This window comes from Ranitomeya variabilis, chromosome 4, assembly GCF_051348905.1.
Source record: "Ranitomeya variabilis isolate aRanVar5 chromosome 4, aRanVar5.hap1, whole genome shotgun sequence".
NCBI classification, from domain to species: domain Eukaryota; kingdom Metazoa; phylum Chordata; class Amphibia; order Anura; family Dendrobatidae; genus Ranitomeya; species Ranitomeya variabilis.
The window spans coordinates 554,088,370-554,160,458 of NC_135235.1; positions in this window are offsets into that span (position 1 = coordinate 554,088,370).

Here is a 72,089-nt window from a genome sequence, read left to right on the forward strand (position 1 = left end):
ATACTGCACAATGTGGACTACCCAAAGATGACCAGCATTATGAATGTGCTGTAAGCTCTGAATATACAGCAGTGCAGTTTCCAGACATTCTCAATCTGTTTTAAGTAAGTGCAGGCAATATGACCTCCGCTCTGTAAATGAATGCAGAAACATAGTCTGTTTCCTCTTCAAGTCCTCTTCCTTTCTGAAGAGGCAATTTGCATGCTAAATTTCTCAATAATCATAATCTTTATTTTTATATATATAGCACTAACACATAACGCAACGCTTTACAAATTTTGCACACAGTACCAATGCTGTCCCTGATGGGGCTCACAATCTAAATTCCCTATCAGGATGTCTTTGGAATGTGGGAGGAATCTGGAGTACCTGGAGAAAACCCACGCAAACACTGGGAGAACATGCAAACTCTTTCCAGATGTTGTCCTTGGTGGGATTTGAACCCAAGACTCCTGCGCAATAAGCCTCCTTACCTTGGCATGCCAGAGCCGGTATGTCACTCTCCACAAGGAGAAACGTTACCCCTTATTATATGTGCACTAAATGCGTTTTTGATGCCTTTTTTTACTCTCGTAAATGGCCCAAAAATGCAATGGAATACTTTTGCAAGGTAATGCAATGACAATCCTGAAGTGTTGTGCACATGATCAGCAAATTTCCGTCTGTATTTGCAGCGTTTTATTTCTGCAGCATGTCAATTCTCTTTGTGTTTCTGCAGCGTTTTTGACTCATTGACTTCAATTGAGTCAGTCAAATCTGCAGTCAAAACACAGGTGTAACATGGTTTACTTATTTGATGCTTATTTGCTGCAGATGTGCTGCCCAAAACGCTGCAATTTGTCAAAGGAATTGATGTCACAAGGAGGAAGAATGTGTGGGTGGAGAATATGTGTGTGTGTCTCTGTGTGGGCAGAGAATGTGTGTGTCTGTGTGTGTGGGTGGAGAATATGTGTGTGTGTCTGGGCGGAGAATATGTGCGTGTGTCTCTGTGTGTGGGTGGAGTATATGTGTGTGTGTCTGTGTGCGGGTGGAGAATATGTGTTTGTGTCTGTGTGCAGGCGGAGAATATGTGCGTGTGTGTTAGGTGTCGAGTTCCTGCCGCTGTACAGGGGGAATCTCAAACCACGTCCGTTGTGGTCTGCCATTCTTCTCCAGCTGCTGTGCAGCCTGCTCATCAGAGACGTCGGTCCCAGCGTCTGGCTCAGGCAGATACTGTGCGCTTGGTTACTGCTGCCCTTCCAGGCTCAGCTATTGTAACCAGCACTGTTCAGCGGTGAGCAGACGCTCCTGGGACTAAGTCCTGCTTTTCCTCCACTGAGCATGCCCAAGGGAAGACCTCTCATTGGAGGTCAGGTGTCACATGCTCAGGTCCTGTAGCAGCTCTTATTGGACCACTAGGAAGGTTCCGAAGAGCTTCCTCTATTAAAGGTTCGCATGGCCACATGGCCATGCGCTAGTATAAACTTGATAACGTGTATGTGTAGATGAATGACTGTCGATGGATGAAAGCTCCTTAATCATTCTCATTCCTAGTGTTGTTGACTGCTCACGAATGGTGGAAGTTATCTAGCACCTGACAGTGCTACCTGCACACCTAGCACACATTACAGTGCCTTTTGCAGTGCCAGCTTATACGGCACCGTGCACAATCAGTGCGCTTTCCTGACAGCCTGTCAGTGTAGGGTGGGAATTCCCGCTTGGACTCTGCATCTGATTCGGGGTGTCCTCAGGCACGGGCTCAAAAGCCACCAAGGGTCAGAGCGAGTCCAATCACCAGATTAGTGGGGGTGATTCATAGGGATCCCACTAGTGTCTTGCAGCTGCACCCTGTGTCTGTTAACAGGGTGCAGCATATTTTAGTGGCTCTGGGAAGCAACAGAGTTCGCTACTATTCACACGGGGTGAAGTCTAACTCACGTGTGAAGAAGTGTCCATCCGCCATTACTCAGCAGCATGTACCATCTCTGCACGGTGGACCCTGGGCTGCAAACCCACCTCATATCCACCTCTTTATTATTTGATGCGTTCCGCTAGCCCTAACATTATACTAGCGCCAGGGTCTGGCTAGTAATGGCGGATGAACAGCGACTGCAGCGGTTCATCCAGCAACTGGAGGGCAGGTTGGCATCTCTCGAGCGTTCAACCTTAGCTGTGGATATTACCACAGTAGCTGTTCAGGCTGCTAGCATGGCTGCAGCAAGTTTGTCCACTGCCACCCCTGTTCCGACCTTATCCCGCCTTCCGCTGCCTGATAAATACTCTGGTGATTGCAAGTCATGTAGGGGATTCGTGAGCCTGTGAGCAATACACCTCGAGTTCCTGGCAGCACGTTTTCCCACAGAGCGGGAAAGGTGGGATTCATTATTTCCCTTCTGTCGGACAGGGCGTTGGAGTGGGCTACGTCGCTGTGGGAGCGCGATGATCATGTGGTGCAGAGTGCTCCATTGTTTCTGAGCATTCTGAAATAGGTCTTTTTAGGACCTCAAGTCACCCATGATACGGCGCTCCAACTGCTGGCATTGATCCAGGGCTCATCCATGGTCAGCCATTTTGCCGTCCACTTCCGGACTTTAGCATATGAGCTGGAGTGGCAAGATAAAGCCCTCATTCCTATATTTTGGAGGGGGCTGGCTGACCATGTGAAGGACGCTTTGGCCACCAGGGAGATTCTCGCCACACTGGAGGATCTAATAACTGTATCAACTCGCATTGACCTCCGTTTTAACGAGCGGAGGTTAGAGCGAGCCCAGTGTAGGCAGAGGTTTCGACTGGCTCCCACCTTCGCCAAACCTCCGGATTCTCCAGTCCGGGCATCCGAGTCACATGAGGCCATGGAGTTGACACGAGCGGGATGTAAGTCCCGGGTCCGCTCGTGCACTCAAGGTCTGTCATGTTTGCCGGCAGTCAGGACATCTTGCCTCCAGATGTTTCCAGTGGTCGGGAAAACGTCAGCGTCTAGTGGTTGTAGGAGGAGGTACACTAGACACAGTGACGTTTTCCTCCAAACTGTTCTTCAAGGGGACAATTACCATAGACCCATCGACTCTTACAGTCGAGCTTTGCGTGGATTCTGGGGCGGAGGGGAATTTCATGTCCTCAGCCTTCGCCCAACGCAATGCAATACCCCTGGTGATGCTCGCCAAGTCGGTGACTGTACAAGTGGTGAACGGGTCCACACTGCCCTCACAAATAACACACCAGACCATCCCATTTTCATTATCTATGTCTCCATCCCATCAGGAGATTATTTCCCTTCTTGTCATTCCCGAGGGAATAGACGAGATTCTGCTAGGGATACCCTGGTTACGCTACCACTCCCCTCATATAGAGTGGTCCTCAGGGAGAATTTAGGGATGGAGTGAATCTTGTGAGGGCAGATGTCTGAGGGAGTGTGTTCAGGTTGCTACTACTGAAGTACCCGCAGATCTTTCCTCTCTCCCCAAGCACTATTGGCCCTATGCGGACGTATTCTCCAAGAGGGCTGCGGAGACCCTTCCGGCCCACCGCCCCTATGACTGTCCTATTGACCTCTTGTCTGGTGCAGAGCCTCCCTAGGGTCGAGTCTATTCCCTGTCTCTCCCGGAGATGGAGGCGATGTCCCAATACATCCAGGAGAATCTGGCAAGAGGATTCATTAGGAAGTCAGTGTCACCTGCTGGGGCTGGGTTCTTCTTCGTGCAGAAGAAGAATGGAGAGCTACGTCCATGCATTGATTACAGGGGTCTTAACGCCATCACCGTTAAGAACAAATACCCTCTGCCTCTGATATCAGAGCTATTTGATAGGTTGCGGGGAGTGAGGGTATTTACTAAACTTGATCTGCGGGGTGCTTACAACCTGATTCGCATCTGTGAGGGGGTCGAATGGAAGACGGCATTTAACACCAGGGATGGGCACTATGAATACCTGGTGATGCCCTTCGGGCTCTGTAATGCTCCTGCCGTTTTCCAAGACTTTGTGAATGATATCTTCCGGGATATGCTCTCCACCTCGGTTGTAGTCTATCTGGATGATATTCTCATCTACTCTCCAGATATAGACTCCCACCGGAGAGATGTTTGCAAAGTCTTCGACCTCCTACGGGCAAACTCCCTCTACATCAAGTTGGAGAAGTGTGTGTTTGAGCAGGAGTCCTTGCCTTTCCTTGGCTATATCATCTCCGCCCAGGGATTGGCTATGGATCCTGCCAAGCTACAGGCTATGATGGACTGGCAGGAACCCCATTTTCTCAAAGCAGTGCAGCGCTTTATGGGGTTCATTAATTACTATCGCCAGTTCATTCCCCACTTCTCAACTTTGCTAGCTCCCTTGGTTGCCCTCACCAAAAAGGGAGCAAATCCCAAATTGTGGTCGGAAGAGGTCTCCAAGGCCTTCCTCTCTATTAAGTCCCACTTTGCTAGCGCTCCCATTCTACATCGCCCCAATGTAGATAAACATTTCATAATGGAGGTGCCTCATCTGTCGGTGCTGGAGTAGTCCTATTCCAAAAGGATGCTCAAGGTCGGAATCATCCTTGCTTCTTTTTCTCTAAGACCTTCACACCAGTGGAGAGGAATTATTCCATCGGGGACAGGGAGTTGCTAGCTATGAAGTTGGCCTTCTCGGAGTGGAGACACCTCCTGGAGGGGGCTTGTTTTCCCTTCCAAGTCTATACCGACCACAAAAATTTGGTTTACTTGCAGACTGCCCAGCGGCTAAATTCTCACCAGGCTAGATGGTCCTTGTTCTTCTCCCGTTTCCACTTCACTCTTCATTATCTGTCCAGGGAGAAGAACATCCATGCCGACGCTCTCTCTCACTTTATAGTATCATCAGCGGAGGAGGAGCCCCCTTCAGAGAGCCTGAGGACCGTGGCTCCAGTTTCGCTAGAGTCTGTGCCCCCGGGCAAGACTTTTGTGCCATCAAATTTGTGACCGGAGGTTCTCTTTTGGGCTCACGCATCCAAGGAGGGTGGACACTTTGGGACCAAAGGACATCTGAGCTTCTGGCGAGGACGTACTGGTGGCCGCATAAGGCCCGTGATGTTGAAGACTATATTCGGGCGTGTGTCACCTGCGCCAAGAATAAGTCTCCTCAGCAATGGCCAGCTGGGTTACTTTACCCCCTGCCGGTGGCAGACAGGCCCTGGGAGATGGTGGGGATGGACTTTTTGATGGGCTTACCCAAGTCGCGTGGCTGCACCATTATTTGGGTAATCACCGACCATTTTTCCAAAATGGCGCACTTGGTGCCTCTTCCACGACTACTTTCTGCATGGGTCTTGGCAGCGCTGTTTATTAAGCACATTTTTCAACCTACACGGTATGCCGGACAAAATTGTCAGTGATCGGGGTCCCCAGTTTGTGTCTTGATTCTGGAGAGAGCTTTGTCGTCTACTCAGCATCGAGCTGAATCTCTCTTCAGCACACCATCCCGAGATGAATGGGTTGGTAGAGAGGGCCAACCAGACTCTGGTCACATATCTGCGACATTTTGTTTCAGCCGACTCCACTGGGCAGACCCCATTCCTCCTTAACTACAGCCAGCATCCGCGGGTTCCTGTGCCTATGCCCGTGTCTTCCGACGATGGCAGACTGGGCTGTGGAGGCACATGACATTTGGATGCCAGGATGCCATCCTGGCTTCCAAGGAGAGAATGAGGTCCTCCGCCAATGCACATCGGCTCACCGCTCCGACCTTTGCTCCTGGCGACTTAGGCTGCGAGTTGAGTCCACTAAGTTTGCACCTCGCTACTTGGGTCCCTTCAAGGTCCTGGAACAGGTTAACCCTGTGGCCTACCGTCTGGCCCTTCCTCCATGCCTAGGTATCACTGACACCTTTCATGCGTCCCTTCTAAAGCCCATTCACATGTCCCAGTTTTCTGAGTCATCTGCCGGGACATCGGGTTCATCTACGGATGATTATGAGGTGAACGCTATCTTGGGGTGTAAGGTGGTACATGGCAAAAAAATTTATTTGGTGGATTGGAAGGGTTATGGCCCAGAGGGCAGGTCCTGGGAGCCTGCTGAGCACATTCAGGCTCTGCTCTCATTGCTGCCTTTGAACGTAGCGAGGTCCAAGGAGGGGGGCCCTAGGAGGGGGGGTAATGTTAGGTGTCGAGTTTCCGCTGTTGCACAGGAGGAATCTCGAACCACCTCCGCTGCGGTCTCCCATTTTTCTCCAGCTGCAGTGGATGTCGGTCCCAGCGTCTGGCTCAGGCAGATACTGTGTGCTTGGTTACTGCTGCCCTTCCAGTCTCAGCTATTGTAACCAGCACTGTTCAGCGGTGAGCAGACGCTCCTGGGACTAAGTCCTGCTTTTCCTCCACTGAGCATGCCCAAGGGAAGTCCTCTCATTGGAGGTCAGGGGTCACATGCTTAAGTCCTGTAGCAGCTCCTATTGGACCACTAGGAAGGTCCCGCAGAGCTTCCTCTATAAAAGGTTCGCATGGCCACATGGCCATGCGCTAGTATAAACTTGATAACGTGTGTGTGTAGATGAATGACTGTCGATGGATGAAAGCTCCTTAATCATTCCCATTCCTAGTGTTGTTGACTGCTCACGAATGGTGGAAGCTATCTAGTGCCCGACAGTGCTACCTGCACACCTAGCACACGTTACAGTGCCTTTTGCAGTACCCGCTTATACGGCAACGTGCGCATTCAGTGCGCTTTCCTGACAGCCTGTCAGTATAGGATGGGAATTCCCGCCTGGACTCTGCATCTGGCTTGGGGCGTCCTCAGGCACGGGCTCAAAAGCCACCGAGTGTCAGAGCGAGTCCAATCACCAGATTAGTGGGGGTGATTCATAGGGATCCCACTAGTGTCTTGCAGCTGCACCCTGTGTCTGTTAACAGGGTGCAGCGTATTTTGGCCGCTCTGGGAAGCAACAGAGTTCGCTACTATTCACACAGGGTGAAGTCTAACCCACGTGTGAACAAGTGTCCATCCGCCATTACTCAGCAGCAGGTACCATCTCTGCACGGTGGACCCCGGGCTGCGAACGCACCTCATATCTACCTCTTAATTATTTGGTGCGTTCCGCTAGCCCTAACAGTGTGTCTCTGTGTGTGGGCGGAGAATATGTGCGTGTGTCTCTTTTTGTGGGCAGAGAATATGTGTTTGTGTCTGTGTGTGTGTGTGGGCGGAGAATATGTGCGTGTGTGGGCGGAGAGTATGTGCGTGTGTCTCTTTGTGTGGGCAGAGAATATGTGTGTGTGTCTGTGTGTGGGCGGAGAATATGTGTGTGTGTCTCTGCTTGTGGGCGGAGAACGTGTGTGTGTCTCTGCTTGTGGGCGGAGAATATGTGCGTGTGTCTCTGCTTGTGGGCGGAGAACATGTGTGTGTTTGTGTGGAGGTGGAGAATATGTGTGCCTCTGTCTGTGGTCAGAGAATATGTGTAAGTGTGTGTCTGTGTGTGTCTGTCTGTGTGTGTGTACCCATGCGACCTGTGTACCCAGGCGTCGTCTAATGGGACTACTACTCCCATCTGGCTACATCTTTTGTCACATGCAACAGAGACAGCATGAGTTGATGATGGGAGAATAGTCTCATCATCCTGCGCCTGTGTTCAATTGTAAAAAAAAATCAAAACATTTAAACATTTACATAATTACATACTTATTCACATACAAAATACATGCTCACCGAATGCCTAATCCCCGATGACTGTGTCTCCTGCAAACAATCAAAAATGATAAACCAACATATATTCACCTTCCTGCCGTAGTCAATTTAATACCAAGTGTCCCACGTTGATCTCACCCGGCCTCCAGCGATACACTGATATGAGGTGATCGCTCACGCAGTGCATCACTGAGCCGATGTGAGAGTTCACTGGAGTTCATCAGCTCCAGTGAACTCTCATGGCAGCTCCATGATACACTGCGGGAGTGATTACCTCCTGTCAGTGTATCGCCGGAGTCCCGATGTGACTGTTCTACACGTTAGATCGCTGTGGGACACTCAGTATTAAATGGACTATGTTGGACAGGATAGTATTATATGTTGGTTTATTATTTTTTTGATAGTTTGCAGGAGACAAGGGCATCGGGGATTAGGTGTTCAGTAAGTAAATTTAGATTCAATAAAGGAGCCTGTGTGATTATTTCAAATAAAGGACTTTATTCTGGGTGTCTGTGTTTTATAAGATATCACTATGGGGTTAGTAATTGATAGATGTCTTATAGATGCCTCTCCATTGCTAACCTGTGGGCTTGATGTCACCTGACATCAACCCCAGAAATATTAACTCCACTTGCCACTGCTACAGGGTAAGTGGGAAAAGCGAGGCTAAGCCCCAGAACTGGCAAATCTATAAGATGTGCCATTTCTGGGGTGGCTGAGAGCTGATGTTTTTAGCCTGGGGGGTGCAAAATATCCATGGTCCCTTCCAAGGCTACTAATATCAGCCCGCATCAGTCTGTCTAGCCTTTGCTGGTTTGATTTTATAGGGGAACCCCATGACAATTTTTTTGGGGGGTTCCCCTGTAAACTGGCCAGTAAAGGCTAAGCAAACTGCTGTGAGCTGATATTAATAGCATGTCAACCTTTGGCTATTGGCTCCTTCCCAGAATATTAACATCAGCCCTCAGCTGTCGGCTTTCCATCTGCTGGTTATGAAAATTATGCGGGAACCCACTCAATTTTTTTAATTTTTTTTTTTTTTAAATAAACAGATATTGCATTTCACACAGATTTCTGACAGTTGCTGTTTTGCTGCAGCACATGTAGGTTAATTATGTTAATGCTCCTAAATAGGCTGGTGACTGTGTGTGTGTTTCTTTATTTAAAATTAATGAGGGTATCTGGCTAAAGAGGTTGAACAACGAAATGACATCACAGTTCTTTCTTTTGTTTTACAATATATCTTTATTTAGCTCTATGGATTTGCAAAAATGAATGAAAAAAAACGCATGCAAAAACACATCAAAAATGCGCGTTTTCAGACGCATTTTTCTGCCAAGAGATGCAGAAACCTTGCAGAAATTTCTGCAAGCAAATACGCAATGTGCAAACATAGCTTAGACCACAGTCCAGAACCTCTCACCTAGCCAAATCAGTTCTCATACTTTGCACTGACAAGGGACAATACCCCAAAACACTGTGTCTGCAAACTGAGATTCTGATTTGGCTTTTATCCTAAGTCATATTTCAAGGCTCGTTAAAAGGGTTGATTGTAACTAGTAGGATTGCTGCTTCCAACTGGTGGTGCTATAGAGTTCATGTACTCTTCCTCTCTGAAGAGGCAATTTGCATGCAGATACATAAGAATCGTGATGAACAATAGATTATGCTCATGAGACTATAAATAAGTCACAATGATCCTTTCACATGTCACATTTCTAGTTGCCTATACAAGACAAATGCAGATAAAGTGCAGACTGAATATACATCCTATGACAGTAAAGCTGTCTCTGGGGCATATGGAGCTATGTTTCTCTGTAATAGCAATGGATTTTAGCTAATTCGTTAGTGGTTTACTGGGTCCAGTTTTAAGCAATGCTTCTGTTATGGAAGGAAATAGTTGTTGGCACTCTTGCCTTAAAGCATTCGGACTATGGTTCATTTCCAACGACTGTGATTTATGAAAAATATAGAAATGTAATAAAAATGGGGTTTATCTGATGATTAAGGAACCGTGGGCAGCACGGTGGCTCAGTGGTTAGCACAGCAGCCTTGCAGCGCTGGAGTCCTGGGTTCTAATCCCACCTTGGACAACATCTGCAAAGAGTTTGTATGTTCTCTCCGTGTTTGCGTGGGTTTCCTCCGGGCACTCCGGTTTCCTCCCACATTCCAAAGACATATTGATAGGGAATTTAGATTGTGAGCCCCATCGGGGACAGCAATGATAATGTGTACAAACTGTAAAGCGCTGCGTAATATGTTAGCGCTATATAAAAATTAAGATTATTATTATGGCACACGCCATTATGTACATAAGAAAGCGAGGGTCCCAAAGGAAAGTTTTAAATAGACTCCCATTATTATTCCTAGAATTGCCACCCAATACAAAAGGGTCTGGACTTTGATTTTCCCTCAATAACCCATATGCCAATCCTCCATCCACTGTTTGCTGAGAATTCAGCTTCTCTGGAGAGGGTCATACACAACTTCTTGGATGAGACTATCTAGGACTGGTACTTTCTCTTCAAGGGTAACATTGCAGTTGTATAATCTGCCATTGGTCACATTTGTATAACATCAATTCAACAGTATACACCAGTAAATGTGAGTTGGAATGGTATTATCATGTTCTCAACCTGTTCACATTGGTTTCCTATGTGATTTTTTTAAATACCTGGGACTCAGTACAAATCTTTACAAGGACCTTGTCAATCATTGTCATTCCCACAATATATTACTCCATTATATGGATCTTACCAACACAAATCAAGCTTATATACTGACTATAAGCATAGCATAGTATAGTATAAGATTATTGTATAGCATGTTGTAGTAGATTAGTGTAGTAGCATAATATAGGACTATACTAACATAGTACAGTATACTAGCCGAGTATAATGGCATACTATAGCAATGTAGGAGTATTGTGTAGCATAATAGAATACAATAGTGTAGCAGCATAGTATTAGTATAATATAGCATAGCAATGTCAATATCGTAGCTTAGTAAAGTATAGCATCATATTTATTTATTTTACTTATGTAGCGCAGCGCTTTACAAACATTATCATCGCTGCCCCATTGGGGCTCACAATCTAAATTCCCTATCAATATGTCTTTGGGTTGTGGGAGGAAACTGGAGAACCTGAAAGAAACCCACGCAAACATGGGAAGAACGTACAAACTCCTTGTAGACATTATGTTTGGTGGGATTTGAACCCAGGATCACAGTGCTGTAAAGTAACGCTGGTAGCCACTAAGCCACCATGCTGTCTGTGTAGCATACCAAAGTACTATATAATACTATGGTATTGTAGTACAGCATAATATAGTAAAGTGTAGTTAATAGTGATGAGCGAGTCCTCCGAGTATTTTGGCGTGCTTGGAGATTGAGTTTTGTCAAGACAGCTGCATGATTTGCAACTGCTGGACAGCCTGAATACATGTGGGGGGTTGACTGTTTGTTAGGGAATCCTCAAATGTATTCAAGCTGTCTAGCAGCCGCAAATCATGCAGCTGCGTCAGCAAAAACTAAATCTACGAGCATGCCAAAATACTCGGAGGACACCCGAGCATACTCAGGAAAACCCAAGCAACGAGTATACTCGCTCATCACCAGCAGTTAAGTATAATATGCAATAGTATAGTAGTATAGTCTTATATAGTATAAAATAGCAGTGTAGTTTAGAATAGCAGTAGCATAGTATAGTCGCATACAATAGTTGTATAGTAGTGTAGTACAGTACAGTTTAGCTAAATAGCATAGTGGTATAGTGTAGTATTATACAGTAGTATACAGTATAGTACAATATTGTGTAATGGTAATAGTAAAATAGTATAGTATTACATAGTATAATATAGCAGTGGGTATAGAATAGAGTTAGCATAGTATAGTAGTGTAGTATAATATAGTTTAACTGTATAGTAGCATAACATGGTATTATAGTATAGCATAGTATAATATAGCAGTATATTGTATAGTACCATATTGTATAGTAGCAATAGTATAGTATAGTACAGTATATTTGTTCAGCATAGTAGTTTATTATAGTTGCACAGTATCATAGCATAAGATAGTAGTAAAGGAGCATAGTAAAGTACATAATAATACATATTATATATTTTAGTATTGTACTATAGTAGTATTATTCTGCCACGGATGCACTTAGGTGACATGTGTATGAGGGATATGAGCACATATCTCTGTACAAGCAATGGTAGATAGGTTACTCGCTATCCTCTCCTCTATTGCCTTACCAGCTCAATGTAGAAAATCCAGGGCGGAAGTGGACAAACATTTAGGTAGTTTCTCGACTATACCATGTAATAATGAGGTAGCGATATCTGAAGAAGATGAAGGAACATGGATGTGGGATAAAGGATGGAGGGTAGAAGTAACAGGAAATCCTCAGAAGGCACTGACCAGACCAGAAAGAACAGGATATGAGGAAACAAGATAGGAGGAGTGTCACGTACCTGCTTCTCAGTATGTGACTTGGGGTTGCGCCTGCAAAGGTTAATCTATCTCATCTCCCTCAGTCCAGCATTCAACCCCTGTCCTATGCTGCAATGGGAGCATAATTCACACCCTGACACAGTCCACACACCCCGCTCATACACGCTTCCACCACTCACCAAACACGGGCGATGAGTCCCGGAAATACTACTGCTACTGTCTGCCAATCAGCAGGGTCACACACTCTTAGGCTGCCGTCACACTAGCAGTATTTGGTCAGTATTTTACACTAGTATTTGCAAGCCAAAACCAGGAATGGGTGATAAATGCAGAAGTGGTGCATATGTTTCTATTATACTTTTCCTCTAATTGTTCTACTTCTGATGTAAAATACTGACCAAATACTGCTAGTGTGACTGCAGCCTAAGGCTATGGAATCTTTAGAGCATACAAGGTTCAAACTTATTAAAGTTTTAATCTTTAATAGAAAAGCTACAGTGCTTACAATAAAAGGTATAAAAATATGGAAATACAAAGTGACATACCATTATGCAAAACAATTATAAAATAAAAGGGAGAAAACTTAAAGAAACCTTGCAGTCTGGCAGTGGCGTATCAGGGGGGGGCAACCGGGGCATGTGCCCCGGGCGCAGCCGACAGGGGGGTGCCAGCGGGCCGCCTGATGATGCGGCAGTCCAAGGAGGCTCCTCGTCGAGTCATAACCAGGGGTTGGCAGGGCCAGGGAGCGGGGGCTGTCTAATTATACTCACCTACTCCTGGCGCGGTCCCTGCAGGTCCCTGGCTGCCCGGCGCCCCAGCTTCTTCCTGTACTGAGCGGTCACATGGAACCGGTCATTACAGTAATGAATATTATGCGGCTCCACCTCCCATAGGGGTGGAGCCGCATATTCATTACTGTAATGAGCGGTAATGGTGACCGCTCAGTACAGGAAGAAGCAGCAGCGCCGGGGAAGCAGGGACTGCACCACGCCAGGAGCAGGTGAGTATAACGTGGAGGGGGAGCGCTGCACGATATTCACCTGCTCCTCGTTCCAGCCGCCGCTCCGTCTTCTGCAGTGACGCTGAGGTCAGAGGACGCGGTGACGTAGTTAGTGCGCGCCCTCTGCCTGAACGTCAGTGCAGAGGAGGCGTAAGATGGAGCGGCGGCTGGAACGAGGAGCAGGTGAATATTGAAAGTGCCGGGGGCCTGAGCGACGGAGAGGTGAGTATGTGATTTTTTTTTTATCGCAGCAACAGCAAATGGGGCAAATATCTGTATGGAGCATCTATGGGGCCATAACATTTGTGCAGCATTATATGGGGCAAGTGCCTGTATGGAGCATCTATGGGGCCATAACGCTTGTGCAGCACTATAATGGGGCAAGTGTCTGTATGGAGCATCTATGGGGCCATAACATTTGTGCAGCATTATATGGGGCAAGTGTCTGTATAGAGCATCTTATGGGGCCATACATTTGTGCAGCACTATAACGGGGCAAGTGTCTGTATGGAGCATCTTTTGGGGCCATAACGTTTGTACAGCACTATATGGGGCAAGCGTCTGTATAGAGCATCTTATGGGGCCATAACGTTTGTGTAGCACTATAACGGGGCAAGTGTCTGTATGGAGCATCTTATGGGGCCATAACGTTTGTGCAACACTATATGGGGCAAATATCTTTATGGAGCATCTTATGGGGCCATAATCAACATTTCTGCAGCACTATATTGGGCGCAAATATCTTTATGGAGCATCTTATGGGGCTATAATCAACGTTTCTGCAGCACCATATTGGGCAAATATGTCTATGGAGCATCTTATGGGGCCATTATTAACCTTTATGCAGGATTATATGGGGCTCCTGATTCAATATGGATATTCAAAAACACTTAACCTACTGATGTCTCAATTAATTTTACTTTTATTGGTATCTATTTTAACATAATGGGGATTCAGGAATGTACCTTGGCTTGGTCATACAGTTTCAATAGATTTAAGGTTCAAATGGGGGAGGTTTTGGGGGGGAGGGTTTTTTTGGGGGGGAGGTTTTGGGTGGGGGGCGCCAAACTGATCCTTTGCCCTGGGTGCAGGAAATGTTAGATACACCTCTGCAGTCTGGTATTCTGCCCCTGAGGGAGGGGAAATATGGAATGGATCACATCAGCTTGGGCTGCCCTCATTGTGAACATCTTTCTATGTGTAAAGGCCTAATGTATAGAGCTAACTTTGAGGTCAGATTTCTAGACCAGCCTCTTAGGTTAATATTCTTATGTTTGTTTGTGACTGGATCTTGGCTATTTTACCAATGAATACATTAATTTTCTTTGGACACCGCGTAATCTGTCTTTCTCAGAGTAAATATACAGTGTCTCTGCAATTGGCGTGTTTGTTCACAGGAGTCAAAAGGCGTGAAGTGTCTCAGCAAGGCCACCTGGGGTGACTGGAGCCAGGAAACTGTCTTTCTCAGGGTAACATATGTTGTGACCTTTGTGAGAGCTGCAGTCTCAGGTCAGATGTAAATTTACTACTAGTCATACATCCATACATATGTATATTTCACTAAAAGGAGTTACAGAGAGAGAAAAAGACATGGTGGGTAATTACAGCTACAAATACATGAAACATATGATAACATTGGCCAGCAAAGGAATATAAATTCTTTACATCCAGCACAAAGAGCAGAATCAAGACTTTTTTTGCTAGGCATATGTCCCTGGAATGGCTTTAAGTTTTCTACTGGATCATGCAATCATAGAATGTTAGAGTTGGAAGGGATCTACAGGGTCATTGGGTCCAACCCACTACTCAATGCAGGATTCACTAATCTATCTCAGACACATGTCTGTACAGCCTCTGTTTGAAAATATTCAATTGAAGGAGAACTCACCACCTCTCGTGGCAGCCTGTTCCACTCATTGATCACCCTCACTGTCAAAATTTTTTTTCTAGTATCTAATCTGTATCTTCTCCCTTTCAGTTTAATTCCATTGCTTCTTGTGTTTCCATGTGCAAATGAGAATAATGATTAACCCTCTATAGTGTGACAATCCTTCAGATATTTGTTGACAGCTACTAAGTCTCCTCTTAGCCTTCATTTTTGCAAGCTAAACATTCTCAGATCCTTTAATTGTTCCTTGTAGGACATACTTTGGAGTCCACTCACCATCCTGATAGCTCTTCTCTGAACTTGCTCCAGTTTTTCAATGTCTTTTTTAAAATATGGTGCCCAGAACTGGGCACAGTATTCCAGATGAGGCCTGAGCAAGGAGGAATAGAGGGGGATAATTACCTCTTGTGATCTAGGCTCTATGCTTCTAAACATTTTTCTATCTACTGGCTAACACGGTACCAAGATATATATCTTTCCTGTATCAAAATGGAGGATACCAGAATGTACCGCATCTTTATGGAACTAAAACCACTTCTGAAGAAACGTGCACAAATGGACAGCGACATTTTTTTCCTATCTAAATGCAAAAAGGAGAATCTAATTCCCAAAGGACTCTGGATTACAAACCCAATTCTTCATACCTACAATACCCATTATGCACAAAACCTGTGTCACAGGACTTCTGAGAGATTAAGGAATCATCTTTTGCATGTCTGCTACAGCATAAAGAGTAAAGTCCAAGGGCAATTTGAAACTCTGAGGAAGACACAGAAGACACAGAGCAAAAATTACAACAATATTACAACAAACTACGGGCCCTTCTGATTCATAACAAGGAAAAGAAATCTCACAGATTGCGCCTCAATTCAGGACTCTATGCAAACAGATACAAAACAAAGCCAAAACCTGACAACTTGGACAACCACTCCATTCCAGGCACAAAGGCATCTAACTGTGTCATTTGTTATGATCCTAGTGGGAAAGGATCTCTTGTATTCCTGCTAGGTTTGCAAAACTAAAAACCAGCTCTAGGGAGGTGGTAACTAGGCTGACCGCATACCTAATCCTAACACACAACTAGAAGTAGCCGGTGAACGTACCTAAACAATTCCTAGACGTCTTGAGCCAGCCGGAGAACTAACTACCCCTAGAGGGAAAATAAGACCTCACTTGCCTCTAGGGAAATTAACTCCAAGATATAGGAAGCCCCCAACAAATAATAACGGTGAGGTAAGAGGAAAATACAAACATAGAGATGAAAATCAGATTCAGCAAAGTGAGGCCCACTAAGACTAGATAGCTGAAAATAGGAAGTGGACTATGCGGTCAGCAGAAAACCCTGTAAAACATCCACGCTGGATATTCAAGAACCCCCACACCGACTAACGGTGTGAGGGGAGAATATCAGCACCCTTAGAGCTACCAGCAAGCAAGAAAATCACATTTTGGCAAAATCCAAATCCAATAGCTTCTCTTGCTAGAGACAGATGGCAGGAATCAGGAAGAAACAGATTTGGACTGAATACATTGATAACCGGCACAAGACTGAGGCTCCAAGAGGGCTAAATAGGGAACACCCACAGCCCTAACGAAACAGCTGAAGTCCAAGCCAGAAGAAAGACAAAACTATACAATACCGCTTGTGACCACAAGAGGGAGCCCAGAAACACAGTTCACAACAGTACCCCCCCCTTGAGGAGGGGTCACCGAACCCTCACCAAGACTTTCAGGGCGATCAGGATGAGCAGCGTGAAAGGCATGAACCAAATCGGCCGCATGAACATCAGAGGCGACAACCCAGGAATTATCCTCCTGACCATAGCCCTTCCACTTAACCAAATACTGAAGCTTCCGTCTAGAGATACGAGAATCCAAGATCTTCTCCACCACGTACTCCAACTCGCCCTCAACCAACACCGGAGCAGGAGGCTCAACAACAGGAACCACAGGCACCACATAGCGCCGCAACAAAGACCTATGGAACACATTATGAATGGCTGGGAGGTCCAAACGAAAAGACACCGGGTTAAGAACTTCCAAAATCTTATAAGGACCGATAAAGCGAGGCTTGAACTTAGGAGAGGAGACCTTCAAAGGGACATACCGAGAAGACAACCAAACCAAATCCCCAACACGAAGTCGGGGACCCACACCGCGGCGGCGGTTGGCAAAACGCTGAGCCTTCTCCTGTGACAATTTCAAATTGTCCACCACATGGTTCCAAATCCGCTGCAACCTATCAACCACAGAATCAACCCCAGGACAGTCAGAAGGCTCAACCTGACCCGAGGAAAAACGAGGATGAAAACCAGAATTGCAGAAAAAGGGCGAAACCAAAGTAGCAGAACTAGCCCGATTATTAAGGGCAAACTCGGCCAGTGGCAAGAAAGTCACCCAATCATCCTGATCAGCAGAAACAAAACATCTTAAATAAGTTTCCAACGTCTGATTAGTTCGCTCGGTTTGGCCATTAGTCTGAGGATGGAAAGCCGACGAAAAAGATAAATCAATGCCCATCTTAGCACAATAAGATCGCCAGAATCTGGACACAAACTGGGATCCTCTGTCAGACACAATATTCTCAGGGATGCCATGCAAACGAACCACATTCTGAAAGAACAAAGGAACCAAATCAGAGGAGGAAGGCAACTTAGGCAAGGGCACCAAATGGACAATCTTAGAAAAACGATCACACACCACCCAGATGACAGACATTCTCTGAGACACTGGAAGATCCGAAATAAAATCCATGGAAATGTGCGTCCAAGGCCTCTTCGGGATAGGCAAGGGCAAAAGCAACCCGCTGGCACGAGAACAGCAAGGCTTAGCCCGAGCACAAATCCCACAGGACTGTACAAAGGAACGCACATCCCGTGACAAGGAAGGCCACCAAAAGGACCTAGCCACCAAATCTCTGGTACCAAAAATCCCAGGATGCCCCGCTAACACCGAAGAATGAACCTCGGAAATAACTCTGCTGGTCCATCTATCAGGGACAAACAATTTCTCTGGTGGGCAACGATCAGGTCTATCAGCCTGAAATTTCTGCAGCGCTCGTCGCAAATCTGGGGAAATGGCAGACAAAATCACTCCCTCTCTGAGAATACCAGCAGGTTCTGAGACTCCCGGAGAGTCAGGCACAAAACTCCTAGAAAGAGCATCAGCCTTCACGTTCTTCGAACCAGGCAGGTACGAGACCACAAAGTCAAAACGGGAGAAAAACAACGACCAAAGAGCCTGTCTAGGATTCAGGCGCTTGGCAGACTCAAGATAAATCAGATTTTTGTGATCGGTCAAGACCACCACACGATGCTTAGCTCCCTCGAGCCAATGTCGCCACTCCTCAAATACCCACTTCATAGCCAACAACTCCCAATTACCAACATCATAGTTCCACTCAGCAGGCGAAAATTTCCTTGAAAAGAAAGCACATGGCTTCATCACAGAGCCTTCAGAGCTTCTCTGCGACAAAACAGCCCCTGCACCAATCTCAGAAGCATCCACTTCGACCTGGAAGGGAAGCGAGACATCTGGCTGGCACAAGACTGGCACTGAAGTAAACCGGCGCTTAAGCTCCCGAAAGGCCTCCACGGCCGCAGGAGACCAATTAGTAACATCAGAACCTTTCTTGGTCATATCCGTCAAAGGTTTAACCACGCCAGAAAAATTAGCGATAAAACGATGGTAAAAATTAGCAAAACCCAAGAACTTCTGAAGACTCTTAACAGACGTGGGCTGAGTCCAGTCATGAATGGCTCGGACCTTAACTGGGTCCATCTCCACCGTAGAAGGGGAAAAAATAAAACCCAGAAAGGAAACCTTCTGTACTCCGAAGAGACATTTTGAGCCCTTCACAAACAAAGCATTATCACGCAGGACCTGAAACACCATCCTGACCTGCCTCACATGGGAATCCCAATCATCAGAAAAAAACAAAATATCATCCAGATAAACAATCATAAATTTATCCAGATAATTCCGGAAGATGTCATGCATGAAGGACTGAAACACAGAAGGAGCATTAGAGAGTCCAAAAGGCATCACCAAGTACTCAAAATGGCCCTCGGGCATATTACATGCTGTTTTCCATTCATCTCCCTGCTTAATGCGCACAAGGTTATACGCACCGCGAACATCTATCTTGGTGAACCAACTGGCACCCTTAATCCGAGCAAACAAATCAGACAACAATGGCAAAGGATACTGAAATTTAACCGTGATTTTATTCAAAAGACGATAATCAATACAAGGTCTCAAAGACCCGTCTTTCTTGGCTACAAAAAAAAATCCTGCACCAAGAGGGGAAGAGGATGGGCGAATATGTCCCTTCTCCAAAGACTCCTTGATATAACTCTGCATCGCGGCATGTTCTGGCACAGATAAATTAAAGAGTCGTCCCTTAGGAAATTTACTACCAGGAATCAAATTTATATCACAATCACAGTCCCTATGAGGAGGAAGGACACTAGCCCTGGGCTCATTAAATACATCCTGGTAGTCAGACAAAAACTCAGGGATCTCAGAAGGAGTGGAAGAAGCAATAGACACCAACGGAGCATCGCCATGAATTCCCTGACAACCCCAAGTTGACACAGTCATAGGTTTCCAATCTAGAACTGGACTATGGGCCTGTAGCCATGGCAGACCCAAAACGACGACATCATGCAAATTGTGCAGTACAAGAAAACGAATCACCTCCTGATGTACAGGAAGGAATCATGCACATTGTCACTTGCGTCCAATACTGAGGTTTATTCTCTGCCAATGGCGTTGCATCAATTCCTCTAAGAGGAATAGGAAATTCCAAAGGCTCCAGGACAAAACCACAGCGCCTGGCAAACGACAAGTCCATCAGACTCAGGGCAGCACCAGAATCCACAAAAGCCATGACTGAGTAAGAAGACAATGAACAAATTAAAGTCACAGACAAAATAAATTTAGGCTGTAGAGTACCAATGGCGACAGGATTAACAACTTTTTTTAAGCGTTTAGAGCATGCTGAGATAACATGCGTAGAATCACCACAGTAAAAGCACAACCCATTTTGACGTCTATGATTTTGCCGTTCGGCTCTGGTCAGAATTCTGTCACATTGCATAGAGTCAGGTGTCTTTTCAGAGAGCACCGCCAGAGGATTAGCAGATTTGCGCTCCCGCAAACGCCGATCAATCTGAATGGCCAGAGTCATAGAATCATTCAGATTTGTAGGGATCGGAAACCCCACCATCACATTCTTAATTGCTTCAGAAAGACCATTTCTGAAATTTGCGGCCAGAGCACACTCATTCCATTGAGTAAGCACGGACCATTTCCGAAATTTCTGACAATACACTTCAGCTTCATCCTGACCCTGAGAGATAGCCAGCAAAGCCCTTTCTGCCTGATTTTCAAGACTAGGCTCCTCATAGAGCAATCCAAGCGCCAGGAAAAACGCATCAACATTCACCAATGCAGGATCTCCTGGCGCCAGAGAGAAGGCCCAATCTTGAGGGTCGCCACGCAAGAAAGAAATAACAATTTTAACCTGCTGAGCAGAATCACCAGAGGAACAAGGTTTCAAAGACAGAAACAATTTACAATTATTCCTAAAATTCAGGAACTTAGATCTATCTCCAAAGAACAGCTCAGGAATAGGTATCTTTGGCTCAGACATAGGACTACGAGTGACAAAATCCTGAATGCCTTGCACCCTTGCAGCAAGCTGATCCACACTAGAAATCAGAGTCTGAACATTCATGTCTGCCTCAGAGCTCAAGGCCACTCAGAGTATAAGGGGATGAAAGAAGCTAGACAGACTGCAGCAAAAAAAAAAAAAAAAAATCTACTCAGAACTTCTTTTTGATCCCGCTTCTGCAATGCATTAAACATTTCCTTTTTGGCCGGTCATACTGTTATGATCCTAGTGGGAAAGGATCTTTTGTATTCCTGCTAGGTTTGCAAAACTAAAAACCAGCTCTAGGGAGGTGGTAACTAGGCTGACCGCATACCTAATCCTAACACACAACTAGAAGTAGCCGGTGAACGTACCTAAACAATTCTTAGACGTCTCGAGCCAGCCGGAGAACTAACTACCCCTAGAGGGAAAATAAGACCTCACTTGCCTCTAGGGAAATTAACCCCAAGATATAGGAAGCCCCCAACAAATAATAACGGTGAGGTAAGAGGAAAACACAAACATAGAGATGAAAATCAGATTCAGCAAAGTGAGGCCCACTAAGACTAGATAGCTGAAAATAGGAAGTGGACTATGCGGTCAGCAGAAAACCCTGTAAAACATCCACGCTGGATATTCAAGAACCCCCACACCGACTAACGGTGTGAGGGGAGAATATCAGCACCCCTAGAGCTACCAGCAAGCAAGAAAATCACATTTTGGCAAGCTGGACAAAAAAAAACATGAATAAGACAAATGATCCAAAGTATGCAAACAACACTTAGCTTCTCTTGCTAGAGACAGATGGCAGGAATCAGGAAGAAACAGATTTGGACTGAATACATTGATGACCGGCACAAGACTGAGGCTCCAAGAGGGCTAAATAGGGAACACCCACAGCCCTAACGAAACAGCTGAAGTCCAAGCCAGAAGAAAGACAAAACTATACAATACCGCTTGTGACCACAAGAGGGAGCCCAGAAACACAGTTCACAACAGTCATTATTCTCTCAGATTATAAACCCAACAAAGTGGAGCTGGCCGTGCTTTCCAGAGGACTCTCATTTTGGATAAAACTGAACTCTGCAGCGATATGGAACATTTTTTCAGGAGACTGCGCCTGAGGGAATATTTCAATGATACAGAAGATTCAGAACCCACCTGGATTGAAGGAAGACGGATCCTAACAACAAAGAAGAGGTCAGACTGGACTCCTCCACCTGGACGCAACCCTCATTTGGATAAATATATAGACTCCTTCAGACATGTGATAAAATCCACCATCATAGATACTAACAGGAGACAAGCATCGAACATCAGTGCCCAGGAGAGAAAGGCCATACAGTCTCTGAAAACCAACAAAGAAATCATCATCAAACCTGCTGACAAGGGAGTTGCAATAGTCATGATGAACACATCAGACTATATGAAGGAAGCAAACAGACAACTTTTGGACACACTCTACTACAAAAAATTGGAGTCGGATCCTACACAGGACTACTACAAGGAACTAAACAAGTTGGTATCTTGTCTGCCCGACGAATCCATAAGAGCCAATGACATGATACCAGAAAGTCCAAGAACAGGGACATTCTACATGCTTCCCAAAATCCACAAATCTGGAAATCCAGGAAGACCAATTATTTCATGTGTGGGCACCCTTACTGAGCAGGTTTCTGGATGGGTAGAGGGTGTTCTTAAACCCCTGGTAAAGGACACACCCAGCTTCATTCAGGACACAACTGACCTATTGAATAAATTCTCAGCAATAGGTCCTCTACCAGAAGGAACCATCCTGGCCACCATGGATGTGGAATCTTTGTTCTCCAATATCCCACACCAGGATGGATTAAATGCCTGCAAATTCTTCCTGGAAAACACAGGAACTGATGCAAATTCTGTGGTGAAACTTATAAAATTCATCCTCACCCACAATTACTTTGAATTTGACAAGAAGATCTATCTACAGGAGACTGGCACAGCAATGGGAAGTAAAATGGCCCCATAGTATGCAAATCTTTTCATGGCCAAGCTTGAAAGCGACTTTTTGTCCTCATGTCAAATCAGGCCTCTGGCGTACTACCGCTACATTGATGACATTTTAATCATCTGGACAGAGTCTGAACCACAGCTAAAGATGTTCCATGAACAGTTTAATCAATTTCACCCTACCATCAACTTGACACTCAACTACTCCTGTACTGAAATTAACTTTTTGGACACCATCATTAAGCTGCAGAACAATAAAATAGAAACATCCCTGTATCAGAAGCCAATCGACCGTCCAACATACCTTAAATGGGACAGTTTCCATCCAAAACACATAAAAAACTCCATTGTCTACAGCCAAGCCATCAGATACAATCGTATATGTTCCAACCCAATGGACAGGGATGAACACCTTGGTCGCCTCAGAAAGACCTTTTTGAATCAGGGCTACCATCCAAGAACAATTGAAAACCAGATTACAAGAGCCACCAGAATATCAAGGAATCACCTGCTATATTACAAAGCTAAAGAAGAAAATAACCGGGTACCTCTAGTAGTTACCTACAATCCAAATCTGGAGGTGCTAAGGGGAGCTGCATGGAAATTACAACCTTTACTACAATAAGATGCCCGATTACAATCCATTTTTCCAGACCCCCCACTACAGTTTTTTAGACAGCCCCCAAATCTAAGAAGCATTATTGTCAAGAGCTCCCTGTCCTCTCCAACAGCTGCAGGTACCTTTCCCTGCAATCAGAAAAAATGTAAAACCTGTCCATTTATAATGACCACGGACAAGATAAAGATCCCCAACTCACATCAAGATACCAGGTACTTTCAGCTGCATCACATCTAATGTGGTGTACCTAATTATTTGTACTAAATATCCAACTGGGGGTCTGTATGTGGGGGAGACAGGGCAAAAGCTTAGAACAAGAATGAATTCTCACCGCCATATAATAAGAGGAAAAAGAATGGATCTACCTGTGGCAATACATTTTTGTCTCCCAAATCATAGCATTATGGACATGAAATTACTTGTATTGAAAGGTAACTTCAAAACACAGAGAGACAGAAGAGTCTGGGAATATAAACTGATGACGACCTTTGACTTTCTTAGTGGTGGAATGAATGTGTCGCATGGATTTATGTCTTTTTACATTAACTAAGGAACTTGCCCCTCAGACTATAAGGGGTCATCACAACAGAGACCCCAATCAGGTGTTATGATCTGGTGACCTTGGAGCCGCATGGGACTTTCTCAGGAGTAGGTGGAACCTGTACTGACCGCAAACCCTAAACTGACACCACAACTAGAAGTAGCCGTGGGGTGTACCTAACACATCCTAGACACCTCGACACAGCCGGAGGACTAAATACCCCTATAGATGGAAATGGGAATTCTATCTTGCCTCAGAGCAGAACCCCAAAGGATAGGCAGCCCCCCACAAATATTGACTGTGAGTATTAGAGGAAAAGACACACGCAGGCAGAAATCAGGATTTAGCAAAAGAGGCCACGCTAGCTAAATAGGAAAGGATAGGACAGAATACTAAGCGGTCAGTATTAAAACCCTAAAAATATCCACAGTAGATAATACAAAAATTCCACCATCTAACTAAAGACATGGAATGTATATCTGCTTCTCCTGAGAATCCAACTTGACTGAAATATCCAAACACAGTCTAAGCTGGACAAGAAAAAACCATAAATAGCACTGAATTGTAAAGCACACAGCATGTGTGCTGTAGAAACAAAAACCAGACACTTATCTTTGCTGATTTGGAAGCAGGGCAGGAGGAACCAGACAGAGATGCAAAACCTCCAAGAACAATGGACAACTGGCAAGGGCTAATGAATCCTGCACACCTAAATATCCCACTCAGAGCTGCAATCAGCAGGAACACCTGCCCAGGATTGCAACCCAGGGACAACTGCATTACTATCAACAACCACCGTAGGGAACCCAAGAGCAGAATTCACAACAGTACCCCCCCTTGAGGAGGGGTCACCGAACCCTCACCAGAGCCCCCAGGCTGATCAGCACGAGCCAGATGAAAGGCACGGACCAAATCAGCAGCATGGACATCAGAGGCAAAAACCCAAGAATTATCCTCCTGGCCATAACCCTTCCATTTGACAAGGTACTGAAGCCTCCGCCTCGAAAAGCGAGAATCCAAAATCTTCTCAACCACATACTCCAACTCCCCATCAACCAACACAGGGGCCAGAGGATCAACAGAGGGAACAACGGGCACCAAATATTTCCGCAATAAAGATCTAAGGAAGACATTATGGATAGCAAAAGAAGCCGGAAGGGCCAATCGAAAAAACACCGGATTAATAATCTCAGAAATCCTATAAGGACCAATAAAGCGAGGCTTAAACTTAGGGGAAGAAACCTTCATAGGAACATGACGGGAAGACAACCAGACCAAATCCCCAACCCGAAGCCAGGAACCAACACACCGCCGACGGTTAGCAAAACGTTGAGCCTCCTCCTGAGACAATACCAAATTGTCCACCACATGAGCCCAAATCTGCTGCAACCTGTCAACCACAGAATCCACACCAGGACAGTCAGAAGGCTCAACCTGCCCTGAAGAAAAACGAGGATGAAAACCAAAATTACAAAAGAAGGGCGAAACTAAGGTAGCCGAACTAGCCCGATTATTAAGGGCAAACTCGGCCAATGGCAAGAAAGCCACCCAATCATCCTGATCAGCAGACACAAAGCATCTCAGATAAGTTTCTAAAGTCTGATTAGTTCGCTTGGTCTGGCCATTTGTCTGAGGATGAAATGCGGAAGAAAAAGACAAATCAATGCCCAGCCTAGCACAAAAGGCCCGCCAAAACCTAGAAACAAACTGGGAACCTCTGTCGGACACAATATTCTCTGGAATACCATGCAAATGAACCACATGCTGAAAAAACAACGGAACCAAATCAGAAGAGGAAGGCAATTTAGGCAAAGGCACCAAATGGACCATCTTAGGGAACCGGTCACAAACAACCCAGATTACCGACATCTTCTGGGAAACCGGAAGATCAGAAATAAAATCCATAGAAATATGCGTCCAGGGCCTCTCAGGGACCGGCAAAGGCAAAAGCAACCCACTAGCACGGGAACAACAAGGCTTGGCCCGCGCACAAGTCCCACAGGACTGCACAAAAGAACGCACATCACGTGACAAAGAAGGCCACCAAAAGGACCTACCAACCAATTCTCTGGTACCAAAAATACCAGGATGGCCAGCCAACACAGAACAATGAACCTCAGAAATCACTCTACTAGTCCATCTATCAGGAACAAACAGTTTCCTGTCATGGTTCTCAATGGCAAGAGACCGTAGTAAAGCATACAAAAGGACTAGCTCTTGTAAGATGGGAACTCGAGCTGACTGTGAGCTAAACCTACCGCACAACTAACAGTGGCCGGGTAGCGTGCCTACGTTTTATCCCTAGACGCCCAGCGCCAGCCGGAGGACTGACTGACCCCAGCAGAGGAAAATACAGACCTGGCTTACCTCTAGAGAAATTTTCCCCAAAAGGCAGACAGTAGCCCCCACATATATTGTCGGTGATTTTAGAGGAAAATGACACACGAAGTATGAAGATAGGTTTAGCAAATTGAGGTCCGCTTACTAGATAGTAGGAAGACAGAAAAGGGAACTTCACAGTCAGCTGAAAACCCTTTCAAAACACCATCCCGAAATTACTTTAAAACTCTAATATCAACTCATGACACCAGAGTGGCAATTTCAGCTCACAAGAGCTTCCAGCCTCAGAAATATTCAAAAACAGAGAACTGGAACAAAAATGCAAAACAATCTTAGGACTACAAGTCCAACTTAGCTGATAGTAGTCTAGGAGCAGGAACATGCAACAGAAAGGCTTCTGGTAACATTGTTGGCCGGCATAGAAATGACTGAGGAGCAAGGCTAAATAGAAACTCCCACATCCTGATGGAAACAGGTGAACAGAGGAGATGAAGCACACAAGTTCAGTACCACCAGTAACCACCGGTGGAGCCCAGAAACCAAATTCACAACAGTACCCCCCCCTCAAGGAGGGGGCACCGAACCCTCACCAGAACCACCAGGGCGATCAGGATGAGCCTTATGAAAGGCACGGACCAAATCGGAGGCATGAACATCAGAGGCTGTCACCCAAGAATTATCCTCCTGACCGTAGCCCTTCCACTTGACCAAATACTGAAGTCTCCGTCTGGAAACACGGGAGTCCAAGATCTTCTCGACAACGTACTCCAACTCACCCTCAACCAACACCGGAGCAGGAGGCTCAACGGAAGGCACAACCGGTACCTCATACCTGCGCAACAATGACCGATGGAAGACATTATGAATAGAAAAAGATGCAGGGAGGTCCAAACGAAAGGACACAGGGTTAAGAATCTCCAATATCTTGTACGGGCCGATGAACCGAGGCTTAAACTTAGGAGAAGAAACCTTCATAGGGACAAAACGAGAAGACAACCACACCAAGTCCCCAACACAAAGACGAGGACCAGCACGACGACGGCGGTTGGCAAACTGCTGAGTCTTCTCCTGGGACAACTTCAAATTGTCCACCACATGCCCCCAAATCTGATGCAACCTCTCCACCACAGCATCCACTCCAGGACAATCCGAAGACTCCACCTGACCGGAAGAGAAACGAGGATGAAACCCCGAATTACAGAAGAAAGGAGAAACCAAGGTGGCAGAACTAGCCCGGTTATTGAGGGCAAACTCCGCCAAGGGCAAAAAGGCAACCCAATCATCCTGATCCGCAGACACAAAACACCTCAAATAAGTCTCCAAGGTCTGATTAGTTCGCTCGGTCTGGCCATTAGTCTGAGGATGGAAAGCAGACGAAAAAGACAAATCAATGCCCATCCTAGCACAGAACGCTCGCCAAAATCTAGACACGAATTGGGTTCCCCTGTCAGAAATGATATTCTCCGGAATACCATGCAAGCGAACCACATTTTGAAAAAACAGAGGAACCAGCTCGGATGAGGAAGGCAATTTAGGCAAGGGGACCAAATGGACCATCTTAGAGAAACGGTCACACACCACCCAGATGACAGACATCTTCTGAGAAACAGGGAGATCAGAAATAAAATCCATGGAGATGTGAGTCCAAGGCCTCTTCGGAATAGGCAAAGATAACAACAATCCACTAGCCCGAGAACAACAAGGCTTGGCCCGAGCACAAACATCACAAGACTGCACAAAACCTCGCACATCTCGCGACAGGGAAGGCCACCAGAAGGACCTAGCCACCAAATCCCTGGTACCAAAGATTCCAGGATGACCAGCTAACGCAGAAGAATGGACCTCCGAGATGACTCTACTGGTCCAATCATCCGGAACAAACAGTCTACCAGGCGGGCAACGATCAGGTCTATCCGCCTGAAACTCCTGCAAGACCCGTCGCAAGTCTGGGGAAACAGCAGATAATATCACTCCATCCTTAAGGATACCTGTAGGTTCAGAATTACCAGGGGAATCAGGCTCAAAACTCCTAGAAAGGGCATCCGCCCTCACATTCTTAGAACCCGGTAGGTAAGAAACCACAAAATTAAACCGAGAGAAAAATAACGACCAGCGCGCCTGTCTAGGATTCAGGCGCCTGGCAGACTCAAGATAAATCAAATTCTTGTGGTCGGTCAATACCACCACCTGATGTCTAGCCCCCTCAAGCCAATGACGCCACTCCTCAAAAGCCCACTTCATAGCCAAGAGCTCCCGATTACCAATATCATAATTTCGCTCAGCGGGCGAAAATTTACGAGAAAAGAACGCGCAAGGTCTCATCACGGAGCAGTCGGAACTTTTCTGCGACAAAACCGCCCCAGCTCCGATTTCTGAAGCGTCGACCTCAACCTGAAAAGGAAGAGTAACATCAGGCTGACGCAATACAGGGGCGGAAGAAAAGCGGCGCTTAAGCTCCCGAAAGGCCTCCACAGCAGCAGGGGACCAATCAGCAACATCAGCACCCTTCGTAGTCAAATCAGTCAACGGCTTAGCAACATCAGAAAAACCAGTTATAAATCGACGATAAAAATTAGCAAAGCCCAAAAACTTCTGAAGGCTCTTAAGAGAAGAGGGTTGCGTCCAATCACAAATAGCCTGAACCTTGACAGGGTCCATCTCAATGGAAGAGGGGGAAAAAATGTACCCCAAAAACGAAATCTTTTGAACCCCAAAAACACACTTAGAACCCTTTACACACAAGGAATTAGAGCGCAAAACCTGAAAAACCCTCCTGACCTGTTGGACATGAGAGTCCCAGTCATCCGAAAAAATCAAAATATCATCCAGATACACAATCATAAATTTATCCAAATATTCACGGAAAATGTCATGCATAAAAGACTGAAAGACTGAAGGGGCATTTGAAAGACCAAAAGGCATTACTAAATACTCAAAATGGCCCTCAGGCGTATTAAATGCGGTTTTCCACTCATCCCCCTGCTTAATTCGCACTAAATTATACGCCCCACGAAGATCAATCTTAGAGAACCACTTGGCCCCCTTTATTCGAGCAAACAAATCAGTAAGCAGTGGCAAAGGATACTGATATTTAACCGTGATTTTATTCAAAAGCCGATAATCAATACACGGCCTCAAAGAGCCATCTTTTTTAGATACAAAGAAAAAACAGTCTCCTAAGGGAGATGACGAAGGACGAATATGTCCCTTTTCCAAGGACTCCTTAATATATTCCCGCATAGCAGCATGTTCAGGCACAGATAGATTAAATAAACGACCCTTTGGAAACTTACTGCCCGGAATCAGATCTATAGTACAATCGCAATCTCTGTGCGGAGGTAGTGAACCAAGTTTAGGCTCCTCAAAAACGTCACGATAATCAGAAAAAAATTCCGGAATCTCAGAGGGAATAGATGACGAAATGGAAACCAAAGGTACGTCCCCATGAGTCCCCTGACATCCCCAGCTTAACACAGACATTGCTTTCCAGTCGAGGACTGGGTTATGAGATTGCAGCCATGGCAATCCAAGCACCAACACATCATGTAGATTATACAACACAAGGAAGCGAATAATCTCCTGGTGATCCGGATTAATACGCATAGTTACTTGTGTCCAGTATTGTGGTTTATTACTAGCCAATGGCGTGGAGTCAATACCCTTCAGAGGTATAGGAACTTCCAGAGGCTCTAAATTAAACCCACAGCGTTTGGCAAAGGACCAATCCATAAGACTCAAAGCGGCGCCAGAGTCGACATAGGCGTCCGCGGTAATAGACGATAAAGAGCAAATCAGGGTCACAGATAGAATAAACTTAGACTGTAAAGTGCCAATTGAAACAGACTTATCAACCTTCTTAGTACGTTTAGAGCATGCTGATATAACATGAGTTGAATCACCACAATAGAAGCATAACCCATTTTTTCGCCTAAAATTCTGTCGTTCGCTTCTGGACAGAATTCTATCACATTGCATAATCTCTGGCGCCTTCTCAGTAGACACCGCCAAATGGTGCACAGGTTTGCGCTCCCGCAAACGCCGATCAATCTGAATAGCCATTGTCATGGACTCATTCAGACCTGTAGGCACAGGGAACCCCACCATAACATCTTTAATGACATCAGAGAGACCCTCTCTGAAATTCGCCGCCAGGGCGCACTCATTCCACTGAGTAAGCACAGACCACTTACGAAATTTTTGGCAGTATATTTCAACCTCATCTTGCCCTTGAGACAGGGCCATCAAGGCTTTTTCAGCCTGAATCTCTAAATGAGGTTCCTCATAAAGCAACCCCAAAGCCAGGAAAAACGCATCCACATTGAGCAACGCAGGATCCCCTGGTGCCAAAGCAAATGCCCAATCCTGAGGGTCGCCTCGGAGCAAGGAAATTACAATCCTGACCTGCTGTGCAGGATCTCCAGCGGAGCGAGATCTCAGAGACAAAAATAATTTACAATTATGTTTGAAATTCTGGAAGCGAGATCTATCCCCGGAGAAAAATTCAGGTAAAGGAATTCTAGGTTCAGATATAGGAGCATGAATTACAAAATCCTGTAAACCTTGAACCTTCATAGCGAGATTATCCAAACCAATAGCTAAACTCTGAGGATCCATTTTAATCAGGTGAAATCAGAACCATTCAAGGATTAGAAGGAGAGAGAGACGAAGGCTGCAGTAAGCAGAGATGCAAGTGAATCAACTAATGAGCAAACTCAGAAAAAAAAAAAAAAAATTCTCTGCAGACTTCTTTTCTCTCCTTTCTTCTGCCAATTATTTTAACTCTTGGCCGGCCAAACTGTCATGGTTCTCAATGGCAAGAGACCATAGTAAAGCATACAAAAGGACTAGCTCTTGGAAGATGGGAACTCGAGCTGACTGTGAGCTAAACCTACCGCACAACTAACAGTGGCCGGGTAGCGTGCCTACGTTTTATCCCTAGACGCCCAGCGCCAGCCGGAGGACTGACTGACCCCAGCAGAGGAAAATACAGACCTGGCTTACCTCTAGAGAAATTTTCCCCAAAAGGCAGACAGTAGCCCCCACATATATTGTCGGTGATTTTAGAGGAAAATGACACACGAAGTATGAAGATAGGTTTAGCAAATTGAGGTCCGCTTACTAGATAGTAGGAAGACAGAAAAGGGAACTTCACAGTCAGCTGAAAACCCTTTCAAAACACCATCCCGAAATTACTTTAAAACTCTAATATCAACTCATGACACCAGAGTGGCAATTTCAGCTCACAAGAGCTTCCAGCCTCAGAAATATTCAAAAACAGAGAACTGGAACAAAAATGCAAAACAATCTTAGGACTACAAGTCCAACTTAGCTGATAGTAGTCTAGGAGCAGGAACATGCAACAGAAAGGCTTCTGGTAACATTGTTGGCCGGCATAGAAATGACTGAGGAGCAAGGCTAAATAGAAACTCCCACATCCTGATGGAAACAGGTGAACAGAGGAGATGAAGCACACAAGTTCAGTACCACCAGTAACCACCGGGGGAGCCCAGAAACCAAATTCACAACAGTTTCCCCACTGGACAGCGATCAGGTTTGTCAGCCTGAAATTCCTGAAGAACCCGTTGTAAATCAGGGGAAATGGCAGAAAGGACCACCCCTTCTTTCAGAATGCTGACCGGTTCAAGGACCTCAGGAGAATCAGGCAACAAAATCCTAGAGAGGGCATCAGCCTTAATATTTTTAGAACCCGGAAGATACGAGACCACGAAATCAAAACGGGAAAAAAACAAGGACCATCGAGCCTGTCTAGGATTCAGCCGTCTCGCAGACTCGAGGTAAATCAGATTTTTATGATCGGTCAAGACCACAATACGGTGCTTAGCTCCCTCAAGTCAATGTCGCCACTCCTCAAATGCCCACTTCATAGCCAACAACTCCCGATTGCCGACATCATAATTGCGTTCAGCAGGCGAAAACTTACAGGAAAAGAAGGCACACGGTTTCATCAAGGAACCAACAGGATCCCTCTGAGACAAAATGGCCCCTGCCCCAATCTCAGAAGCGTCAACCTCAACCTGAAACGGAAGAGAAACATCAGGTTGACGCAACACCGGGGCAGAAGTAAATCGGCGTTTAAGCTCCTGAAAGGCAGAGACAGCCGCAGAGGACCAATTCGTCACATCAGCGCCTTTCTTCGTCAAATCGGTCAAGGGTTTAACCACACTGGAGAAGTTAGCAATGAAACGGCGATAAAAATTAGCAAAGCCCAAACATTTCTGAAGGCTCTTCATGGATGTGGGTTGAATCCAATCATGAATGGCCTGATCCTTAACCGGATCCATCTCTATAGATGAGGGAGAAAAAATGAAGCCCAAAAAAGAAACCTTCTGCACTCCAAAGAGACACTTAGACCCCTTCACAAACAGAGCATTATCACAAAGGATCTGAAATACCATCCTGACCTGTTTCACATGAGACTCCCAATCATCGGAAAAAATTAAAATGTCATCCAAGTATACAATCATGAATTTATCAAGGTAAGTCCGGAAGATATCGTGCATGAAGGACTGAAAAACAGATGGAGCATTAGAGAGCCCGAATGGCATCACAAGGTATTCAAAATGGCCTTCGGGCGTATTAAACGCAGTTTTCCATTCATCACCCTGCTTAATATGAACAAGATTATATGCCCCCCGAAGGTCAATCTTCGTAAACCAACTAGCCCCCTTAATCCTAGCAAACAAATCGGAAAGCAGAGGTAAAGGGTATTGAAACTTGACCGTGATCTTATTCAAGAGGCGATAATCAATACAGGGTCTCAAGGAACCATCCTTCTTAGCAACAAAAAAAAATCCTGCTCCCAACGGTGAAGAAGATGGCCGAATATGCCCCTTCTCCAAAGACTCCTTAACATAACTCCGCATGGCGGTATGTTCAGGCACAGACAGGTTGAAAAGTCGGCCCTTAGGAAACTTACAGCCTGGAATCAAGTCAATAGCACAATCACAGTCCCTATGCGGTGGAAGGGAACTGGACTTGGGCTCATCGAATACATCCTGAAAATCAGACAAAAACTTTTTCAGAATTTCGGAATTTCAGAAGAGGAAGAAGAGGAGATTGACATCAAAGGAACGTCATTATGAACCCCCTGACATCCCCAACTAGTCACAGACATAGACTTCCAATCCAACACAGGATTATTTACCTGCAACCACGGAAAACCCAGCACGATAGCATCATGCAAATTATGCAACACCAGAAATCGACAATCTTCCTGATGGGCTGGCGCCATGCACATGGTCACCTGTGTCCAGAACTGGGGCTTATTTTTAGCCAAAGGTGTAGCATCGATGCCTCTTAAAGGAATAGGGTTCTGCAAAGACTGTAAGGAAAAACCACAACGCCTGGCAAACTCAAAGTCCATTAAGTTCAAAGCGGCGCCTGAATCCACAAACGCCATGACAGAAAATGATGACAATGAGAAAATCAAGGACACAGATAACAGAAATTTAGGTTGTACAGTACTGATAATAAATGAACTAGCGATCCTCTTGGTACGCTTAGGGCAGACTGAAATGACATGAGAAGCATCGCCACAATAAAAACACAACCTATTCTAACGTCTGAATCCCCGTTGTTCCGTTCTAGACAGAATCCTATCACACTGCATTGGCTCAGGCATCTGCTCTGAGGACAACGCTACAGCGCGCACAGTTCTGCGCTCCCGCAAGCGCCGATCAATCTGAATGGCCAGAGACATAGAATCACTCAGACCGAAAGGCGTGGGAAACCCCACCATAATATCTTTAACGGATTCAGAAAGACCCTTTCTGAAAATTGCCGCCAAAGCATCATCATTCCATTTGGTCAATACAGACCACTTTCTAAATTTCTGACAATACAATTCTGCCGCTTCTTCACCCTGAGACAGGACCAACAAGGTCTTCTCCGCTTGATCCACAGAATTTGGTTCATCATATAATAATCCTAAAGCCTGAAAAAAGGCATCTACATTAAGCAAGGCCAGATTCCCAGATTCCAGGGAAAATGCCCAATCCTGAGGATCGCCACGCAGCAGGGAGATGACAATTTTAACCTGCTGAATGGAATCACCAGAGGATCGAGGTCTCAGAGCAAAAAACAGTTATTAAAACTCAAAAATTTGGACCTGTCCCCAAAAAACAAATCAGGAGTAGGAATCTTAGGCTCTAAAACTGGAGTCTGAACAATGTAATCAGAAATACTCTGTACCCTAGCAGCAAGCTGGTCTACACGAGAAGCTAATCCCTGAACATCCATGCTAGCACAAGACTCCTCAGTCACCCAGAGAAAAAGAGGGAAGAAAAGACAAAGCAGGCTACAGAAAAAAAAATGGCTCAACACCTTTCTTCCCTTCTTCTGAGATGCATTTAACTCATTGTTGGCCAGTTGTACTGTTATGATCTGGTGACCTTGGAGCCGCATGGGACTTTCTCAGGAGTAGGTGGAACCTGTACTGACTGCAAACCCTAAACTGACACCGCAACTAGAAGTAGCCGTGGGGTGTACCTAACACATCCTAGACACCTCGACACAGCCGGAGGACTAAATACCCCTATAGATGGAAATGGGAATTCTATCTTGCCTCAGAGCAGAACCCCAAAGGATAGGCAGCCTGTCATGATTCCCAATGGCAGGGACATGGGCAAAAACGGACTAGCTCTAGGAAGATGGTATCTCAGGTAACCGCGATGCTGAACCTAACACGCAAATAAAAATAGCCAGGGGGTGTGCCTACGTTGTATCCCTAGACACCTCGCGCCAGCCGGAGAGCTAACTACCCCCTAGAAGAGGAATACACAGACCTGGCTTGCCTCCAGGGAAACCCCAAAAGTTATAGTAGCCCCCCACATGTAATAACGGTTAGGTAAGAGGAAAACACAAACGCAGTATGAATATAGATTCAGCAAAGTGAGGCCCTCTGACTAGATAGGTGAAAATACAAAAGAGGACTTCGCGGTTACCTCAAAACCCTAAGCAGCCATCCTGAAACTACCTTAACTCCGTTATCAACTCATGACACCGGAGTAGTAATTTCAGATCACTAGAGCTTCCAGCAGCACGAGAAATATAAATGCATGCTGGACAAAACAAACACAAAAAAGCCAAAGATTTCAACTTAGCTGAATTGCAGACTTGGAGCAGGTAGCAAGCAACAGAGATGCTCTGGTAACATTGATTGCCGGCACTAGAGTGACTGAGAAGCCAGACTAAATAGGAAACTCCCAATTTCCTGATGAAAACAGGTGCACTGGAAACACAAGACCAAAGTCAACCAGTACCACCAGTAGCCACCAGAGGGAGCCAAAAACAGAATTCACAACAGTACCCCCCCCTTAAGGAGGGGGCACCGAACCCTCATGAGAACCACCAGGGCGATCTGGATGCGCCCTATGAAAGGTGCGAACCAAATCAGAGGCATGAACATCAGAGGCAGTCACCCAAGAATTATCCTCCTGACCGTATCCCTTCCATTTAACCAGATATTGAAGTCTCCGTCTGGAAATACGAGAGTCCAAAATCTTCTCCACAACATACTCCAATTCACCCTCCACCAGCACAGGAGCAGGAGGCTCAACAGAAGGAACAACCGGTACCTCGTACCTCCGCAACAACGACCTATGGAAGACATTATGAATGGTGAAAGATGCTGGAAGGTCCAAACGAAAAGATACAGGATTAAGAATCTCCAAAATCTTATAAGGACCTATGAACCGAGGTTTGAACTTAGGAGAAGAGACCTTCATAGGGACAAAACGAGAAGACAACCACACCATGTCTCCAACACGGAGATGATGACCCACACGACGATGACGATTAGCAAACTGCTGAGTCTTCTCCTGAGACAACTTCAAATTGTCCACCACATGACTCCAAATCCGGTGCAGTCTATCCACCACAGAATCCACTCCAGGACAATCCGAAGACTCCACCTGACCAGACGAAAAACGAGGGTGAAACCCTGAATTGCAAAAGAAAGGAGAAACCAGAGTAGCAGAACTGGCCCGATTATTGAGGGCAAACTCTGCCAATGGCAAAAAGGCGACCCAATCATCCTGATCAGCAGACACAAAACACCTCAAATACGTCTCCAAGGTCTGATTAGTTCGCTCCGTCTGGCCATTAGTCTGAGGATGGAATGCAGACGAAAAAGACAAATCAATGCCCATCCTGGCACAGAACGCTCGCCAGAACCTAGACACAAATTGAGATCCTCTGTCAGACACGATGTTTTCCGGGATACCATGTAAGCGAACCACATTCTGAAAAAATAAAGGAACCAACTCCGATGAAGAAGGCAATTTGGGCAAGGGTACCAAATGAACCATCTTAGAAAAACGGTCACACACCACCCAAATGACGGACATTTTCTGAGAAACCGGGATATCCGAGATAAAGTCCATAGAGATGTGCGTCCACGGCCTCTTCGGAATAGGCAAGGACAACAACAATCCACTAGCCCGAGAACAGCAAGGCTTGGCCCGAGCACAAACATCACAAGACTGTACAAAGGTACTCACATCCCGAGACAGGGAAGGCCACCAGAAGGACCTGGCCACCAAATCTCTGGTACCAAAAATTCCAGGGTGGCCCGCCAACACAGAAGAATGAACCTCTGAGATGACTCTACTGGTCCACTCATCAGGAACAAACAATCTCCCAGACGGACAACGATCAGGCCTATCAGTCTGAAACTCCTGCAAAGCACGTCGCAAGTCTGGGGAGACAGCAGACAAAATCACTCCATCCTTAAGGATACCCGTAGGCTCAGAATCACCAGAGGAGTCAGGCTCAAAACTCCTAGAAAGAGCATCTGCCTTCACATTTTTCGAGCCCGGCAAGTATGAAACCACAAAATTAAACCGAGAGAAAAACAATGACCAGCGCGCCTGTCTAGGATTCAGACGCCTGGCGGACTCAAGGTAAATCAGATTCTTGTGATCAGTCAAGACCACCACCTGATGTCTAGCACCCTCAAGCCAATGACGCCACTCCTCAAATGCCCACTTCATAGCCAAGAGCTCCCGATTACCGACATCATAATTTCGCTCGGCGGGCGAAAACTTTCGAGAGAAGAATGCACATGGTCTCATCACTGAGCAATCGGGACTTTTCTGCGACAAAACCGCCCCCGCTCCAATCTCGGAAGCATCAACCTCAACCTGAAAAGGGAGCGAAACATCAGGCTGGCGCAACACAGGGGCAGAAGAAAAGCGGCGCTTAAGCTCCCGAAAGGCCTCCACAGCCGCAGAGGACCAATTGGCAACATCAGCACCCTTCTTAGTCAAATCAGTCAGAGGTTTAGCAACACTTGAAAACCCAGTTATAAATCGACGATAGAAATTAGCAAAGCCCAAGAACTTCTGAAGACTCTTCAGGGAAGTAGGCTGCGTCCAATCACAAATAGCCCGAACCTTGACAGGATCCATCTCAACAGAAGAAGGGGAAAAAATATACCCCAAAAAGGAGATCTTCTGAACCCCAAAGATACACTTTGAACCCTTTACAAACAGAGAATTGGACCGCAAAACCTGAAAAACCTTCCTAACCTGTTGAACATGCGACTCCCAGTCATCCGAAAAAATCAAAATATCATCCAAATACACAATCATAAACTTATCCAGGTATTTACGGAAAATATCGTGCATAAAGGACTGAAAGACTGAAGGAGCATTAGAAAGACCAAAAGGCATTACCAAATACTCAAAATGGCCCTCGGGCGTATTAAATGCAGTTTTCCACTCATCTCCCTGCTTGATCCGCACCAAATTATACGCACCCCGAAGATCAACCTTAGAGAACCACTTTGCCCCTTTAATACGAGCAAATAAATCAGTCAATAGTGGCAAAGGATACTGGTATTTGACTGTAATCTTATTCAACAGGCGATAATCAATACAGGGCCTCAGGGAGCCATCTTTTTTACCCACGAAAAAAAAACCTGCTCCTAAAGGGGATGAGGATGGACGGATATGTCCCTTTTCCAAGGACTCCTTAATATACTCTCGCATAGCAGCATGCTCAGGCACAGATAGATTGAACAAACGACCCTTGGGAAACTTGCTGCCCGGAATCAAGTCTATAGCACAATCGCAATCCCAGTGAGGGGGGAGAGAACTAAGTTTAGGCTCCTCAAAAACATCACCATAATCAGACAAAAATGCCGGAATTTCAGAGGGAGTAGATGAAGCAATGGAAATCAAAGGTACTTCCCCATGAGCCCCCCGACATCCCCAACTTAATACAGACATTGTTTTCCAGTCAAGGACTGGATTATGAGTTTGCAACCATGGCCATCCAAGCACTAAGACATCATGCAAGTTATGCAACACAAGGAAGCGAATCACCTCCCGATGGTCAGGAGTCATACACATAGTCACTTGTGTCCAGAACTGTGGTTTATTCCTAGCCAAAGGTGTGGAGTCGATACCCTTCAGAGGGATAGGAACTTCCAAAGGCTCTAGGCTAAACCCACAATGTCTGGCAAAGGACCAATCCATAAGACTCAAGGAAGCGCCAGAATCCACATAGGCATCCACAGTAATAGTTGATAATGAACAGATCAAAGTTACAGACAAAATAAACTTAGACTGTAAGGTGCCAATTGCAAAAGACTTATCAACCTTTTTTGTGCGTTTAGAGCATGCTGATATAACATGAGCAGAATCACCACAGTAGAAGCACAACCCATTTTTACGCCTATAATTCTGCCGTTCACTTCTGGACAGAATTCTATCACATTGCATAATCTCCGGTGCCTGCTCAGAAGACACCGCCAAATGGTGCACAGGTTTGCGCTCCCGTAAACGCCGATCAATCTGAATAGCCATAGTCATGGATTCATTCAGACCTGTGGGCGTAGGAAACCCCACCATGACATCTTTAACGGCGTCAGAGAGACCTTCTCTGAAATTCGCCGCCAGGGCGCACTCATTCCACTGAGTAAGCACAGACCATTTTCGACATTTTTGACAATATACTTCAGCTTCATCATGCCCTTGAGAGAGGGCTAGCAAGGCCTTTTCAGCCTGAATCTCCAAATTAGGTTCCTCATAGAGCAACCCCAGTGCCAGAAAAAAACGCATCCACATTGAGCAGTGCAGGATCCCCTGGTGCCAATGCAAATGCCCAATTCTGGGGGTCACCCCGCAACAAGGAAATAACAATTTTAACCTGCTGAGCGGGGTCTCCAGCGGAACGAGATCTCAGAGAAAGATACAATTTACAATTGTGCTTAAAATTCAAAAAGCGAGATCTATCTCCAGAAAATAACTCAGGTATAGGGATCTTGGGTTCAGACATAGGAGCATGTATAACATAGTCTTGGATATTTTGAACCTTAGAGGCAAGAGTATTAAGATTAGAAGCTAAACTCTGGATATCCATTTCTCAACAGCAGAGATCTGAGCCATTCAGGGGTTAAGAGGAGAGAAAAAAACAAACAAAAAAACAAAAAAAACCCCAGCAGATTGCAATTATGGCTAGACAGAACCTCTGAGTAAAAAAAAAAAAAAAAAAAAAAAAGTGTCAGAAACTTCTTTTTCCTCTCCTTCTTTAGCCAATACCTTTAATACATTCTGGCCGGCAATACTGTCATGATTCCCAATGGCAGGGACATGGGCAAAAACGGACTAGCTCTAGGAAGATGGTATCTCAGGTAACCGCGATGCTGAACCTAACACGCAAATAAAAATAGCCAGGGGGTGTGCCTACGTTGTATCCCTAGACACCTCGCGCCAGCCGGAGAGCTAACTACCCCCTAGAAGAGGAATACACAGACCTGGCTTGCCTCCAGGGAAACCCCAAAAGTTATAGTAGCCCCCCACATGTAATAACGGTTAGGTAAGAGGAAAACACAAACGCAGTATGAATATAGATTCAGCAAAGTGAGGCCCTCTGACTAGATAGATGAAAATACAAAAGAGGACTTCGCGGTTACCTCAAAACCCTAAGCAGCCATCCTGAAACTACCTTAACTCCGTTATCAACTCATGACACCGGAGTAGTAATTTCAGATCACTAGAGCTTCCAGCAGCACGAGAAATATAAATGCATGCTGGACAAAACAAACACAAAAAGCCAAAGATTTCAACTTAGCTGAATTGCAGACTTGGAGCAGGTAGCAAGCAACAGAGATGCTCTGGTAACATTGATTGCCAGCACTAGAGTGACTGAGAAGCCAGACTAAATAGGAAACTCCCAATTTCCTGATGAAAACAGGTGCACTGGAAACACAAGACCAAAGTCAACCAGTACCACCAGTAGCCACCAGAGGGAGCCAAAAACAGAATTCACAACAGCAGCCCCCCACAAATATTGACTGTGAGTATTAGAGGAAAAGACACACGCAGGCAGAAATCAGGATTTAGCAAAAGAGGCCACGCTAGCGAAATAGGAAAGGATAGGACAGAATACTAAGCGGTCAGTATTAAAACCCTAAAAATATCCACAGCAGATAATACAAAAATTCCACCATCTAACTAAAGACATGGAATGTATATCTGCTTCTCCTGAGAATCCAACTTGACTGAAATATCCAAACACAGTCTAAGCTGGACAAGAAAAAACCATGAATAGCACTGAATTGTAAAGCACACAGCATGTGTGCTGTAGAAACAAAAACCAGACACTTATCTTTGCTGATTTGGAAGCAGGGCAGGAGGAACCAGACAGAGATGCAAAACCTCCAAGAACAATGGACAACTGGCAAGGGCTAATGAATCCTGCACACCTAAATATCCCATTCAGAGCTGCAATCAGCAGGAACACCTGCCAGGATTGCAACCCAGGGACAACTGCATTACTATCAACAACCACCGGAGGGAACCCAAGAGCAGAATTCACAACATCAGGACAATAAAACATTCCTTATCTAAGAACTGGCCCAACATTTATGGACATAACTGTTTATCACTCATGGTAATTCTGCTTCATGCCACCTGTCTTATCCATGTTTTTTTTTTTTGTTCTGTGCTATGTTGTGCATAAATATGTGATTCTTCAGAATTTGTATTAGTCTATGCCTGATGAAGAGACCTGAGTAGTCTCGAAAGCTTGCAATTTGTTACCATCTTTTCAGTTAGCCATTAAAAGGTATCAACCACTGAGGACTCTCAATTCTAAACATTTTTCTATCTACTGGCTAACACGGTACCAAGATATATATCTTTCATGCTTCTTTTAATACATCCCAGAACTGTGCTTGCCTTTTTTGCTGCTGCTTCACACTGTTGTCTCATGTGCAGTCTGCGATCTATTAGTATACTCAAGTCTTTTTCAAACATGCCATTGTTTAGTTCTACTCATCCCATTTTGTAGATGTTATTTTCTTTTTTATTGCCCAGATGTAGAATCTTGCATTTCTTCCTGTTAAAGGGAACCTGTCACCTGAATTTGGCGGGACCAGTTTTGGGTCATATGGGTGGGGTTTTCGGGTGTTTGATTCACCCTTTCCTTACCCGCTGGCTGCATACTGGCCGCAATATTGGATTGAAGTTCATTCTCTGTCCTCCGGAGTACACGCCAGCGCAAGGCAATATTGGCGTGTACTCCGGAGGACAGAGAATGAACTTCAATCCAATATTGCGGCCAGCATGCAGCCAGCGGGTAAGGAAAGGGTGAATCAAACACCCGAAAACCCCGCCCATATGACCCAAAACTGGTCCCGACAACTTCAGGTGACAGGTTCCCTTTAAATACCATTCTATTAGAGAGCTGTCACACAGACAGCTCTCCAGCGACCAACGATGCCGAAGTCCCCGGGTAACCAGGGTAAACATCGGGTTACTAAGCGCAGGGCCACACTTAGTAACCCGATGTTTACCCTGGTTACCATTGTAAATGTAAAAAAACCAAAAAACAGTACATACTTACATTCCGGTGTCTGTCGGGTCCCCCGGCATTCTGCTTCCCTGCACTGTAAGCGCCGGCTGTAAAGCAGAGCGGTGACGTCACCGCTGTGCCCTGCTTTACGGCCAGCCGGCGCTGACACTGTGCAGGGAAGCAGAACGCCGGGGGACCCGACAGACACCGGAATGTAAGTATGTAGTGTTTGGTTTTTTTTACATTTACACTGGTAACCAGGATAAATATCGGGTTACTAAGCGCGTGTTATGATCCGGTGACCCTGGAGCCGCATAAGACTATCTCTGGAGAGGTGGTACCTGTACTGACCGCAATCCTAATACTGACACCGCAACTAGAAGTAGCCGTGGGATGTACCTAACCAGGCCTAGACACCTCGACACAGCCGGAGGACTAAATACCCCTAAAGATGGAAATGGGAAATCCTATCTTGCCTCACAGCAGAGCCCCAAAGGATAGGCAGCCCCCCACAAATATTGACTGTGAGTTTAAGAGGAAATACGTACACAGGCAGAAAAGACAGAGTTTAGCAAAAGAGGCCCTTCTAGCTAGATAGAAAGGATAGGACAGAGTTCTAAGCGGTCAACATTAAAACACTAGAAAAATCCACAGCAGAATATACTATATACTACATCTAACTAAAGACATAGGACGTATATCTGCATCTCCAGAGAAACCAGCATGACAGAAAAATCCAAACAAGTCTAAGCTGGACAAAAACACAATAGATTGCACTGCACATAAAAGCACACCGCATGCGTGCTACAGAGAACCAAAACAGGACACTTATCTTAGCTGAAATGACAGCAGGGCAAGTGGAGCCAGACAGAGATGCAATCCCTCCAAGATACAATGGACAACTGGCAGGGATTGATGAATCCTACAAACCTAAATACCTAATAGAGCTGCAATAAGCAGAAACACCTGCCCGGCCTATAATCCAGAGACCACTGCACTACCACTAACAACCACCGGAGGGTGCCCAAGAGCAGAATTCACAACAGTACCCCCCCCTTGAAGAGGGGTCACCGAACCCTCACCAAAGCCCCCAGGCCGATCAGGACGAGCCAGATGAAAGGCCCGAACCAAATCAGCAGCATGGACATCAGAGGCAAAAACCCAAGAATTATCCTCCTGGCCGTAACCTTTCCATTTGACAAGGTACTGAAGCATCCGTCTCGAAAAACGAGAATCCAAAATCTTCTCAACCACATACTCCAACTCCCCGTCAACCAACACAGGAGCCGGAGGATCAACAGAGGGAAGAACGGGCACCACATATTTCCGCAATAAAGATCTATGGAAAACATTATGGATAGAAAAAGATGCCGGAAGGGCCAATCGAAAAGACACCGGATTGATAATCTCAGAAATCCTATAAGGACCAATAAACCGAGGCTTAAACTTAGGGGAAGAAACCTTCATAGGAACATGACGGGAAGACAACCAGACCAAATCCCCAACCCGAAGCCGGGAACCAACACACCGACGACGATTAGCAAAACGTTGCGCCTCCTCCTGAGACAACACCAAATTGTCCACCACATGAGCCCAAATTTGCTGCAACCTGTCAACCACAGAATCCACACCAGGACAATCAGAAGGCTCAACCTGCCCTGAAGAAAAACGAGGATGAAAACCAAAATTACAAAAAAAAGGCGAAACCAAGGTAGCCGAACTAGCCCGATTATTAAGGGCAAACTCGGCCAATGGCAAGAAAGCCACCCAATCATCCTGATCAGCAGACACGAAGCATCTCAAATAAGTTTCCAAAGTCTGATTAGTTCGCTCGGTTTGGCCATTTGTCTGAGGATGAAATGCGGAAGAAAAAGACAAATCAATGCCCAGCCTAGCACAAAAGGCTCGCCAAAACCTAGAAACAAACTGGGAACCTCTGTCAGACACAATATTCTCCGGAATACCATGCAAACCAACCACATGCTGAAAAAACAATGGAACCAAATCAGAAGAGGAAGGCAAGAAAGCCACCCAATCATCCTGATCAGCAGACACGAAGCATCTCAAATAAGTTTCCAAAGTCTGATTAGTTCGCTCGGTTTGGCCATTTGTCTGAGGATGAAATGCGGAAGAAAAAGACAAATCAATGCCCAGCCTAGCACAAAAGGCTCGCCAAAACCTAGAAACAAACTGGGAACCTCTGTCGGACACAATATTCTCCGGAATACCATGCAAACCAACCACATGCTGAAAAAACAATGGAACCAAATCAGAAGAGGAAGGCAACTTAGGCAAAGGCACCAAATGAACCATCTTAGAAAACCGGTCACAAACCACCCAGATAACCGACATCCTCTGGGAAACCGGAAGGTCTGAAATAAAATCCATAGAAATATGCGTCCAAGGCCTCTCAGGGACCGGCAAAGGCAAAAGCAACCCGATAGCGCGAGAACAACAAGGCTTAGCCCGCGCACAAGTCCCACAGGACTGCACAAAAGAATGCACATCCCGCGACAAAGAAGGCCACCAAAAAGACCTACCAACCAAATCTCTGGTACCAAAAATACCAGGATGACCAGCCAACACAGAACAATGAACCTCCGAAATCACCCTACTAGTCCATTTATCAGGAACGAACAGTTTCCCCACTGGACAGCGGTCAGGTTTGTCAGCCTGAAATTCCTGAAGAACCCGTCGCAGATCAGGGGAGATGGCAGAAAGAACCACCCCTTCCTTTAGAATGCCGACCGGTTCAAGGACCTCTGGAGAATCAGGCAAAAAGCTCCTAGAGAGGGCCTCAGCTTTAATATTCTTAGAACCCGGAAGATACGAGACCACGAAATCAAAACGGGAGAAAAACAAAGACCATCGAGCCTGTCTAGGATTCAGCCGCTTGGCAGACTCGAGGTAAATCAGATTTTTATGATCGGTCAAGACCACAATACGATGCTTGGCTCCCTCAAGCCAATGTCGCCATTCCTCGAACGCCCACTTCATAGCCAACAACTCCCGATTGCCGACATCATAATTACGTTCAGCAGGCGAAAACTTTCGGGAAAAGAAGGCACATGGTTTCATCAAGGAACCATCAGAATTCCTCTGAGATAAAACGGGCCCTGCCCCAATCTCAGAAGCGTCAACCTCAACCTGAAATGTAAGAGAAACATTTGGCTGACGCAACACCGGAGCAGAAGTAAATCGGCGTTTAAGCTGCTGAAAGGCAGAGACAGCCGCAGAGGACCAATTCGTCACATCAGCGCCCTTTTTCGTCAAATCAGTCAGGGGTTTAACCACACTGGAGAAGTTAGCAATGAAACGGCGATAAAAATTAGCAAAGCCCAAAAATTTCTGAAGACTCTTCACGGACGTGGGCTGAATCCAATCATGAATGGCATGAACCTTAACCGGATCCATCTCTATAGATGAGGGAGAAAAAATAAAGCCCAAAAAAGAAACCTTCTGCACTCCAAAAAGACACTTAGACCCCTTCACAAACAAAGCATTGTCACAAAGGATCTGAAAAACCATCCTGACCTGTTTCACATGAGACTCCCAATCATCAGAAAAAAATCAAAATATCATCCAAATATACAATCATGAATTTATCAAAATAATTCCGGAAGATATCATGCATGAAGGACTGAAAAACAGATGGAGCATTAGAGAGCCCGAAGGGCATCACAAGGTATTCAAAATGGCCCTCGGGCGTATTAAACGCAGTTTTCCATTCGTCACCCTGCTTAATACGAATAAGATTATATGCCCCTCGAAGGTCAATCTTAGTAAACCAACTAGCCCCCTTAATCCTAGCAAACAAATCGGAAAGCAAAGGCAAAGGGTATTGAAATTTGACCGTGATCTTATTCAAGAGGCGATAATCAATACAAGGTCTCAAGGAGCCATCCTTCTTGGCAACAAAAAAAAATCCCGCTCCCAATGGTGAAGAAGATGGCCGAATATGCCCTTTCTCCAGAGATTCCTGAATATAACTCCGCATGGCGGTATGTTCAGGCACAGACAGGTTGAAAAGTCGGCCCTTAGGAAACTTACGACCTGGAATCAAGTCAATAGCACAATCACAGTCCCTATGCGGTGGAAGGGAACTGGACTTGGGCTCATTGAACACATCCTGAAAATCAGACAAGAACTCTGGAATTTCAGAAGGGGGGGAAGAGGAGATTGACATCAAAGGAACGTCACCATGAACTCCCCGACAACCCCAACTAGTCACAGACATTGATTTCCAATCCAACACCGGATTATGTACCTGCAACCATGGAAAACCCAGCACAATAGCATCATGCAAATTATGCAACACCAAAAAAGCGACAATCCTCCCGATGGGCTGGCGCCATGCACATGGTCACCTGTGTTCAAAACTGGAGTTTATTTTTAGCCAAAGGTGTAGCATCAATGCCCCTTAAAGGAATAGGGTTCTCCAAAGACTGCAAGGGGAAACCACAACGTCTAGCGAACTCAAAGTCCATTAAATTCAAAGCGGCGCCAGAATCCACAAACGCCATGACAGAAAATGACGACAATGAGCAGATCAATGTCACAGATAACAGAAATTTAGGTTGTACGGTACCAATGGTAACTGAACTAGCGATTCTCTTAATATGCTTAGGGCAGACCAAAATGACATGAGAAGCATCGCCACAGTAAAAACACAACCCATTCTGACGTCTGAATCCCCGTCGTTCAGCTCCAGACAGAATCCTGTCGCACTGCATAGGCTCAGGTATCTGCTCTGAGGACAATGCCACAGCGCGCACAGCTCTGCGCTCACGCAGGCGCCGATCAATCTGAATGGCCAGAGACATAGAATCGCTCAGACCAATAGGCGTGGGAAACCCCACCATAACATTTTTAACAGATTCAGAAAGACCCTTTCTGAAAATTGCCGCCAAAGCATCCTCATTCCATTTAGTCAGCACAGACCATTTTCTAAATTTCTGACAATACAATTCTGCCGCTTCTTGACCCTGAAACAGGGTCAACAAGGTCTTCTCAGCATGATCCACAGAATTTGGTTCATCATATAATAACCCTAGAGCCTGAAAAAAGGCTTCTACATTAAGCAAGGCAGGATTCCCAGATTCCAGGGAAAATGCCCAATCCTGAGGATCGCCACGCAGCAGGGAGATGACAATTTTAACCTGCTGAATGGGATCACCAGAAGAACAAGGTTTCAGAGCAAAAAACAGTTTACAGTTATTTTTAAAACTCAAAAATGTAGACCTGTCCCCAAAAAATAAATCAGGAGTAGGAATCCTAGGCTCTAAAACCGGAGTCTGAACAATATAATCGGAAATACCCTGTACCCTAGCAGCTAGTTGGTCCACACGAGAAGCTAATCCCTGAACATCCATGCTAGCACACAGCTCCTCAGTCACCCAGAGGAAAAGAGGGAAGGAAAGACAAATCAGACTGCAGAAAAAAAAAATGGCTCAGGACTTTTCTTCCCTTCTTCTGAGATGCATTTAACTCATTGTTCGCCAGTTGTACTGTTATGATCCGGTGACCCTGGAGCCGCATGAGACTATCTCTGGAGAGGTGGTACCTGTACTGACCGCAATCCTAATACTGACACCGCAACTAGAAGTAGCCGTGGGATGTACCTAACCAGGCCTAGACATCTCGACACAGCCGGAGGACTAAATACCCCTAAAGATGGAAATGGAAAAAATCCTATCTTGCCTCAGAGCAGAGCCCCATAGGATAGGCAGCCCCCCACAAATATTGACTGTGAGTTTAAGAGGAAATATGTACACAGGCAGAAAAGACAGAGTTTAGCAAAAGAGGCCCTTCTAGCTAGATAGAAAGGATAGGACAGAGTTCTAAGCGGTCAGCATTAAAACACTAGAAAAATCCACAGCAGAATATACTATATACTACATCTAACTAAAGACATAGGATGTATATCTGCATCTCCAGAGAAACCAGCATGACAGAAAAATCCAAACAAGTCTAAGCTGGACAAAAACACAATAGATTGCACTGCACATAAAAGCACACCGCATGCGTGCTACAGAGAACCAAAACAGGACACTTATCTTAGCTGAAATGCATCAGGGCAAGTGGAGCCAGACAGAGATGCAATCCCTCCAAGATACAATGGACAACTGGCAGGGATTGATGGATCCTACAAACCTAAATACCTAATAGAGCTGCAATAAGCAGAATGTTGTGAATTTGCTTTTTGCTCCCTCTAGTGGTTACTAGTTTTTTGACTCTGGTTTTTCTGTCATTCCTTTTATCCGCACCTGGGTCATTAGTTAGGGGTGTTGCTATATAAGCTCCCTGGACCTTCAGTTCTATGCCTGGCAACGTAGTAATCAGAGCTAGTCTGCTGTGCTCTTGTCTACTGATCCTGGTTCCAGTTATATCAGCTAAGTCTGCCTTTTGCTTTTTGCTATTTGTTTTGGTTTTGTATTTTTGTCCAGCTTGTTCCAAATCTATATCCTGACCTTTGCTGGAAGCTCTAGGGGGCTGGTGTTCTCCCCCCGGACCGTTAGACGGTTCGGGGGTTCTTGAATTTCCAGTGTGGATTTTGATAGGGTTTTTGTTGACCATATAAGTTACCTTTCTTTATTCTGCTATCAGTAAGCGGGCCTCTCTGTGCTAAACCTGGTTCATTTCTGTGTTTGTCATTTCCTCTTACCTCACCGTCATTATTTGTGGGGGGCTTCTATCCAGCTTTGGGGTCCCCTTCTCTGGAGGCAAGAAAGGTCTTTGTTTTCCTCTACTAGGGGTAGCTAGATTCTCCGGCTGGCGCGTGTCATCTAGAATCAACGTAGGAATGATCCCCGGCTACTTCTAGTGTTGGCGTTAGGAGTAGATATATGGTCAACCCAGTTACCACTGCCCTATGAGCTGGATTTTTGTATTCTGCAGACTTCCACGTTCCTCTGAGACCCTCGCCATTGGGGTCATAACAGCAGAAACACCTGCCCGGCCTATAATCCAGAGACCACTGCACTACCACTAACAACCACCGGAGGGAGCCCAAGAGCAGAATTCACAACAGCGCGGCCCTGCGCTTAGTAACCCGATGTTTACCCTGGTTACCAGTGAAGACATCGCTGAATCGGCGTCACACACGCCGACTCAGCGATGTCTGCGGGAGATCCAGCGACGAAATAAGGTGCTGGCCTTCTAGCTTCGACCAACAATGTCACAGCAGGATCCTGATCGCTGCAGTGTGTCAAACACAACGATATCGCTAATCAGGACGCTGCAACGTCACGGATCGCTAGCGATATCGTTGTTAAGTTGTTCAGTGTGAAGGTACCTTTAGTCACTGCCCATTGTTCAAGCTTATCTTCTGAATCCTCTCTGTCTTCTCTAGTGTTAGCTATGCCTCCTAGCTTTGCAGCATATGGAAATTTGATTACTTTATCATCAGTTCCTTTATCTAGATCATTTATAAAAATGTTGAACAACACTGGGGCCAGGACAGAGCCTTGTGGTACCCCACTTGAAACACTTTTCCTATTGAATATGCAACCATTTATTACCACTCTTTGAGTGCGATCACTGAGACAGTTATGAATCCACTTAACCAAGCCTTGTCAATCCCATACTTTGTCATTTCTTCAATAAGGATAGTATGAGATACTTTATCAAATGATATGGCTAATTTCAAATGAAATGGATGGCTGAACAGCACAAATATACAGGTGCTTCTCACAAAATTAGAATATCATCAAAAAGTTGATTTATTTTAGTTCTTCAATACGAAAAGTGAAACTCATTATATAGAGTCATTACAAACAGAGTGATCAATTTCACATGTTTATTTCTGTTAATGTGGATGATTATGGCTTACAGCCAATGAAAACCCAAAAGTCATTATCTCAGTAAATTAGGATAATTACCAAAGAAAACATCTGCAAAGGTTTCCTAAGCATTAAAAAGGCCCCTTTGTTTGTTTTAGTAGGCTCCACAATCATGGGGAAGACTGCTGACTTGACAAATGGCCAGAAGGCAGTCTGTTGTGAATTTGGATTCTGGGCTCCCCCGGTGGCTACTGGTGGAATTGAACTGGTGTCTTCATCTTCTCTGTTCACCTGTTCCCATCAAGTTGTGGGAGTCGCTATATAACCTTGTTGCTCTGTTAGTTGCTTGCCGGTCAACAATGTTATCAGAAGCCTCTCTGTGCTTGTTCCTGCTCCTAGACAACTACTAGATAAGTTGGACTCTTGTCCATGTTTGTTTTTGCATTTTGTTCCAGTTCACAGCTGTAGTTTCGTTACTGTGTCTGGAAAGCTCTTGTGAACGGGAATTGCCACTCTGGTGTTATGAGTTAATGCCAGAGTTTTAAAGTAATTTCTGGATGGCGTTTTTGATAGGGTTTTCAGCTGACCATGAAAGTGTCCTTTCTGTCTTCTGCTATGTAGTAAGTGGACCTCAAATTTGCTAAACCTATTTTCATACTACGTTTGTTATTTCATCTCAACTCACCGCCAATACATGTGGGGGGCCTCTGTCTCCTTTCGGGGTATTTCTCTAGAGGTGAGCTAGGACTAATATTTTCCTCTGCTAGCTTTATTTAGCCCTCCGGCTGGGCTGGGCATCTAGAATCAACGTAGGCATGCTACCCGGCCACTGCTAGTTGTGCGTTAGGTTTAGTTCATGGTCAGCTCAGTTCCCATCTTCCAAGAGCTAGTTCCTATATATGCTTATGCTATGTTCTCTTGCCATTGAGATCATGACAGTTTGACCGGCCCGCAAAGTGTTAATTGTTTGGGCTGAAGCAGGAGAAAAAGAAGTGTTGAAGGGAAATTTTTTTTTTTTTTTCCCCTCAGAGTTTTGCTGCCTAGCCCTTAATTGCTGTCTAGCTGCTTCTTACCTCCTCTTAACCCTTGAATGCTCTGTGTCCACCTGTTTGTAATGGATCTTCAGAGTGTAACTGCAGGTTTGAATAATCTCGCCACGAAGGTACAAAATTTGCAAGATTTTGTTTGTCATGCACCTGTATCTGAGCCGAGAATTCCTTTGCCGGAATTTTTCTCGGGGAATAGATCCGGGTTTCAGAATTTTCGAAATAATTGCAAATTATTTTTGTCTCTGAAATCTCGCTCTGCCGGAGACCCTGCACAGCAGGTCAGGATTGTGATTTCCTTGCTCCGGGGCGACCCTCAAGACTGGGCTTTTTCATTGACACCAGGGGATCCTGCGTTGCTCAATGTGGATGCGTTTTTTCTGGCCTTGGGGTTGCTTTATGACGAACCTCATTTGGAGCTTCAGGCAGAAAAAACTTTGATGTCCCTATCTCAGGGGCAAGATGAAGCGGAAATTTACTGCCAAAGATTCCGTAAATGGTCTGTGCTTACTCAGTGGAATGAGTGCGCCCTGGCGGCGACTTTCAGAGAGGGTCTCTCTGATGCCATTAAGGATGTTATGGTGGGGTTCCCTGTGCCTGCGGGTCTGAATGAGTCCATGACAATGGCTATTCAGATCGATAGGCGTTTGCGGGAGCGCAAACCAGTGCACCATCTGGCGGTGTCCACTGAGAAGTCGCCAGAGAGTATGCAGTGTGATAGAATTCTGTCCCGAAGCGAGCGGCAGAATTTTAGACGGAAAAATGGGTTGTGTTTCTATTGTGGTGATTCTACTCATGTTATATCAGCATGCTCTAAGCGCACTAAAAAGCTTGGTAAATCTGTTTCCATTTGCACCTTACCGTCTAAATTTATTCTATCTGTGACCCTGATTTGCTCTTTGTCATCTATTACCACGGACGCCTATGTCGACTCTGGCGCCGCTTTGAGTCTTATGGATTGGTCCTTTGCCAAACGCTGTGGGTATGATTTAGAGCCTTTGGAGACTTCTATTCCTCTGAAGGGGATTGACTCCACCCCATTGGCTAATAATAAACCACAATACTGGACACAAGTAACTATGCGTATTAATCCGGATCACCAGGAGATTATTCGCTTTCTGGTGCTGTATAATCTACATGATGATTTGGTGCTAGGATTGCCTTGGCTGCAATCTCACAACCCAGTCCTCGACTGGAGAGCTATGTCTGTGTTGAGCTGGGGATGTAAGGGGGCTCATGGGGATGTACCTGTGGTTTCCATTTCATCATCCATTCCCTCTGAAATTCCTGAGTTCCTGTCTGACTATCGTGACGTCTTTGAAGAATCCAAGCTTGGTTCGTTACCTCCGCACCGAGAGTGCGATTGTGCCATAGATTTAATCCCGGGTAGTAAATACCCAAAGGGTCGTTTATTTAATCTGTCTGTGCCTGAACATGCTGCGATGCGAGAATATATAAAGGAGTCCTTGGAAAAGGGACATATTCGTCCATCGTCATCTCCCTTAGGAGCCGGTTTTTTCTTTGTGTCAAAAAAAGACGGCTCTTTGAGACCATGTATTGATTATCGGCTTTTGAATAAAATCACTGTTAAATATCAATACCCATTGCCGTTGCTGACTGATTTGTTTGCTCGCATAAAGGGGGCCAAGTGGTTCTCTAAGATTGACCTTCGTGGGGCGTATAATTTGGTGCGAATCAGGCAGGGGGATGAGTGGAAAACCGCATTTAATACGCCCGAGGGCCACTTTGAGTATTTAGTGATGCCTTTTGGTCTTTCTAATGCTCCGTCAGTTTTCCAGTCCTTTATGCATGATATTTTTCGCGATTATTTGGATAAATTTATGATTGTGTATCTGGATGATATTCTGATTTTTTCGGATGACTGGGACTCTCATGTCCAGCAAGTCAGGAGGGTTTTTCAGGTTTTGCGGTCTAATTCTTTGTGTGTGAAGGGTTCTAAGTGTGTTTTTGGGGTACAGAGGATTTCCTTTTTGGGATATATTTTTTCCCCCTCTTCCATTGAAATGGATCCTGTCAAGGTTCAAGCTATTTGTGATTGGACGCAGCCCTCTTCTCTTAAGAGTCTTCAGAAATTTTTGGGCTTTGCTAACTTTTATCGTCGATTTATTGCTGGTTTTTCGGATATTGCTAAGCCATTGACCGATTTGACTAAGAAGGGTGCTGATGTTGCTGATTGGTCCCCTGATGCTGTGGAGGCCTTTCGGGAGCTTAAGCGCCGTTTTTCCTCTGCCCCTGTGTTGCGTCAGCCTGATGTTGCTCTACCTTTTCAGGTTGAGGTCGACGCTTCTGAGATCGGAGCTGGGGCAGTGTTGTCGCAGAAAAGTTCTGACTGCTCCGTGATGAGGCCTTGTGCCTTCTTTTCCCGTAAATTTTCGCCCGCTGAGCGGAATTATGATGTTGGGAATCGGGAGCTTTTGGCCATGAAGTGGGCTTTTGAGGAGTGGCGCCATTGGCTTGAGGGGGCCAGACATCAGGTGGTGGTATTGACTGACCACAAAAATTTGATTTATCTTGAGACCGCCAGGCGCCTGAATCCTAGACAGGCGCGCTGGTCATTATTTTTCTCTCGGTTTAATTTTGTGGTGTCATACCTACCGGGTTCTAAGAATGTTAAGGCGGATGCCCTTTCTAGGAGTTTTGAGCCTGACTCGCCTGGTAACTCTGAGCCCACAGGTATCCTTAAGGATGGAGTGGTATTGTCAGCCGTTTCTCCAGACCTGCGGCGGGCCTTGCAGGAGTTTCAGGCGGAGAGACCTGATCGTTGCCCACCTGATAAACTGTTTGTTCCTGATGATTGGACCAGTAGAGTCATCTCTGAGGTTCATTCTTCTGCGTTGGCAGGTCATCCTGGCATTTTTGGTACCAGGGATTTGGTGGCAAGGTCCTTCTGGTGGCCTTCCCTGTCACGAGATGTGCGAGGCTTTGTGCAGTCTTGTGACGTTTGTGCTCGGGCCAAGCCTTGTTGTTCTCGGGCTAGTGGATTATTGTTGCCCTTGCCTATTCCTAAGAGGCCTTGGACGCACATCTCGATGGATTTTATTTCAGATCTGCCTGTTTCTCAGAAGATGTCTGTCATCTGGGTGGTGTGTGACCGTTTTTCTAAGATGGTCCATTTGGTTCCTCTGCCCAAGTTACCTTCTTCTTCCGAGTTGGTTCCTCTGTTTTTTCAAAATGTTGTTCGTTTGCATGGTATTCCTGAGAATATCGTTTCTGACAGAGGGACCCAATTCGTGTCTAGATTTTGGCGGGCATTCTGTGCTAGGATGGGCATAGATTTATCTTTTTCGTCCGCTTTCCATCCTCAGACGAATGGCCAGACCGAGCGGATTAATCAGACCCTGGAGACATATCTGAGGTGTTTTGTGTCTGCTGACCAGGATGATTGGGTTGCTTTTTTGCCATTGGCGGAGTTCGCTCTCAATAATCGGGCCAGCTCTGCCACTTTGGTGTCCCCGTTTTTCTGTAATTCGGGGTTTCATCCTCGATTTTCCTCTGGTCAGGTGGAATCTTCGGATTGTCCTGGAGTGGATGCTGTGGTGGAGAGATTGCATCAGATCTGGGGGCAGGTGGTGGACAATTTGAGGTTGTCCCAGGAGAAGACTCAGCTTTTTGCCAACCGCCACCGTCGTGTTGGTCCTCGGCTTTCTGTTGGGGATTTGGTGTGGTTGTCTTCTCGTTTTGTCCCTATGAGGGTCTCTTCTCCTAAGTTTAAGCCTCGGTTTATCGGCCCGTATAAGATATTGGAGATTCTTAACCCTGTTTCCTTCCGTTTGGACCTCCCTGCATCCTTTTCTATTCATAACGTTTTTCATCGGTCATTATTGCGCAGGTATGAGGTACCGGTTGTGCCTTCCGTTGAGCCTCCTGCTCCGGTGTTGGTTGAGGGTGAGTTGGAGTACGTTGTGGAGAAAATTTTGGACTCTCGTGTTTCCAGACGGAGACTCCAGTATCTGGTCAAGTGGAAGGGATACGGCCAGGAGGATAATTCTTGGGTGAATGCATCTGATGTTCATGCCTCCGATCTGGTTCGTGCCTTTCATAGGGCCCATCCTGATCGCCCTGGTGGTTCTGGTGAGGGTTCGGTGCCCCCTCCTTGAGGGGGGGGGTACTGTTGTGAATTTGGATTCTGGGCTCCCCCGGTGGCTACTGGTGGAATTGAACTGGTGTCTTCATCTTCTCTGTTCACCTGTTCCCATCAAGTTGTGGGAGTCGCTATATAACCTTGTTGCTCTGTTAGTTGCTTGCCGGTCAACAATGTTATCAGAAGCCTCTCTGTGCTTGTTCCTGCTCCTAGACAACTACTAGATAAGTTGGACTCTTGTCCATGTTTGTTTTTGCATTTTGTTCCAGTTCACAGCTGTAGTTTCGTTACTGTGTCTGGAAAGCTCTTGTGAACGGGAATTGCCACTCTGGTGTTATGAGTTAATGCCAGAGTTTTAAAGTAATTTCTGGATGGCGTTTTTGATAGGGTTTTCAGCTGACCATGAAAGTGTCCTTTCTGTCTTCTGCTATGTAGTAAGTGGACCTCAAATTTGCTAAACCTATTTTCATACTACGTTTGTTATTTCATCTCAACTCACCGCCAATACATGTGGGGGGCCTCTGTCTCCTTTCGGGGTATTTCTCTAGAGGTGAGCTAGGACTAATATTTTCCTCTGCTAGCTTTATTTAGCCCTCCGGCTGGGCTGGGCATCTAGAATCAACGTAGGCATGCTACCCGGCCACTGCTAGTTGTGCGTTAGGTTTAGTTCATGGTCAGCTCAGTTCCCATCTTCCAAGAGCTAGTTCCTATATATGCTTATGCTATGTTCTCTTGCCATTGAGATCATGACAGCAGTCATTGACACAGTAAGCCACAAAAGGTCATTGCTAAAGAAGCTGGCTATTCACAGAGTGCTGTATCCAAGCATATTAAAGGAAAGTTGCTGGGATAAACGCAGCCTTGAAAGATTGTTAAGAAAAGGCCATTCAAAAATTGAGAAGAGATTTACAAGGAGTGGATTGTTGCTGGAGTCCACACACAGAAGTATCCAGGACATGGGCTACAAGTGTCGCATTCCTTGTGTCAAGCCACTCATGACCAATAGACAACGCTAGACGTGTCTTACCTGGGCCAAGGAGAAAAAGAACTGTACTATTGCTCAGTGGTCCAAGGTGCTGTTGTTAGAATCTGTTTTGTTTTTGACCATCCGCTATTTTGTTGTGGTTTTCTGGCTGCTGGTCTTTTTCCCCTGGTGCTGGGCTGCCTTAGGTCAGGTGATTGTATCACCCTTTATTACCCAGCACCAACCTCCCATTCCTTGCTGGACAACAGTGTTAATCTGCTAGAGTTCTGGCTAGGTGCTTTGATAGCTTTCTGTGTTTTATATTGTGCAGTTCTGGGATCTCTGGTTCTGCTATCTTTAGTTTCTGTTTTCAGGTGGTTTCTGCAGCCATCTCAGTGTTTTCTATTAGGAGGTGACCTGATTTTATACCCAGTCCTTAGATCTTTCAGGGACTCCCTTCCCCCTATCTATAGGTCTTTGCTGAGATTAACCTAGGATCGTCGGTGGGTCTATTCGCAAGGAATGGGTTACCCACTCCATCGTAGGGTATCAGCCTAGTCTCAGTGCAGGGTCAGTTTTCCCCCTTCTATCCTAGATCTGTTTTGCAGTTCCGTAACAGTTGTTTTCAGATGAAAGTAAATTTTGCATTTAATTTGGAAATCAAGGTGCCAGAGTCTGGAGGAAGAGTAGAGAGGCACACAATTAAGCTGCTTGAGGTTTAGTGTGAAGTTTCCACAATCATTGATGGTTTGGGGAACCATGTCATCTGCTGGTGTAGGTCCACTGTGTTTTATCAAGACCAAAGTCATAGCAGCCACCTTCCAGGAAATTTTAGAGCATTTCATGCTTCCCACTGCCGACAAGCTTTTTGGAGATGGAAATTTCATTCTCCAGTAGGACTTGGCACCTGTCCACACTGCCAAAAGTACTAACACCTGGTTTAAAAGCAGCAGTGTCACTATGCTTGATTGGCCAGCAAACTCGCCTGACCTTAACCCCATTGAATCTATGGGATATTGTCAAGAGTAGGATGAGAGACAAGAGACCCAACAATGCAGACGAGCTGAAGGCTGCTATCAAAGCAACCTGGGCTTCCATAACACTTCAGCAGTGCCACAGGATGATCGCCTCCAAGCCACACCGCATTGATGCAGTAATTGATGCAAAAGGAGCCCCGACCGAGTATTGATTGCATTTACTGAGCATGCATTTCAATAGGCCAACATTTCAGATTTTTAAATCAGTTTTCAAGCTGGTGTTATAAAGTATTCCAATTTACTGAGATAATGACTTTTGGGTTTTCATTTGCTGTAAGCCATAATCATCAACATTAACAGAAATAAACACTTGAAATAGATCACTCTGTTTGTAATGACACTATATAATATATGAGCTTTACTATTTGTATTAAAGAACTCAAATAAATTAACTTTTTGATGATATTCTAATTTTGTGAGAAGCACCTGTAGTGTCCTATAATAGTACAGTATATTACAGAATAGTAGTTTAGCAGAGTGTAGAATGGTATAATATAGTATATTATAATAGTTTAGTATAGTATTATAGCATTGCTAAGTATAGTATAATAGCATAGTATAGTAGTATACTGAATATTAAAGAATAGTAGTATAATATAATAGTATAGTACAATATAGTATAGTATAATTCTATAGTTACCGTAAGTATAATAGTATTTTATAGTAGTATAGCTTAGCATGATTAGCATGGTATCATATAGCAGGACAGTGTAGAATCAGAGTATAATAGTATAGTAAGATACAATAGTACAATTAGTGTCGGATTGGGTTTATCAAGGCCCACCAGCAATATTGGCTCTTGGGGCCCAATGTTCAGCTACATGCAAAAATTCCCTGACTCTAGAACACAAATTTATATTTTGCTTCTATGTAATATTAATTTGGCTAACTTGTTCACTGAATAATTAGATGATTTATTTTTCTGCAAATACTGAATCAAGTGCAATAGCACTGCTCTTCAGCACTCCTTCACAAGGGCCAACCGGAAGATTCTCCTGTTCACCTGTGTGCCAGTCCGAGCTTGGGTACAATCCAAATATTGGAACATCTCTTTGGATTTGCATGTTCTACATGTGTTTGGACGGGTTTCCTCTCCAATAATTAGGCCGGCGTCACACTAGGCGTATGAAAATACGGTCCGTTTCTTACGGCCATAATACGCAGTAATTGTCCCAAAACACTGTTCCATATTCAATGCGAGGATGCGATTTTTACGCACAAATTTATCCGTGTGTCATCCGTATGGCACCCGTATGGCTTCCGTACAGCGATTTTTTCTCGCAGGCTTGCAAAATGGACATACCATGGATCCATCAGCTCAAATATTCTTAAAAACATATATACAGTCTATATATATATATATATATATATATATATATATATATATATATATAATATCAGTGAGAGACATATATATATATTATATATATTTATATTTAATACAGCGCTAGATAGCAGAAAAGCCAGTAATTCAATTGCCGGCTTTTGCCATCTCCTTCACTAACCCGACAGGATATGAGACATGGTTTACATACAGTAAACCATCTCATATCTCTTCTTTTATTACATATTCCTCTTCACTAATGTAAGAAGTGTCTTTGTGTCAAAATTGGGGGCTCTAGCTATTAAAGGGTTAAATCCCGGAAAAAATTGGCGTGGGCTCCTGCACAATTTTCTCCGCCAGAGTGGGAAAGCCAGTGACTGAGGGCAGATATTAATAGCCTAGAGAGGGACCATGGTTATTGGCCCTCCCCTGGCTAAAAACATCTGCCTCCAGCCACCCCAGAAAGGCACATCTGGAAGATGCGCCTATTCTGGCACTTAGCCTCTCTCTTCCCACTCCCCTGTAGCAGTGGGATATGGGGTAATGAAGGGTTAATGTCACCTTGCTATTGTAAGGTGACATTAAGCCAGGTTAATAATGGAGAGGCGTTAATTATGACACCTATCCATTATTAATCCAATAGTACGAAATGGTTAATAAAACACACAAACATTATTAAAAAGTATTTTAATGAAATAAAGACACATGGGGTTTTAATATTTTATTATACTCTTAATCCACCTGAAGACCCTTGTCACCTGAAATAAAGTTAAAAAAAACAAACAACAATATTCCATACCTTCCGTCGTTACAGTCTTGTCCCACGCTGAAAATGCATCTGAAGGGGTTAAATCATTTTACACCCAGGAGCCCTGCTAATGCAGCTGTGCTCCTGACTGTAAAACTTGGTGAATGAATGGAATGCAGGGGAATGTACTGTGGTTACCTCGAGTCGCGGTGATGCACCCTCTGCTGGATGAACTCATATGAACTCGAGCGTGAGAACTTTTCAGAATATTTTCCCACGCTTTTTACTGTACACTGCACTGAATTGCCGGCTTTTCTATAGAACACTGGTGCGTATTTCTCGCAAGTCACACGCATTGTCCGTGTGTAATCTGTAATTTTCTCGCCCCCATAGACTTTCATTGGCGTATTTTTTGTGCAACACGCTGACAAACGCAGCATGCTGCGATTTTCTATGCCCGTAACATACAGTATATTACGGATGCGTAATATACGGCAGATAGGAGCTGCCCCATAGAGAATCATTGGGTCGTGTGCAATGCGTATTTTCTGGACGTATTTTCTGCGCTCATACGTCCGTAAAACTCGCTAGTGTGACGCCGTGATTTGCATAGTCATTTTGCTGGTATCCTGCTCTCTGTAGTCTTTTCCATGCACCAAGAACATATTGATTGGTTCACTAAATTCCTATGAAATGGTCCCATATGGTTGAAATATCCATTGCAGACGAACTCTGGTATAAATGATGGCCGAAGGTTTACTAACAATGAAGTGACATGAACGAGTAAAGCATTGCTATAGTATTCCAATGCCATGCACAGAGAGAACTATTAATTATGACAATATAATGTAATAATTATAATAGGCTATAGAGGGGCATGACCTCTCTGATGACTTTGTTAGCACACCAGAGTTTGACACTGCTTCCAGCCTTATGGCTGAACGGGTTAACAAACAATTTAGCAGAGAAGCATTGTTTAGGGCAATGGATCTTGTTTAGTTGGCATATTATTTTGCAGTCTATTATCGTCAAAGAGTATTTTCGGGGCACTGTGGCAATGGTACTGTCTAATTCTGCCTCTAGCATAGAATGGGTTTTGCTGTTTCAGAAGAGGCTGATTAAATCTAGCGGCTTCTAAATCCTGCAGTTTGTGTTAGCGTAGCAGAGCGGGGTCCCCACACACGAGCTCAGGTCCTATGGAGCAGGGCCTCGTTAATGTTTCATGAGAGTCCCTAATTAAGGAGTTCAGCTTAGTCACATCTTAGTCCGCTGGTGACCTAGTGAAATATAGGCCATGTGGAGCGAGCAGCTGCGGGATCACAGGCTCGTCCTGCCAGGAGAACTTGCTGGAAGAAAACTTCTCAGAGTTTTGCTGGCAAAACAAAAATAGATGAATTTCATTAAAGGATCCTGACATCTGTGACAGCGGGAGCACAACTATTTCTATATCTACTCAGTTTTCTATAGCCTTCTACTATTGTACCCACTACAATATACTTCATCCATGTCCTATTATGTAGACTTATTTAAAGCGAACCTGTAACCCCCAAAATTGATGGTGAGGTAAGCTCACCGTCATCAGGGGCTTATCTACAGCATTCTGTAATGCTGTAGATAAGCCGCCGATGTTACCTGAAAGAGAAGAAAAAGACGTTAGATTATACTCACCCAGGGGCGGTCCCGCAGCGATGGGCGTCTCAGGTCCGGGGCCTCCCATCTTCATTCCATGACGTCCTCTTCTGGTCTTCGCGCAGCTACTCCGGCGCAGGCGTACTTTATCTGCCCTATTGAGGGCAGAGCAAAGTACTGCAGTACGCAGGCGCCGGTAAGGTCAGAGAGGCCCGGCTCCTGCGAACTGCAGTACTTTGCTCTGCCCTCAACAGGGCAGACAAAGTACGCCTGCGCCGAAGGCGCGGAGACCAGAAGAGGACGTCATGGAATGAAGATAGGAGGCGCCGGAGCGGACCTGAGACGCCCATTTGACCACGGACCAGCAGCGGGACCGCCCAGGTGAGTATATTATAACCTCTTTTTCTCCTCTTTCAGGTAACATCGGGGGCTTATCTACAGCATTACCGAATGCTGTAGATAAGCCCCTGATGACGGTGAGCTTACCTCACCATCGATTTTGGGGGTGACAGGCTCCCTTTAATTGTTGTACCAATGCACAGAGATAACAGATGTATTAGTCCATGTAGAAAACAATGGTGTCCTCCTATTACTCCATATAACCTCCCTATATCTCCTCCTATTACTCCATATAACCTCCCTATATCTCCTCCTATTACTTCATATAACCTCCCTATATCTCCTCCTAGTACTCCATATACCCTCCCTATATCTCCTCCTATTACTCCATATAATCTCCCTATATCTCCTCCTATTACTCCATATAACCTCCCTATATCTCCTCCTATTACTCCATATAACCTTCCTATATCTCCCCTATTACTCCATATATCCTCCCTATATCTCCCCCTATTACTCCATATAACTTCCCTATATCTCCTCCTATTACTCCATATAACCTCCCTATATCTCCTCCTATTACTCCATATATTCTCCCTATATCTCCTCCTATTACTCCATATAACATCCCTATATCTTATCCTATTACTCCATACAACCTCCCTGTCACTCCTCCTATTACTCCATATAACCTCCCTATATCTCCTCCTATTACTCCTTATAACCTCCCTGTATCTCCTCCTATTACTCCATATAACCTCCCCTATATCTCCTCCTATTACTCCATATAACCTCCCTATATCTCCTCCTATTACTCCATATAACCTCCCTATATCTCCTATTACTCCATATAACCTCCCTATATCTCCTCCTATTACTCCATATAACCTCCCTATATCTCCTCCTATTACTTCATATAACCTCCCTATATCTCCTCCTAGTACTCCATATACCCTCCCTATATCTCTTCCTATTACTCCATATAACCTACCTATATCTCCTCCTATTACTCCATATAACCTCCCTATATCTCCTCCTATTACTCCATATAACCTTCCTATATCTCCCCTATTACGCCATATATCCTCCCTATATCTCCCCCTATTACTCCATATAACTTCCCTATATCTCCTCCTATTACTCCATATAACCTCCCTATATCTTCTCCTATTACTCCATATAACCCCCTATATCTTATCCTATTACTCCATGTAACCTCCCTATATTTCATCCTATTACTCCATATATCCTCCCTATATCTCCTCCTATTACTCCATATAACATCCCTATATCTCCTCCTATTACTCCATATAACCTCCCTATATCTCCTCCTATTACTCCATATAACTTCCCCTATATCTCCTCCTATTACACCATATAACCTCCCTATATCTCCCCCTATTACTCTATGTATCCCCCTATATCTCATCCTATTACTCCATATAACCTCCCTATATCTCCTCCTATTACTCCATATATCCTCCCTATATCTTCTCCTATTACACCATATAACCTCCCTATATCTCCTCCTATTACTCCATATATCCTCCCTATATCTTCTCCTATTACTCCATATAACCTCCCCTATATCTCCTCCTATTACTCCATATCATATAACCTCCCTATATCTCCTCCTATTACTCCATATAACCTCCCTATACCTCCTCCTATTACTCCATATAACCTCCCTACATCTCTTCCTATTACGCCATATAACCCCCTATATCTCATGATATTACTCCATATAACCTCCCCTATATCTCCTCCTATTACTCCATATAACCTCCCTATATCTCCTCCTATTATTCCATATAACCTCCCTACATCTTCCTATTACTCCATATAACACCCTATATCTCCTCCTATTACTCCATATAACCTCCCCTATATCTCCTCCTATTACTCCATATAACCTCCCTATATCTCCTCCTATTATTCCATATAACCTCCCTATATCTCCTCCTATTACTCCATATAACCTCCCCTATATACCCTCCTATTACTCCATATCACCTCCCTATATATCCTCCTATTACTCCATATAACCCCTTATATCTTATCCTATTACTCCATATAACCTCCCTATATCTTCTCCTAATACTCCTTATAACCCCTATATCTTATTCTATTACTCCATATAATCTCCCTATATCTCCTCCTATTACTCCATATAACCTCCCTATATCTCCTCCTATTACTCCATATAACTTCCCTATATCTCCTCCTATTACTCCATATAACCTCCCTATATCTCCTCCTATTATTCCATATAACCTCCCTATATCTCCTCCTATTACTCCATATAACCTCCCCTATATATCCTCCTATTACTCCATATCACCTCCCTATATATCCTCCTATTACTTCATATAACCCCTTATATCTTATCCTATTACTCCATATAACCTCCCTATATCTTCTCCTAATACTCCTTATAACCCCTATATCTTATTCTATTACTCCATATAACCTCCCTATATCTCCTCCTATTACTCCATATAACCTCCCCTATATCTTCTCCTATTACTCCATATAACCTCCCTATATCTCCCCCTATTACTCCATATATCCCCCTATATCTCCTCCTATTACTCCATATAACCTCCCTATATCTCCTCCTATTACTCCATATAACCTCCCTATATCTCCTCCCATTACTCCATATATCCTCCCCTATATCTCCTCCTATTACTCCATATAACCTCCCTATATCTCCTCCTATTATTCCATATAACCTTCCTATATCTCCTCCTATTACTCCATATAACCTCCCTATATCTCCTCCCATTACTCCATATATCCTCCCCTATATCTCCTCCTATTACTCCATATAAACTCCCTATATCTCCTCCTATTATTCCATATAACCTTCCTATATCTCCTCCTATTACTCCATATCACCTCCCTATATCTCATCCTATTACTCCATATAACCTCCCTATATCTTCACCTATTACTCCATATAACCCCTTTATCTTATTCTATTACTCTATATAACCTCCCTATATCTCCTCCTATTACTCCATATAACCTCCCTATATGTCCTCCTATTACTCCATATAACCTCCCTATATCTCCTCCTATTACTCCATATAACCTCCCTATATCTCCTCCTATTACTCCATATAACCCCTTTATCTTATTCTATTACTCCATATAACCTCCCTATATTTCTTCCTATTACTCCATATAACCTCCCTATATCTCCTCCTATTACTCCATATAACCTCCCTATATCTCCTCCTATTACTCCATATAACCTCCCTATATCTCCTCCTATTACTCCATATAACCTCCCCTATATCTCCTCCTATTACACCATATAACCTCCCTATATCTCCCCCTATTTTCTATATATCCCCCTATATCTCATCCTATTACTCCATATAACCTCCCTATATCTCCTCCTATTACTCCATATAACCTCCCTATATCTCCTCCTATTACTCCATATATCCTCCCTATATCTTCTCCTATTACTCCATATAACCTCCCCTATATCTCCTCCTATTACTCCATATAACCTCCCTATATCTCCTCCTATTATTCCATATAACCTTCCTATATCTCCTCCTATTACTCCATATCACCTCCCTATATCTCATCCTATTACTCCATATAACCTCCCTATATCTTCACCTATTACTCCATATAACCCCTTTATCTTATTCTATTACTCCATATAACCTCCCTATATTTCTTCCTATTACTCCATATAACCTCCCTATATCTCCTCCTATTACTCCATATAACCCTATATCTCCTCCTATTACTCCATATAACCTCCCCTATATCTCCTCCTATTACTCCATATAACCTCCCCTATATCTCCTCCTATTACTCCATATAACCTCCCCTATATCTCCTCCTATTACTCCATATAACCTCCCTATATCTCCTCCTATTACACCATATAACCTCCCCTATATCTCCTCCTATTACTTCATATAACCTCCCTATATCTCCTCCTATTACTCCATATAACCTCCCCTATATCTCCTCCTATTACTCCATATAACTCCCTATATCTCCTCCTATTACTCCATATAACCTCCCCTATATCTCCTCCTATTACACCATATAACCTCCCTATATCTCCCCCTATTTTCTATATATCCCCCTATATCTCATCCTATTACTCCATATAACCTCCCTATATCTCCTCCTATTACTCCATATAACCTCCCTATATCTCCTCCTATTACTCCATATAACCTCCCTATATCTCCTCCTATTACTCCATATAACCTCCCTATATCTCCTCCTATTACTCCATATAACCTCCCTATATCTCCTCCTATTACTCCATATAACCTCCCCTATATCTCCTCCTATTACACCATATAACCTCCCTATATCTCCCCCTATTTTCTATATATCCCCCTATATCTCATCCTATTACTCCATATAACCTCCCTATATCTCCTCCTATTACTCCATATAACCTCCCTATATCTCCTCCTATTACTCCATATAACCTCCCTATATCTCCTCCTATTACTCCATATAACCCCCTATATCTCCTCCTATTATTCCCATATAACCTCCCGATATCTCCTCCTATTATTCGGTATAACCTCCCCTATATCTCCTCCTATTACTACACACAACCTCCCCTATATCTTCTCCTATTACCCCATGTAACCTCAGTATATCTCCTCCTATTACTCCATATAACCTCCCTATATCTCCTCCTATTACTCCATATAACCCCCTATATCTCCTCCTATTATTCCCATATAACCTCCCGATATCTCCTCCTATTATTCGGTATAACCTCCCCTATATCTCCTCCTATTACTACACACAACCTCCCCTATATCTTCTCCTATTACCCCATGTAACCTCAGTATATCTCCTCCTATTACTCCATGTAACACCATTTCACTTGTATGGGACCAGTGGAACTGCAACCTGTCAGTCCAATAGAGGTAAATGCAGTGTTAAACATGACAGGAGAGAAAATAAACGAAGAATTAGACACTATACTCTTTCATGATATTCCATACCAGCCCTTCAGAAATGTCTGAATCATCTGCTAAATATATTAGCCTGCCCAGAAAACCTTCTTGTAGCCAAGCCTCAAAGTTTACTGTAAACTTAACCAAAGCATCCCCCTTGTACGTCCACCCCACCAAGACTTTATCATCACTGGTACCTCATTACACTGCTCCCGGCATTGACATCTCGTTAATCTGAATTTCGTGTTTCTAATAATTTGCTGACGATTTCTATGACAATAACAAGCATGAGCAAGTTTCCGTGGCAACCAAGTTTTCTTTCGGAATGAGGTGCTGAGAAGAGGTGGGTCACCTCTCCGCTGAGTCTTGATGATTTTAGATGATCACATACTTCTGCCTGTTTCACTTGAGAAAAACCCTTTCGCTCCCAAAAGAAGAATCATATAAACTGTTGCATCATTCTTTGAAATCTGTTAAGGTTTCCTCTAGAAAACAGAGAAACTTTGGGGGATTGAGGGAAAATTTACCACAGCAAGTCTTCTAGGTACTGAAGCAGCAAAACAGCCCCAGACCATCACACTACAACCACCTTATTTTACTCTTGGTATAATTTTCCTTTTCTGAAATGCTGTGTTACTTCTACGTCAGCAAGTAAAGAAAAAGGTTGCACTAAATTGCACCAAAGCAAGTTGATGTGAAATACATGAAGTGTGAATAGCATAATGGCTTTTGAAATTTACGGAAAAACACATGAGATGCTTAGCACAAAATTTGGCCGTCGTGTTTTTTCGTAAATTTCAAAAGTCATTATGCTATTCACATTTCATGTATTTCACATTGACTTGCTTTGGTGCAATTTAGTGCAACCTTTTTCTTTATTTGCTATGTGAGTACTTTTTGGTATGCACTAGTTCAGACTAGTTCTTTGTTCAGTCAGTTTTCCATTACTTACTAATGTACCAGTTTTTCTGACTTGGACAGCTAGCCCTTCACCATGCTGTGATTTTAATTACATCCAATCACACTTTATTCCGTCCTACCCATAAATATAGGCTTTACCAAGACATTAGCCAGAAGTAAGTGTTAGGCAGTTAGGTCAGGGACCCATCCGATCCATGACATTACCTTGACGTTGGTGGATGGGCTCACAATTTTTGGCCAAATTTTGTGCTAAGCATCTCATGTGTTTTTTCATAAATTTCAAAAGCTATTATGCTATTCACACTTCAGGTATGTCACATCGACTTGCTTTGGTGCTTTGGTGCGATTTAGTGCAACTTTTTTCTTTATTTGCTATGTGAGTTGTTTTTGGTATGCACTAGTTCAGACTAGTTCTTTGTTCAGTCGGTTTTCCATTACTTACTTCTACATCAGATGTAATGGGACATACACCTTCAAAACTTTCAACTTTTGTCTCGTTAGTCCACAGAGTATTCTCTCAAAAGTCTTGAGGATCATCAGAAAAAGCTGCAGGAAGCTGCAGGCTGATCTTAATAGCCAAGGAATGGGCCCCCTCCCAAACTAAAAATATCAGCTCTAAGCTGCCCATGAATTGGCACATCCATAAGATGCACCTTAGCCTTATTCTTTCCTCCTGCCTTAGTGCGTTGGCAAGTGGGCTAATACTATTGGGGTTAATGTCTGCTTTGTATTGACAGCTGACATCAAGCCCAGGGGTTAGTAATAGAGAGGCATCTAAAAGACACCCCTATTAGTAACCCCATAGTCATATTGTAAATTAAAAAAAACACCCCAAATAAAGTCCTTTATTTGAAATAAAGACAGTGACACCTTTTTTTTAATTAAAAATAAAAAAGCAAAGATATACTCACCTTGACGCCTTAACCACTGTAGCCCATGTCACCTGTAAAAGAATTAAAATAATAAACAACCATATCCCTCACCTGTCTGACGTGAATATAACCCTCCAGTGCACATGTCCCCTGTAAAAGAGTTAAAAAAAACTTTATTCCTCACCTAAGATAATAATCCATTTTTTTCTTGAAGAGTCTAACTCCGTTACATCTACTTGGCAGGCTGAACGCTTGCATGATGTGAATGTACAGCCTGCCAGCCAGCAGAGAAACTAAGCTGCACTATACTAAACTATTAAATATTCATAATATACAAGACAAAGCTCAAGGTGCTTAACACAGGCTTGATGAAGAGATGTAGGCAACAGCAGTATTTCTTAGGTTACATGATTTGACTTTTGAGACATCTACATATGGTCCTGTCTTGTGCAGAGAGCTGTCAGAATAACTTACCAACTGAGTTCTACTCTTGGCCTTGTGTGGCGGGTACCCTGAAGATCTGCCATGGTGAGGCGTGTGGAAAATTAAGATTTTGTTAACTAATGAGGCTGAAATATAGAAGCAGAAAAAAAGCAGATGGGTTAGTTTCTCATAATAATATGTAAAATGCGAATGTATAGTCATACATAGCAACCACTGAGACATGCTATTGTGGAGTTGTTTGAAAACATCAGAATTACAAGTAAAGTTGCACAATCATTTTGGAAGATTTCCTCCCCCATCTTCCATAGCTGGCATTTATTTAATCATTGACAGCCCAAGATGGGCCAAACTGATTAAGGAAAGTGTCTCCTAATAAATTTGACGTGTCTTACCCCAGTGGTCTTCTCTGTGAGACTGGCATATGGAATTCCAGTTTTATATTCCCTCTTCTAGTGGGCCAATTCATCTTTTGACTTTTTTTTATTTATGTGATTGTTACTTTTTGTCTTATGATATTTGTAACTTTTGAAAATAAAAAGATGAATATTGCCCACATATAAAAAGTCACTGTTAGGGTTCTCTCACAATAGCATATAAATCCGATGATTTCAATGTGTGAAAAAAAATCAGACTGCCTCGGACCGATGTTATTCAATGAGGCAGTGCAGATCTACGTATGTTTTTTCAGCTGTACTTGGCATGAGAAAAAAAAGCTTAGCATGCTTTAATTTCACGATTTTTACTGATACATTACATTTCTGTAAGATGGGAAACTGTAAATGGTCTTGCAAAGGATTAATAGCAGCTGAGTAAAAAAATGGATTGCATACGGATACCCCTTAGGATCCGCTCACACTTACATATAATAAATCGGGCCCATTCAGGAGAGTATGATGATTTTTTCCAACTTATCATCTGTGTGCTGTCCGTTTATAATCTGCTTTTTTACTCAGCAGATGTTAATCTTTTACAGGGTCATTTGCAGTTTCCTTTGCTATAGGATTATAATGTATCAATAAAAATCAGATGCAACACTGATGGTCCATGTGGCATGCGATTTGTTTTCTCGCAATGTCTGATTTTAGAGTGAAAGCACAGCATGTTGCAATTTTTTTCAACTGTAAAAGAATTAAAATAATAAACAATCATATCCCTCACCTGTCTGACGTGAAGATAACCCTCCAATGCACGTGTCCCCTGTAAAAGCGTTAAAAAAAACCCCTGTATTCCTTACCTAAGATAATAATCCATTTGTTTCTTGACGAGTCTAACTCCGCTACATCTATTTGGCAAGCTGAACGCTTGCATGATGTGAATGTACAGCCTGCCAGCCAGCAGAGAAACTAAGCTGCACGTGCTAGCACAGCTCAGTGCCTCGCGATGACGTGAGAAAGTTGAGCAGAGTTCATACCCAATGAACTCCGTTCATTTCACTGACGTCAGAGCAAGCGTGAGAACCTTCCCACTGGTCCCCCTTAAATTAACCAGTAAAGGCTAAGCAAACAGCTGTGAGCTGTTATTAATAGCCTGGGAACCTTTTGGGATAATGTCCCTTATCCCACATTATTAACATCAGCCCCCAGCTGTAGGCTTTCCTTCTGTGCTGTAAAAATTATGCGGGAGCCCATGCCACTTTTTAAATTTATTTCTTAATTTTACCCAGGAAGTATACCGCGGGTGCTGAATACAACTCCGATCATTGTCGGCTGGTCGCGCTAATCTCAGGGAGACCTGGGGACAATAATGAGAGCTGTTTTTAGCCGGTACATGTCACATGGATGGTACATGGACGCGGACCTCGGATCTCACCAGTACTGGTTTTTCCTTGTACACCAGCACGTGTGAAAGAGACCTTAGTTAGTGCTCAGGTCCATTTATATACTAGATTATATAAAATATGTCTATCACTAGATACTAAGCTATTAAATATTCATAATATACAAGACAAAGCTCAAGGTGCTTAACACAGGCATGATGAAGAGATGTAGGCAACAGCAGTATTTCTTAGGTTACGTGATTTGACTTTTGAGACATCTAGATATGGTCCTATTATGTGCAGAGAGCTGTCAGAATAACTTGCCAACTGAGTTCTACCCTTGGCCTTGTGTGGCGGGTACCCTGAAGATCTGCCGTGGTGAGGCGTGTAGAAAATTAAGATTTTGTTAACTAATGAGGCTGAAATATAGAAGCAGAAAAAAAGCAGATGGGTTAATTTCTAATAAAAAAAATGTAAAATGTGAATGTATAGTCATACATAGCAACCACTGAGACATGCTATTGTGGAGTTGTTTGAAAACATCAGAATTACAAGTTAGTTTGCACAATCATTTTGGAAGATTTCCTCCCCCATCTTCCATAGCTGGCATTTATTTAATCATTGACAGCCCAAGTTGGGCCAAACTGAGTAAGGAATGCGCCTCCTAAGAAATTTGATGTATCTTACAACAGTGGTCTTCTCCGTGAGACTGACTGTTCTGCCTTCCTCCACGTAGGATGCTGTGTGGATTCCAACATACGGCTAAACCTTCATCCACATCCCATTAAACAGACTGTATTGAAGATCAAGTCTTATTTATTAGGGTGATGATAACATAAACTATAACGTTGAACAACAATGGTGGATAGTATTCATAGTAGATGATCGAATAGCGAATGATGTTGATGTACAAAGTGGATGTTCAGTGAATAATCATAGTGGATGACTGGTGAAAAACTGTAAAGAATAACAGCATATCAGTATATGCACATACAAGGTGCAATCACATAAATAACTGGGACATTACAGCAAGAATTATACAGAGTGCATTACACAGTAATTCTAGCAGCACTGCCCTATTCTATACAAAGATGCATCTATCTACATGCAAGTTGCAGAGCACAAATCTGCCTAACTACATCATACTATAGGAGCTGCATAAGGCTCAGATACTAACACAAACATAAGATGCATTTAACCCTTTATAAACGTACCGAGATCCGTTAGGACAGGGGTAGGAAAGTAAGTGAGACAGGAGCACGTGTGCCTCCCTTCAGTCCTGAGGAGAAATGGCTACTGAAGCTTGTCTTCCACAAGAATGAGGGCGGAACTTACCCAGAAGACACTGCTCTTCTGGGGAAAGAGTTGGTAAACAACATGAAAAGTAGGCAACTGATGACCTCCAGTGGCCACAACTTGAATAACATGACAATTAACTTATTGCACATTAAGATGGGCAGAACACTCCCCGCTTGGCTTCAACAGATGCCACAATTAGGTTCTTTTGGGGAAAATAATAATACAAGCTCGGTAATGGGCCTGAGGAACAGTTTGTTCTCCCCAAGCTTGCACACTCTGACCTCTACTTTCCGCACTTTCCCATCTTTGCTGGGAAGGGTCTTGACGACTAGGCCGAGTGGCCACTCGTTCCGATGTGACTGACTGTCTTTGACGAGTACAACATCGCCAGATTGAATATTTGGGCGGTCTTTTTGCCACTTTGTCCTGGTTTGCAGAGTGGAGAGATACTGTTTCCTCCATCTATCCCAGAAGACGTTGGACACGCTTTGTACTTGCCTCCATTGTCGTCTGTAGAGGTCTTTGTCATTGAATTCTCCGAGTGGAGCTTTTGGGACACAGGTTTTCTGTGTGAGTAACATCGCCGGAGTAAGGATGGATGGATCTCCGGAATCACTAGAAAGTGCTGTCAGTGGCCTGGCATTCATGATGGCTGAGACCTCTGCCAAGAACGTGGTTAAACTCTCTTGTGTAAGTCTGGTGTTAGCTTGCAAGAAGATAGAGTCTAGTATTTTGCGTGCTATCCCTATCATCCTTTCCCACGCACCTCCCATGTGCGAAGAGTGTGGTAGATTGAAAGTCCAGGTACATCCTTGCTCGCCTAGATACCTTTCCACATTAGCGATGTCCAGATTGGAAGGGATTTGGAGTTCTCTTGCCGCTCCGATGAAATTCGTACCTCGGTCAGAACGAATATGCTTCACAGGGCCTCTGATTGCGATGAAGCGTCGAA